General features: G+C 32.4%; 5 protein-coding genes and 2 pseudogenes across 6 annotated transcripts; 3 read left to right on the forward strand and 4 right to left on the reverse strand.

Annotated features, from left to right (window-relative positions):
* Positions 1-10,384: 10,384 nt before the first annotated feature.
* LOC145578626 (putative protein phosphatase 2C 6) lies at positions 10,385-16,273 on the forward strand. Its single transcript, XM_081635920.1, has 4 exons — positions 10,385-10,815; positions 13,784-14,071; positions 14,504-14,609; positions 15,687-16,273. The coding sequence occupies exons 1-4, from the start codon at positions 10,447-10,449 to the stop codon at positions 16,001-16,003; spliced, it is 1,080 nt and encodes a 359-aa protein (XP_081492046.1). The 5' UTR covers positions 10,385-10,446; the 3' UTR covers positions 16,004-16,273.
* An 11,617-nt stretch (positions 16,274-27,890) lies between these two features.
* On the forward strand, positions 27,891-28,917 carry LOC145578627 (histidine-containing phosphotransfer protein 4-like). The gene is made up of 5 exons (XM_081635922.1): positions 27,891-28,024; positions 28,229-28,297; positions 28,571-28,642; positions 28,730-28,802; positions 28,894-28,917. Exons 1-5 carry the CDS (start codon positions 27,891-27,893, stop codon positions 28,915-28,917), a joined length of 372 nt encoding a protein of 123 aa, XP_081492048.1.
* A 1,236-nt stretch (positions 28,918-30,153) lies between these two features.
* Positions 30,154-39,802, reverse strand: LOC145577628 (putative ABC transporter B family member 8; annotated as a pseudogene).
* Positions 39,803-50,291: 10,489 nt separating this feature from the next.
* Positions 50,292-55,989, reverse strand: LOC145578628 (tRNA A64-2'-O-ribosylphosphate transferase-like). The gene is made up of 6 exons (XM_081635923.1): positions 55,677-55,989; positions 53,599-54,423; positions 52,077-52,171; positions 51,433-51,541; positions 50,737-50,796; positions 50,292-50,580 (listed from the first exon to the last, which is right to left on the reverse strand). Exons 1-6 carry the CDS (start codon positions 55,969-55,971, stop codon positions 50,417-50,419), a joined length of 1,548 nt encoding a protein of 515 aa, XP_081492049.1. The 5' UTR covers positions 55,972-55,989; the 3' UTR covers positions 50,292-50,416.
* A 4,173-nt stretch (positions 55,990-60,162) lies between these two features.
* On the reverse strand, positions 60,163-62,879 carry LOC145578629 (senescence/dehydration-associated protein At4g35985, chloroplastic-like). Its single transcript, XM_081635924.1, has 5 exons — positions 62,197-62,879; positions 61,265-61,389; positions 60,976-61,142; positions 60,621-60,705; positions 60,163-60,457 (listed from the first exon to the last, which is right to left on the reverse strand). The coding sequence occupies exons 1-5, from the start codon at positions 62,758-62,760 to the stop codon at positions 60,295-60,297; spliced, it is 1,104 nt and encodes a 367-aa protein (XP_081492050.1). The 5' UTR covers positions 62,761-62,879; the 3' UTR covers positions 60,163-60,294.
* A 1,113-nt stretch (positions 62,880-63,992) lies between these two features.
* Positions 63,993-67,155, forward strand: LOC145578630 (phosphatidylinositol N-acetylglucosaminyltransferase subunit P-like). The gene is made up of 6 exons (XM_081635925.1): positions 63,993-64,261; positions 65,432-65,501; positions 65,647-65,853; positions 66,006-66,078; positions 66,608-66,726; positions 66,830-67,155. Exons 3-6 carry the CDS (start codon positions 65,667-65,669, stop codon positions 66,952-66,954), a joined length of 504 nt encoding a protein of 167 aa, XP_081492051.1. The 5' UTR covers positions 63,993-64,261; positions 65,432-65,501; positions 65,647-65,666; the 3' UTR covers positions 66,955-67,155.
* Positions 67,156-67,500: 345 nt separating this feature from the next.
* On the reverse strand, positions 67,501-70,493 carry LOC145577629 (class V chitinase-like; annotated as a pseudogene). Its single transcript, XR_014098829.1, has 7 exons — positions 69,929-70,493; positions 69,357-69,887; positions 69,136-69,264; positions 68,868-69,010; positions 68,382-68,592; positions 68,023-68,260; positions 67,501-67,939 (listed from the first exon to the last, which is right to left on the reverse strand). The product of XR_014098829.1 is annotated as a class V chitinase-like (transcript).
* Between the last annotated feature and the right edge of the window lie 504 nt (positions 70,494-70,997).

Genomic DNA, 70,997 nt, shown 5'->3' on the forward strand with positions numbered 1-70,997 from the left:
AATTGGTGCAATGAGGATTTTATTTTGGCAAGTTTAATTCCCAAGCAAATTAAGTTTTCTAGCTCCAATGGTCAAGCTAGTAGCTAGGGAATTATTGAAATTGCAAGCAAGTCCCTAGCTACAACCATTGAAGTTGCTCTAAGCTAATTTGCTTTGCTAAGCTAATTGTATTTTTTAGCTCCAATGGTCAAGCTACTAGCTAGAGATTTTTGAAAATTGCAAGCAAGTCCCTAACTACAACCATTGGAGTTGCTCTAAGAAGAAATTAAAGATTAAATTCATAATAATCTAACCTGAATTGGGGAAGAAAAACGAAATTCATTACCAATTTATGAAAGCGGAAACTTTGCCGGATAAAATTCATATATTATAGGCATGCAACTTAAAGCCACATTTTTGAAAAATCGTTGCATCAACACCATCAACATTCAACACCATTATCAGGGGAAAGAAAAAATTGAAGAGCTCGGACAAAATTAATTAAAACACAAAAAGTGATTGAAAATATGAGAAATTTAAGGGAAGGGAAATTACAACTTACCTTGGAAAATCAGGCAGATCGTGAGGAGAGATAAAGAGGATTGAAAAGGTAGCAGTTAAGATTTTCAAACAATTGTAAATAGTTAATGAAGCAAGGAACTGTCTTTAAAAAAAAAACAGTTAATGAAGGAACAATAATACGGAGTAGGGTCGATTGGGAAAAAAATACAGAGAAGAGAAAATTAAATTTTATTTATTTATTTTTTTCTAAACCTTAAATTAAAAGAGGCCACGTGGTACTTTAGATTTGCTTGAAATCTTCCTGTTATTAAATACTAGTTTTGTGCCCCGTGCGATGCCCGGGTACGTTATTTATTAAATTTTTTTTTATCTATATGTTAAATTTTAAAATATATCATTGATACAAAATTAGTTAGCAATTGATGTTCTTTTGTGACAATTTGCTATCTAGTAGTATGTAATGACTAATAATAATAATAATGGTGAAAATGTTCGATTAAATACATTAAAAAAAATTAACAAAAAATAAATTAAATAAAAAAATATGTTCAAAGCCCGTTGGGTTGACCCGAACCCAAAACTTTGGCGGGGTTGAACACTTCTTGGCCCATAAGCTGAAGTAACCCGATCTGAGATGATTCATGACTTGACCCGACCCTGATTGATAGGTCTACATAGTAATAAAGTTATATTAGATTGTGAAGTATACTATTTTAACCGATTAGTATATATTAAAAATGGATGTTTTACGTTTTGAACTACTTCCTCCGCTCCAAAAAATATTATGATATAAAAAAATAAATTTATATGATAATTTTTTAGAATTATAATTATAATCTATAATTTGTTTTGAATAAAATTATAATTCAATTTGTACATCTGAAATATTGGTATTTCATTGAAAATAAAACTCTAAACTAACAATTTCATCCTAAAATTCTATCCAAATTTCATTGAAAATAGAATTTTAAATTTTTTTATCCTATGAAATCTGTCTAAATTTATCCAATGTGGCGTGACACTTGGCGAAAAATTGGAACGCCAAGTGTCACTGTCTCGTGGCCTGGTTAAAAGTTTAGCTTTATATATTAGTTATATGATTAGTATTGATTTCCATTGTTTCATAAGTGGTACTAGATGAAGCCCGTGCGATGCACGGTTTGTTTGAATTTTTAAATATATATATATATGTATTTATGTGCTAAAATTTATTATATATTTAGATAAAATTTCTGATATCAAAAGATAATATTTTGTATTTAATTAATTTAAACTGAGAAATCTCATTCGCCAATTTTGCTTACATGTCATTTAAATTATTTAATTCTAAAAGAAATTAATAATCTAGTACTTAATTGGCTACCACTAAAATGTATTATCCTACATGGCGCGCTGAAAAAATTAAATCCTACGTGACTCTCTAAAACTCGGGAAAAACTTTCCCTTTATATATATAAAGGATGGAAGCACGTGCGATGCACGGTAACTTATACATAAATCAGAAAAGATTAGTTTCTTAATTTAACCCCCTATAATTTTATGCAACTTATAATGCGACCTTAGTTCACTGATATTTATGAAAATTTAATACTTTATATAATAAAAAATTATTAGTATGATAGATATTAGAATAAAATATTTAATATAATGTTAAAAGATGTTTTTATTATAAAATTTAATTCTAAATAACTATTCGTAGATTTTTGTTTGACACTTGAAATTACATTTAAAAGTATCTTTATTCATCAGATATTAGGATAATAAAATTTTAAATATGAAAAGATATTAATTTGTTTTTTAAAATAATTAAAATCATAAATCCTCTTCGTACTTTATAAATTTTTAAATAGTTAAATGAAAAATATATACCAAGGATGTTGCATTACTGAAATTAATCTAATTGAATAATAGAGGTATATCGTATATGTATACACTACTACAATATTTTTACCATGATAATACATAGACATCTCTTAAATTAAATAATATTAAATTATAATTAAGTTGTTTAACAAAATTTAATGCCATAAGTAGTAACACAATTAGATTAGGTAAAATAAAACAAAACATACATCTTAGAAAATAATGAATAACAATCAATTTATTTTGTTTACCATCAATAAGCCTTGATATACTTACATCTATTTTTTCAATATTTTGTTGTTAATCAACGAATTAAACCTGGAAAAAAAATTCACACCATGAAAAAGAGTAGATAAATAATATTCACACATGTTTGCGTATTTGTATTATATAATTTTAATGAATTAATGCTCGAATATATAGTGTGGTGGATTGGTTGTGCGTATGTAGTATATATATATAGCGTCTATTAATAATTGAAAAAAAAATTATATTTTTTTGAAATGATGTATACAAATCTTTAATATCATCCTATCTTATATATGTGTGGAGTACAAATAAATCTCTTATAAATTTTTTGTTCATTTTTTTTATCTAATCAAGATTTTTTTTGAGGAATCAATCAAGATAAAAATTGAACATTACTATTTCAATTTTTTATTTATATTTTTTTTAAGAATATTGGTTAATTATTAATAATTTTATTTTTCTTTTAAAATGTTTTTTTTTTAAAAAAACAATGGTTTTGAACTTTTTTTTTTTTGTTTATATTGCTCATTTTACTCTAACACTCCCAAATGAAGCTCCAAAGAATCCAATAAATGACCCCACTACAATTCTCCAATCAAATTCCATGTCATGTGACATTCAATCATATAAATTCACTCATTCATTCAATCCCAATTCAAGTGAAATCAATTTATGAACCCCCAAATAATTAAAAAAAATTAACTTATCAGCCAAACATGTTTATACAAATTGTTTTTTTATCTGCCACATGTTTTATCTATTTTCAAATATTTTTTAAAGTGTTTGTATATAATACTTGTATAATTAATAGGTTTTATTTTTTAATTTAAATCCTAATATCAAAAGATCATCTTAAAAAAAAAAAGATAATTTTTTAGTTTTAAAATAATTTAAATCTTAATAAATCATTATTCGTCGTTTTTACATACGTAACAAGATTCTCAAATCTTATTCGTCACTTTTCCTTACGTGGCGAGTGAATTTTTTAAATCTAAAATAAAATACAAATCTAATTTTTAATTGGTCGAAATAATTATATTTCTTATGTGGCGCTCCGAATGCTCTTCAAAAATGCCTACTTTATATATATATTAGATTAGATTAGATTAGATTCTGAACTCTCCTATTCTTTCTTAGATACCTTGGGCAGTTAGGCCCAATTTGCCATCTTTAATTCTTTAATAAGCAAAGCAAATAAGCCTTGGCCCATAGTTTGACAACCCATGTTAGGAATAGTCTAATTGGCTAACGCTTTCTTTAGGATTTGTTTATGTTCTGACGGTTAAAAAACAAATAAATAAATAAATAAATTATTATAAATCGATAGCAATAAAATTGGTCCTACTTTTACATTAAAATTTTAAAATAATGTATGGAACCAAAGGGATTTGTATATCATCAATGGCATAAAAAATTATTGGAAAACTATGCTAATCCTTATTGGTCATTTTATTGATATGGACAAGATTAATGTCAATTTCAGATATAAGGAGTTTTTTTTTTCCTTTTTCTTTTTCTGTTTTTTTTTTTTTTTTTTATAGGTATAACAAATTGTCATTGCATTATGCTTAAACACAAAGCCTTAAAAAATACATGACCCATAAACTATTTTACAAATCTAGAATTTCCCAAGAACAATGATTCAACTCTAAAATGATCCCAATGCAAAGGCCAAAGTTATTCACCATATTTGATTTTCGTGTTCTTTTAGTGGTATAGCTAGTACAATAAAAGCTTTTGCGTGAGACCGTTTCACGTGAGTCCGATTTTATAATGCACACATCTATCCCCGGCCCACTCACTGCCACTGCACTACCTAGCCACTTGTAGGCGATTGACAACCACCCTCCCCCTCTCATCCCCTGGCGCCGGCGACCCTCCCCCACCCATTCTCTGATAACTTTGAAGATCGGCAGAAAGTTTCAACAATTACCTGAATAAGTCGGCTGATAACTCTGAAGGTGGAGAAATTGAGATATTCCATTTAAGAAATCGAATGCCACCATCTAATGGTTCAGAACCATCACTGCAAGGGTATGCACCCGGTGTACAACAACATTGAGGACATGCAAAATCAATCTAGTCGATATCTTTTGAAAGGCCATCTGATCTGAATAAAAAAGCATTTCCGAGATAGCAATTGAGAAAAGATTTCTGGTCAGTTTCAAGAGCAGCAGGACCACTAGCAGGTTCATCCTTAGAAGACTTTAAAGTATCATGTTCACAAACGCAGTGTGCTGCCTCAGCGTCAGGAGCAGAATCACCCCTGGTAGGAGCACATGATGGCTTCACTTCTTATAATACCTGACCAATTTTATCTAATTCCTGATCAATATTATCTAATATCTGACCGATTTTATCTACCTGATACTTATTATCTAATACCTGACCACTATTATCTAATTTCTGACACTTATCATCTAATTTCTGATACTAATTATCTAATATCTGACCATTATTATTTAATTTCTAACAATTAATTAATTTATTTTTTTTAATATAATTGGACTCACGTGAGTCCGTTCTACACAATACTTTTTTCTACTATAAAACGATAAAAGAAAGTGCTAAATTGTAGGTGTTGAGTCCACTTAAGAACATTTGAGCATATATTATAATTTTATAAACTATATTATCTTAAATAAGTGTAACGGTAAGCAATAATCTTGTAGACGTTGTGGTCCAAGCTAGGTAAGATATTCAATCAACAATTGATACGTAATTATAATTTTTGCATATAAAACATGCATATGATGCCAATTTCTTAACCACGGATTTTCTTCCTTCCAAGGTATGGAGTATTGGAGTAGAAATGTAGAATAGTGCAAGAATTTGGTATTATATTTGGATGGATTTTAGCATCGTTAGAAGTTTCTTACACCTCCATTTCATATTTTTTGTAATTTTAGAGTATTATTTGTGAGATATAAAATAAGTATTTTAAAATTATAAAAATTTAAAACGTAGGTAGCATTTATGTTTTCTTTTAAGCTCAAATATAATATGAATTACGATATACAATTATAAATAATTGAATAATGAACTGTACTCTATACTTAGCACTCGTCAATTTTCTAGCTTACATCTTATCCCTAATTAGGCTAATTTTTGTACCAATTAAATTACGTTGTAAGATTGTGAAGTCAAGTCTTGGAGCTGAGATGTATGTTACTTGAGGTGGAAATTTCATCAATACAATTAGTTAATCGTGACATTATTATTAACCAACATATAATTATTGGATTAATATTAAATTGAGAAATAAAAGCTTCAACAACAATACAATATGACGAATATGTTTCTGATGTCCAAAAGTATCAACGACAAAAAATATCATTGACAATAAACAATCTATAGCTCTTTGCTTTTGTATCACACCCTAATAATACTAATAATCATCAATAATAATAATTCATCATACATGTACAATCACTATAATGTACATACATCAAACCTAAAGTGTGAAACAAAACATCAAAAAATCAATATAAAAAAATATTGAATCAATTTTATATTAGAAAATAGTAAAACAAACTTATAAAATTTCATAATCCCTCCGTGTTTTAATAAGTTTGGACTTACCCAATGTGATCGTGTTATAATAAGCATTACACTTTTTTGTTTAGCAAAAAGTTACATTTTAAAATTATATCTATGTCCTTTCATAGTACTCGTCCAAACCTATTACTACTCTTATTTTTTTTATTTTTTATTTATTTCCTCCACATTCATTACTTTTTAATTAATTATTAATCCCATTATCTTTCTTTTATAATTTTTTAATATTCTAACTATCCGTCTATTCCACTAAACTCTTATTTTATTTACTTTTATTAACTTAATTAAAAATTTATACCGGTCAAAATATAACACTTATTAAAACACGAAAGAAATAATAAATTAATACTATATTCCAACAAAACATTACATCAAAAACTTTTCCAATTAAGGAAATAATAAATTATAAAAATGGAAGCTCCTATACTAGTATACGTGGCGAATGGAGGGTAACCAACAGACAAACGAATTTTCTTCGAAAGCGTGAGAGACTTTTCTTCATGTGAGAAATTGGCTAGGTCAGCCAACGAACTCTTTTATTGTGGTTTATGTCTCAAGTTCTCAACCATGCCATTTGTTAGCAAAGCAGAATGTATATTAATTACCACCATACTTGTTTAGATGTTTTTTGTTCGTTGTTATTGTTGCGAGTTTTCATTCCCTTCTCGTGTTTTCGCTATCACTGAATTAATACGACTTGAACTAACATACATAAGTCGTTTCACTATAACTGCATCATACTAATCAATGCGGCACAACTTACATTTGTTGAATGGAAAGTTTATTTGGCAATTAGCTTGTCGCTTGCTCATTGGAAACACTCTTGTAATATGTTAAACGTTTTAATGTATGAATTCTTCTACTCCTTATGCACTTCACTTTCACCTAATTAAAATCACCAACAATTTAACTTTAATGATTATTTGCTATCGCATAATTAAAACGTATTGATATACATACAACATACATACATTGTTTCAACATAATTGTGTCACTTGTATATTGGAAGTCGAAATACTAAGCTTTGCTTGATGGAGTTGATGGAGAACTCACCTTGTGACTTTGAGCTCATAAGTTTGAACTCTACTAACTACTCGTACAAAATACTTAGAAGTAGGGGAATTTTCTTACCTTGCCCCTCTACTCTCAAACGTTGACCTGTAGTGTTGAACTGGCTAAATCTGTAAGAGTTGCCGGTTCAGTAGGATATTTTATCTTACCTTTTAAAATAAAATAAATTAAAAATCGAAATCAAAGTTATATCCTTATAAAATTAAAATCCGGCCTCATAGTTTTATGCAATGTTTATCCTATAAAAAAACTAAAATCAAAATTCGCCCTCATAGTTGCCTAAATAGTCAAGTAATGTATAACTCGAAAATTATATGATTAATTATATTTTAAAGTCTCAAAACCAAAAAATGAAAACGGGTATGTAGTAGACCAATCCATATAGATGACTAATCACATAAACAATGTATAAATCTTGATTAGTATACATTTCTTTTTCCTAATCCTTTTCTTTACTAGTACTTTAATGATTTAATCCGAAACTTTAGGAAAAAAATTTGGACACTTGTCAAATAAACGGGGCCATAATCATCATAACGTGTAAACATATGAATAGCCCAAATAAGATTTTTGGTATAACCAAAAACGACGTATCATCGTTTGATGTTGACTTTTGTTTTAGCATGGGGTCCACAGTAATGAGCTGTTCTGTTGTGCACTCAATAGAAATTCACTTTAATTACGAAACGAAACGTTTTTTCAAATGAACAAAATTGAACCGTCCGATTTGGAAGTACATTGTACAAATGGACAATTAAGATTGTAGCTATTTAAAGTTTTTTTGAAGGTTTTTTAGGCCTAGGTTTAGAGGGTAGGCGATAAGCAAAAGGTGCCAAGATATAAACTTGACTTATGAAAGTAAGGTCAAGTTAAAAAACGTTGTGGGCCCTTGATGCTTATGTTATATGACACGTACCCTAGTAGTATATATTTTGGAATCCAAAGGAAGATTTAAAGAATGAGTGAAAATCTTGGTCATCACTCATTTACTGGTTACATTATTGTGGATACCTTGGATATATGGGTTGGAATCTTCGCGTAAGTAAAATCCTGATTTTTTAAGCTTCTGAACAGATTTCAGTAGAATATAGCAAATTATTAGTAATATTTAGTGTTTAGGCCTATTTCATGTCATAAGTCCAGTGCACCTGAAATGACGAAATATTCCTCTATGATCCAGCCTATCATTAGTCATAATAAAGTATAGATTTGCCCTGATATGTCCATTCAAGTACAAGGCTGCCATCTAAAAAGTACAACTATAAATAGCTTATCATTCATTAATGATGGAGATTTTTTCTAATTCTTTCTCCTTCTCTCTCCACTTTCTTTCTCTAAGTACACTCTATCTCTCTATAAAGTACATTCATTGATTTAAATTTCGGATGGGCTTTCCCGGGTCACACCCCCGTGGCAGCTAATCTTCTCTGTTTGCAGACCGCGCGAGTTCTCAAGTGTCAAGGCGGAGCCCTCAAACATACCTTTGTTAGGCAGACCTAAGGGACATTTGGACAATCTGATAGTAGCTTTAGGATATTTTGATATACCTTGTAATACCCTAACAAGGTTAGGAGGATTCTGTTTCTAGAAACAGTCCAGAAAACACTTAGCATAATAGACAGGAGCGTAGTTAGAAACAAAAAGCTAATGGGGCCATGACTACTATATTTTCGAGGGCTAAAATACATTCATGTTAGCATTGACAATAAAGTTTTTTCTATACAAAATTCAAAGTTCATCATTTTATCTTTTTTTTTTCCTTAACAAAATTCATCATTTTACCTTAACATGATAACAAATCATGGAGAGCCTATTATGTACACCCGGGTGTATATAACAAATTGTACAAATCACAAGATCACAAATATAAAGTATTTCGCAGAAAAAAGTTAAAAACTACTCTAAATTAAAGGTGATAAAAAATCGGGTTGGGTCTTAACATGATATCTTGTGCCCAAACCCACAAAAAAGTAATGATTTTGTCGGGCCAAAGCGGGCTTTCGACCTTCTTCCGAGTCGGGTTTGGGCTTTTAACTAAAAAATGCGTTTTTAGGCTTTCGACCTTTTTTCGGATTGCATTAACAAGCGTGATAATAAAAAGGCGTCAACTAAAAAAAAAAAATAGAGAAAGTAGTTCCAATACAACTAGAGTAAAACAATAGAAGATTGGTTGAGCTCCCAGAGGTCCTCATACTCAAGGCTTAGCACACTTCTTTACCGTCCTTAAGATTCCCAATCTCTTAAATACGTGGTTAGAAACGAATACAAATGTGTATATGAATCAGATCTTTCCGCAATATATAAATTAAAGTTCAATCACGACAATTTATTGCAATCAATGTCATGAAAGCCATTCCATTTCAAGAGCTTGGATAAATCTCCCATGGATGTTGATGCATACAGATACGTACATTCAAGATCAAGTTTTATTTCCCGTTATTATATCACGTAAAGATAAAAAATACTTCCTCCATTTCATATAATTTGCAACTATTTGATATAAAGTATGAATAAAAAATGTCTAATCGTTATAAATAATATGAAACGGATGTAGTATTATTGTTCTGGATTTTATAATACATCTTAACGCGAAAAAACATGTTTTTTAAATTTTTTTTTTTTCCTTTTATGCATCATGATCTAATATTCTAATTAATTAATAAATTAATTAAGGTATTATTTTTCATCGTTAGAGACAAAGAAGAGTAATTTGTTTGTATTTTAAGGAATGTATACAAAATTATATTGCTAAAAAAAAATTAATCTACGAAAGTGTCGTGTAAATTGTGACGACTGATTGCTGATTGGAGCTCAAAACCACGATCCCAAATAAAAAAAAAAAACCGACATTAAATTAATACTAAGAAAAAGAAAGAAAAAAGACACGTGGCGTAGACAAGCCAAAAAGCACTGAAATAACAAGTACGACTTTTCACTATTCCCCAAAATCTAATCATCCCAAATTAATTTCAAGTCATTTTCCATTTTTATTCAAAATAAAAAAAATAAAAAAAAACCCCAAAATTAAAAAACCCATTTTCTCTCTCCTCCACGTGCCCTTTCCTGATTCGTCACTCCCCACCCCCCTTTTCTTTTCTTAATTTTTATTCTCCCCTGTTTCCTTCTCCCTTTCCTCTCTTCTCGTCTCCCAACTTTCTCTCTCCTCTTCCTTTCTCTCTCTACTTTCTCTCTCCTCCTCCGTCAATGGAATCCTCTTCCTCCGACGAGAGCTCCATGTTCTCCGGCGAAGAAGCGTTGACGTCATCATCATCTTCGTCGTCGTCGGCGATGAGCAGCGGAAGTTCCGGCGAGATTTCGGAGACAGTAGTTGGAATCTCCGGCGAATCTCCGGCGAGAGAGAAGTGTGTTGGGAGACATGATAAGGTTACCTGGGGATATACCTGTGTAATTGGTCGGAGAGCTGAAATGGAGGACGCTGTTGCGGTGGTCCCTGGGTTTGTCTCCAGCACGTGCTCCCACGTGGGTGGTTGTACTGCTCCTGCTTCTAGAACCTCCCTTGAACTCTCTCCTCTTCATTTCTTCGGTGTTTTTGATGGTCATGGTGGTCCCGAGGTATTCTTCCTTCTTTCTCTTCTTTCCAATTATTATCACTCTTTTTTTTAATATACAAATGGAGTTTTATAATATCATGAATTTTGACGTGTTGGATGCTTGGATGTTGAATTACTGTTATTAACGGCTTGTTTGGTAGGCGGTAATAAATAATCTTAGTAATGATTTATATCTATGATACGAAGTATGAAACTGTGATGCAAATGTTAATATAAGTATTTTATTTTTGTGTGAATTTTGGGGGTTTGGTGTGAAATTCTGATATAAATATTGTAGACTTTGGTTTCTCGTTGCAAATATTAGATGATTTAGTTGGAATTTGAGCATTCTATGTAGATCAGGCGATCAAAGTGTGTAGTTACTACTTACTACCCCGTAGTTAGTAATGATTTCGAGGGATTGAATTCCGTCTTCATCACTGCTCTTTGCGGCTCGTTCTAAACCTAAAGAAAGCTAAATAAAGAATAAACTGTGGGTGTTCTATGAAACATGATAATCTATTTTGGTGTAATTTTATGTGTATGAATAGAGAAATATGTGAAGAAATCAGTCAGTTTGAATCTTTTTAAACAGGAAGAAGAAATTTTCGTGAGTGTCAAGTTGTTGCAATGATTGAATTATTGTGAAAATCTAGGAACTGCCTCCAATAACCACATTTGGAAATTGTCAATGATACTAAGTTGAAATTTTACTCAATTACGGTTAACTTTGTTATTCACTATGTATAAGGAGTACCAATCATGATGCTTATTCCCTTGTGCGTTATGGGAATAGGATATAAATGGCCTTAACGGCTTAACCTTAGGTAGAAATGGAATCGCGGGTATACTATATTGCAGTGATGAAGTAGATGACAGCTGCTGAGTAATTGGTCTAATCAATTGTGGAAATCTGCCAAAAATGACTTCTTTGGATGGAAGAAAGAACAATCTTGGTTGATCCTTGAATCCTTGATTGATACTGTTAAATATATATGTACTTCGTAATTATTAGCTTGAACCAATTTATGTTGGGATTGGTGTGTACTGTAAAAGATTCTTTACCTGAATAATCAGAGAGCATTTTAAATTGCTATGTTGTGATCATAAATATAGTAGCTGGTAAACTATTGGAATTTTTGCATCCTGTTATTGGTCTATGAACATGGTGATAAGGAATTTGCAAGTGTTGAGCTTTCTTAAGGTCAAATTAAATAGAATTGACGGCACCTTTATCCCGCAGCAGCCACGTGTTATTGTTCCCGTCCTAAGCCGTTGGCTATTGGTTCCTTGGACTTGCCTTTTCTTTTCTTTTCTTTTCCTCCTTTAAGTATCTTATTACTATATATTACCTCGTAGTATCTGGTTTTCAGAACCTCTGTAGTTTCCAACCTTGTGGCAACCTGGATCTTGTTTTAGCTGTACATCAGTTGGAGGAGGATAATTTTGTTCCCCTTTCCTGGTGTATATTTTTTTTCTTGTTTGAAAGGTGTGTAGTTTGGTTTCATGCTTAAAACTTAAAAGCTTCATTATTTGGTAGTTTCTTGGGTTGTACGCGTACTCATTCATGGTAGACCTGATAGTTTAAATACCAGTTATAAAATAGGCAAGTCATCTTTAAAAATAAAGATTTATGGTAAGCTAGCGTTTTCAATGGTAAAATAACAGGAACCAGCGAGGATATAGTAAACGAAAAATCTAGACTTACTAATTATGTGTATTCTATGTTTAGATCTTTTCTTATTTCTCAAAAGTTGACTGAGCTGATCTCTTTCCGCTTCTGGTTGGATGTTGATTAGCTTAAGATTAAACAAATGCTAAAAGTACATGACCAGACATTTGGTATTGTTTAAGCTAATTAAACATCTAGACTCATACGTGGCAGGCAATAAGGAGGTCAATGAAAGTTCATTAGAATACAATAACATAGATAATCTTTTTCTGGATGTGGATGGATCTAAATCTCTCCATTAAGAGAGCCACCTTGATTGCTTTTTAGCTTCCAACTGCTACATGTAAATTATGATGGCTTTGACCAACCCAACACGATGTTCCAGCTAATATGAATATTAGGAAGGTTCCTATGAAATTTAATATTTCCATTTTATTAACCATTAAGCAGCAAAGACATATACTATATAAATAATCGGAAGTCTACATATCCTTACAATTTTGTTGAAAGTGTGAAGAAGGAAATTCTAGAGTACTCCATATGTGCTTATACTTTGTAAAACTATGTATATAGAAGTCTTTGTAAGAGAACATCCAGAACAATATCTTTATTCACAGCTAAAATCTGTAATTCACGGTTTTGTATAGGTGGATGTACGAAATATATATTTGGTTACATATTAGATCTGACTTAAAGTTGATATTCTAAAAATAAATGTTATAACAAATTTCACAAGATTCCACTTGACTGCATTTTTTATACATCTATATCACCAAACAGGGTAAAATGTTCTAATTTTGAAAATAAGTCCCTGACATTTTAAGCAGGTATGTAGTAAAATTATAGAGGGAGTAATATGTTAATAAATAAATATAGCTAGCTCATCTAGAGAATTCGTTTTTTTTTTCCCCCCTTTCTATTGGTTGTCCAATTTTTTTGGTTCAGTTAAAAATGTGGCTTGTGCTATTCCCTTTTAGTTTTAATCCTGAGTTCAGCATGTGGTTTGAGTGTCATAATCTTGTATTCTTGTAAGATATACACATTGGTATATCATGGCAAATACTGGATTATTTTAATTAAACTGATGAAACATTGGCAAAGTGAATGTTTGATAGCTACTATAATGAGTGCACGGAAGTTTGTCAATCATGTTCATACTTGAGACCCAGTGTGTGAAGTTTAGGCCACACAGGTCACATATACTCTGCCATCCCCCCCCCCCCCTTCTCCTCTCTACCACCCCTTGTATGGGAGAATCAATATACATAAGTGTGTTTCCATATGTTGATGTGAAAATCCTTCCTCCCTTTGTTGGCAGGTTGCTGACTTCTGTGCCGAGCAGATGCATGAGGTTATAGCAGAGGAGTTGAATGGGGAAGGAGTTGATGGATTTGAGTGGCAGAAGAAGTGGAAACAAGTATTTTCCAGTGGCTTCCGGAGAGCCGATGACAAGGTTGTCTCAGAAGCTAAAGCCTCAGAGATGGTTGGATCCACGGCTGTTGTAGCAGTTGTTTCTGGTTGTCAGATCATTTTGTCCAATTGTGGGGATTCAAGGGCTGTTCTTTGTAGAAGGACACAGACCATTCCTTTGACTGTTGATCACAAGGTGAGATAAGTTGTTGACGCCTAATCTCTCTTATGTGTCTGATATATATGCAAATGATTTCTTAGTTTAAGGGTGCTAAAAGCACCTCAGGATTAGCATTGCACAGTAAGATGTTGTCTATTCCTACAGTTAGTTGCATTTGTGGGTGCAGACTTCGCTACATGAATTGCCATTAGTTAATTTCGTCTGCTAGAGAAAAGTCAGCTGTTTTTGATAGACATTCCACATTTTAGGTGAGTGCTCTTGTAAACCTGTCCTCATGTTCACAATGCATGCATATCCTGAAAAATCTTGTGTTTAGTCCTAAAAATTGCATGCTCATCATTGCCTGCTCTTGGTGACTAGTAGTACCTGTATAATAACTATTTAATTAGCTGTTCAATTTCGCAATTTCCTATGATTGTCACTAAAACATGTCTGTGTGTTTTACAGCCAGATAGAGCTGATGAATTATCGAGAATTGAAGGAGAGGGCGGGAGAGTAATAAACTGGCATGGTGCTAGGGTGCTTGGAGTCCTTGCTATGTCTCGAGCTATAGGTCCTTTTCTTCACTAACTCTTACAATTTTCCTTCACATGACCCGTTTAAATGTACACATTTCTTGCCAGTCACTGCAGAACTTTTTTTTTTTTTTTTTATTTTTTATTTTTTATTTTTATAATTTTTATAATTTTATAATTTTTAAATTTTTACATTGGGACAACAAACCGGAGTAAAAAAAAGTAAAAAACTGAAAATAAAATAAAGGCTGCACCTGTCATCTATTGCTGTCTCTGCAATACCAGAAAATCTTTGTTGATCTCAATTCTGTGTGTGTTGATAGAGAGCAATCCTTAATTCTTGTGAAGGACTAAGCTTGGTATATTTTGGCCCTGACTTGCATTCTCGTAACTTCTCGTGGAACTTCAACAAGTCACTATGGCTCTTGTATTTAGGAAACGCATTATCATAAGGCAATGCAATACATCATTGCGAATAAGAATTTCCCTACTAGGAAAAATGAATGAAAAGGAGTAGGGAAGGAACTTAGCTCAATGAAGCCTTAGTAAATGGATTTGGCCCTACCCTGCTTATGAATCAATAATTGCTAAGCAAAGGACTAGGCTTTTCAAAGCAGTTGCTCCCTTATAATTTCTTTGACTACAGGCTCACTTCTTTGCTTGCCGGAGTCCCTTGATTAATTTAAGTCTTTAACTACTTCTGAGGATGCTTTAGTTTTTGATCGGAGATGGGATTTTAACTTGTACAGCTACCTGTTTGTTACTCTGGAGTTCTGACAAAGTAACAGGATAACAACAAAATAATGTCAAACCAAGTACTTAATATATAAACCTTTTTACCAAATTGGTTGTCAGGTGGGCATAAAAGTTGTAAACCATCGTAGAGCTTCAAGTATGACGATGTGTATCTACTCCGTACTATATAGACTGCTTGCAATTCAAGTCTTTTCTTGTTCATTGTTCTTTTCTTCAAAGATATCTAAGAAACCTGTCCTCAGATACAAGCTCTCGTTCACTTATTACTCAGATTTTGAACTGTTGATTGCATTAAACTTATATATTAGCTACTTGGCTTTGCTTTTGGATTCTAATGTGCTGCATTACTTCTGTTTCAGGTGATAGGTATATGAGCCCTTACATAATTCCAGTGCCCGAGATCACTTTCATGACGAGAAGTGATGAAGACGAGTGTTTGATATTGGCAAGTGATGGGCTTTGGGATGTCATGTCAAATGATGAGGTAGGCGAGGTTGCACGCCGCCTCCTTAGGCGAATGCGAAGGTCCACAGTATCCAGTGATATTTGTCCTGCACAAGTGGTTGCTGACAATCTCAGACAGCTTGCTATTGGGAGAAACAGTTCTGATAACATCTCAATCATAGTCGTTGATCTGAAATCGAGGAGAAGAAATCAAGCAAAGAAACAAACATAGCAGGGTATTGAATATTGATTTTCTTCATTTCTTTGAGTCCTGTTTAGAAAATATAAAGCTGCAACGAAGCTTTCTAGATATTTTTAGGCAGCCATCATCAGCTATTATTTTCTACTGTACAAAAGCTGACACTGCTGGTGAAATAGCGCTCCTGACTTTCAAAATTGTATTTCTGCAAATTATTGGATCAACCCTCTATTTTAGTTGGTTTGATCCAAACTTTCCGAAACTGGAAATGACAAAAATATGAAATAGGAAAATTTAATCAAACTATCGATGTTCTGCAATGATGCTATCATTTTTTCTGGTGTCAATGAAAAGCTGAAGACATCAAGATGTTGCCGCGGCTTCAAGCTCTGATCATGTAAATATCAGCTGCAGCCAATTGTCGTTCATGCTCAATAACCTAACCAGATTTGAATGCCTCCCTTCAGTGTATTCATTTGCGAAATTTTTATAGTTATTAAGGTCATGTATAGTTATGTACTACTAATGTTGTGAATGTTATGTAATGCTATCATGCTATGGAGTATGTGCTACTAAAACAATGTTGGAGGTATAAATCTCTTTTATAACACCATAACCTTTTTTTTTTTTAGTGACATTGGCTGGTTTCCTGTTCTCAATTACTGTATGTATTATCTCCTCTCTTGGACCTCTAATTTCTTTTTTTTAAAAAAATTTTCTTTCTGTACGGTGGGAATTTTGTAAAAAAGGGGTGTAGCGAAGTTAGGAATTTTGTTAAAAAGGGGTGTAGAGAAGTTAGGAAAGTGATTTAACTAAGTGCTTTGGAAACTAATCATTCTCCTTTTAGCTAAACCTCCGTCTTGCGTGTTTATGGACTTCCTCTTTCACCTTAACCTCTAAAAACTTCGAATAAATTAATTACGGTTGAATGTGTTTGGGAAAGAGGGGAAAAGTAGTATGAGAGTATTATGAGAATAATATGAGGATATATGAGATTAGGGTTTAAGAACTTTGCAGGCAATTTTTAGAGTTTTTTTAGTCTATTGAGGTCTAATCGTGACCCCTATATAGGTGTAGGACTCTAGGGTTAGGGTTTAAGTAACGTCACGTCAAGGGCCACATGCAATAAAGAAAGTTGTGCTCAGGTGTTGTGTGCAACTCTAGCTAGGAGTCTCGCGCAACAACCATGCGTGTCCGACTTGCCTTGTTAAAATATGCGGTGTAGTAAAACTTACATAACTTTTGACTCAGAATTCGGAATGAGGCAAATAAAATAGCGTTGGAAGCTTTGGAGTCTACTTTCCAAATCAATCGGAGTTGGTTCAAAAGCTTTTGTGGATTTAAAGATACGACCGATTTATTAAAGGGTGTCGGTTTTGGGCCTAGTTTATTGTTTTGATTATATCCATTTCGTTATAAGTCAGAATTGGGCTTATAACAAAGTTGGAAAGCTCTTTAAAAGTGCTATCCACATATATAGACCTTGCACAGATTTTATGAAGTTTGGTTAATTGCTTGGCTTAGTTTGTAAGGTCCATTAGTCCTAAGCACATGATTTGACGTGTTTAGGTCTATTATTAATCAAGATTAATTATGTGCGAGTATACTTCAAGCCTAATTAATAAGCGGATTGAAGTCTCAAAACTTACTTTATATGACATTTGATATCCCTCAACACTTCAACTTTGATCTAGCTTGAAGAACAAGTTTTTGTATCATTATTGCACTTCATTTTGGGACAAGAGGCCGAATGTAGGTGTCCACAAGTACAGAATCCAGTCTAGACAAGACTGGTTTACATTAACTTCTGAGCGGATTTAAATGCCACCCCTCTACGCATCCTTAGCAAACTTACATAACCTAAAAAGGTGTTGTATGCCTTCAACCCTAAAATAAATAATTTCAATTTCGGGAGAATGTTCCACGACCATAAGACTTTGTCAATTCAATGAACTTATAGCAGACATATCTAGATTAATTTATTTTAAAAAATCATACCCCGTCTTGACCGTAAAACAACCCGACTTATGATATGCCTAGTACAGATAGTCCTTTGTATTATGATCTGGCATCTCCAAGCTCATCTCCTAATAACAGAGACATCCCTAACTTCAAAATAGTTGCGAAGTTTAGCTTGATTCTAGCCACCGCACAATGGCTCCAAAAAAATCTTTGATCCCCCAATTCTTAGCCTGAACCAGCATCGCGCGAAATTTGCATTCTGGCTATCGATGTAAGCCTGTTCAGTGTGTACGACACCTTAGCCGCCATCCATCTATCCTTGTCTGCTACGATGGACTTTCCATTTCCCACCTTCCAACCACACCCCTTGACAAGCATATTTCCATCCAGTGCCAGATCGCACATTTTGAAAGAGTAACCTTTGTACTTGAACGACACATGATTTCTTCCATGAATAGGAGACTTGAATTTAGTCGTACAAACCTTTGAAAGCAGAAGTTGTGGATTGTGACTAATACTCTAAACTTGTTTCATTAATAAAGCTCACTGAAAGAAATCAAGCTATGAATTCCTAAACCCTCTAATCCTTTCGGGAGATGCATGGTGTCTTTATCAACCTAATGCATACCCCTATGCTCCTTGATAGCCTAGAAAAACCTTGATAATAAAGAATCCACCTTATTCACAATTGAAGCAGGCATCTCAAAGCGCTATATAACATGTGAAGTGACTGCCATCAACACAGTTCAATATAAGGTAGTTGTGACAGAAAAACTGTATTCCAGGTTGAAATCCTATTCCCAATGTTTATCCACTATAATTTGATAAGTTTTGGCCTTTTTCCCCGACCATATCAATAGGGATCCCTAAATGTGTCCCAAACGGGCCAACCTACCCTATTCCCAAGAGGTTCTTAAAACTTTGTTGTTCCGAAAAAGACGTATTAGGATTGCCCTTTAAATGCGATTTTTCAAGATTTAGCTGTTAACCTAACACAGTGTAGAATCTTTTCAGAATATTCGTAATCACCTGACAACTCTGATCAATTTTTTTGAAAAACAATAAAAGGTCATCTGTAAAAAAAAAAAATAACCGAGAAAGCATAGGAGAAAACAAAGGGTTTGTTGTTGAATTAATAGGGTACAAGGAGATGTTTTGGACCGCTGAACTTGTATGTGAGAGAGTTTAAGCCGATGTTCTCACAGGAATGAGGGGCCAATGTTTTTCTAATGTGATCGTAATTATACTTGCCAAATTGGACTCAAATCTTGAGATTTTTGACAAACCCATCTATAAAAAATATCAACTCGTGATCATTTTTTTTAAAAATTGAATAGAACAATAAGATCCTAGCTAGCACAAACCTAATTATCCCTGCAAGTAGAGCATAAGAACAACAAAAAAGGTGGCAACAAGAGAATCCCGCGATAGGGTTTGGGAATGGTATAACAGGAGCAAAGGAAGAGAGAAATGGGAATTGGAGTTTTCTAAACCTTAAGAATCGATAAAAGGCTACACTATTGTAAAGATTTGACTTCCCTAAAAATTTACTCCATAACTTTTATTATTGCAAATTTCCAACACAAAGATAAAAGCTTTCTATTGTATTTTTCTTAAAAATCCAGGTTACTGGTCCTGATTAAGTTGAAAATTCCAGGTTTAGATTAGACAGAACTGGATCAAAAACCCGAATCAAGTAAGTTGAAAATTCCAGGTTTAGATTAGACTGAACTGGATCAAAAACCCGAATCAAGGTTTAGTAAAGACCAGACCATAACGGAATAACAAAGTCTGATTCTCAGTTCTTGATAGTTTCACACCCTTAATTACTAGTATGTATTAATTATTAAGGTATTTCATTCAATTCGACACATGAAAATTGATTTTAAGATTTGATTAAAACTTTTGATGTACATTAATTGCTTCTAATCAATGTATATGAAGAGACATTTGTGTTCACAAAAGTGAAATTGGTATTTTATGCACTAATTAAGGTGGATATATTTATTTTCAAAATGATTATTAGAATTCACTTGTCAGGTCGCAATTAAATAATGGTTATGCCATTTGATCTAAATCATGTCTTAAATCAATGACATTTTTCAAGCCAAAATGTGTGTCTCATGCATATATTCTTGACTGGTAACCTAGTATAAGGCCAATTCCAATTTTATAAGCACCACTACCCCTCTAATGTTGTAATCCATTGATGTAAATCAAATATCAAAGTTATCATTTTTTGCGTCATATATTTCTTTCTAGAAAGATCTAAATTACATGTTATTCTATGACTAATTTATTAACCGACAATAATTAGAGTGTTTACTTAGTGAGAGTGGCAACATGAAAACATGAATTTTGTGGTGATAAATCAGTTGGAAGTTTGGATTTTGCTTTAATGACTCTAATTAATTGATATCAATCACATAAGATATTCAATTAATATAATGCACAGAAACTGAAATGAAAACATTTAATAAAATGGTTTGACAAACAGAATCTGAACCGATCCACTGTATTAATGAGTTTTGTACATATTCGCAACTCTAATATCTTGATACAACTATATATAACCCTCAAATGTGCGTGCTCTTTTTCAGTCCAAGCTCACTTATTTTCTCTCTGATCATTTTGCTGCCTTAATTGTGAGATCGATTGAAATCAAGATGAATAATAAGGATCTTTTGCGCCAGCAACTAGTGGAGAAGAGACAATTCTTGATTGCTGAGGTTCAATTCTTAACTTTTTATTCATTTGATTTTTGAATTTCTTCTATATTATGAATTGTTATGTGATTTTGTTTGTGTACTTGCATAACGAAATTAAGTGGCCCCTCAAGATCAAGAATTGACAATGGCTATGATAAAAATTTAATTCTACTTGCATGGATTAGATGGCTTATAATTAAAATTTCAATAAGTTGCTTAGTTTATTTGAGATAAATAATACTTATACATATATGATTCACTTATTAAAAAATAATATGAAAGACACTAAATCATTACATTTGCAAAAAAAAAAAAAAAAAAAAAAAAAAAAAAAAAAAAAAAAGGTCAACATTGGGTGCATGTATACAATTGAAAAACCTTAAACACCATTGAAATGAGTGTCATAGGTCCTCAACCAAAGAAATTTAGGTAATTAATTAATCACTTAAGGATAAACTACGTTATTGTTAAAAAAAAAGAAAAAAGAAATAAAAAGGATAAACTTGTTGTGAAATAAAGAGAATAAGGGAAGAATTGAGGAGAGAATAAATCTGTGTATTTCATTCCATATGATAAGGCATATATATATATATATACATACAATATATTTAGGGCTTGATAGGATAAGAATATAAACCCTATCTAGATTGTTCCGGAATGATACAAACGAGGATAATGGTCATCCACACGATATTTCATAACACTCCCCCTTGGATGTCCATTATCGAAGATTGTGCCTCGTTAAAACCTTATTAGGAAAAACCCTGTGGGGAAAAAAACTTAATGAAGGAAAAAGAGTACAACATTCTTCGTAATACGCTCAAAATGCTGCCTCGTTAAAAACCTTACCAGGAAAACCCAATATGGGACGAAAACCATGGTTAAGGGAAAAAGTGTGCAGTGCGTAATTTCTCCTCCTGATGAATACATAACTTGAGGTCTTCTAATGCAATTTATCCAATGTAGTTGAGAGTCTTCTCACATGATGCAGAATGGTATCATTCCTTGATTTTCGATCCTCCCAAATCTTTAAATCTTTACGCGAACAAGTGAGTCTTCATATCACCAAACCTATAACAATAATACATGTGTTTGTCCAAATTTCATTCGAAATCTCTGTTTAAAGTTGCCTTAACCATTATACTTATGCCTTCTTCTGGAGGCCGTGAATAATAGAAATTGATGATCATTATTATTTGATTAAACATTCCTTAATAATAATATGGAAACACATGATATTATTAATATTGATTTTTTCAATTTTGTATAATATAACACATGTAATTATATATATTGACCATGGTTCTTCTGGACCATGATAAAACAGTCTCACTCATAAAGTATCTTGTTGATTCTTTAGAATATTAATAATTGACACGATAGTTCTCTTTCATATACAAATAGTAATTCTCATTACTAATAACACTTTTATGCTCAAACTTCAGGTTGAGATGTCAATGATTCAGTCACATAGACTAAAAGTTTAATAATAATTACAATATTCAAAATATAAATTTTGTAGGGCTGGATATATAAATGCGTCGTTTATAAGTTCTTCGGGAACTCATCTTCTTACATGATTCATAACATGCAATTAAATCGTCGTCATCAATAATTTCATCACAATTATAAGCCCATTGGAATATAAATCTCTCTTTCTCATTTTTCATCAAATAAATATGTCTTACTATACTTTGAATGAACATTGACATACACCACAATTATTGTATAGAAAGTAATGCATGCAATATGAGATATAGAAAATATGATAACATATTAAACAAATAATGCAATAAGTAATGCATCTAACAACTTCGAACATATGCAATGAATAATCCAGTAACCTATTACTAACACATGCATATGAGCATACATAGGACTCGAAAATAATACAAGACACTGTACAGTGTGGATTTTAAAATCCATATTTCATTAGACTTCTGGTCCATGATAAACTTTATTTATTATCATTATGTCGACATTAAAATGGAAATATATTTCAGATCCCTTATTCACTAGTCCATTATATCATGCATATGCATAATTTATCGGTTCCATCATATACCGGTATCATCATATAATTCCTTAAGATACAACTTTTATTTGCATGCTATTTTGACAATGATATCTGAATACATTTTTCATTGGTACCATCATAATTTTTCTTACATCATAGACCATCTATTATAATCATTCAGATATCTATACCACTTTTAGGGTATTTCATTCACTATGATATTTATATACTATTACACTATTAGTGTTAACTGCACCATCTTGCCAAATATCATATCTATTAAACATATCTTTATTTTGGAACCGATCATATACAACATACACTTCAGGTGTAGTGATTCAAGTACAATTGGCAAGATTTTATCTCAATGTATGCACATAATTAATATGACCAAAATGTATCTTCAACGCTATGCAACATGAGTCATAACTGAATACAAATCAAATCATAAATGTGCAACATATCTTGATAGCATATGGACGAAAGTTGGCTAGAAAACATTTCAAATTACCATTATTTATATACGGATCATCAGTTTAATTAATTTTTGCCAACTTACTCCAATTCTCCCCCTAAGTTGGTAAAATCTCTCATATATAGGGGCATCACAATTCTTCACCAACTTAGTATACACATTTGTAATAAAATTCATTTCATGGGAGGATCATAATCAACAAAATTTATCTCTCAGAAGAATCATATTAAACAAGCTTTTATCTCTTCTAGAGAGCAATTTTAAATCATTATACATTGCATAACGCATATGTATTTATTATTAAATCTTTCATAATTTGTTCTCTTCAGGAGATCAATAATTCAACATCAATGGGGAGACATATGTTGTGCAGTTGAATTTGCTTCTTTCTTAATTCTTATGTGCTGACATATAATAGCCCCAATCAAAAGAATTGTTATACAAACATAAATCACTTGCTTGTAATTCTACTAGGTGGTGATTTTCTGGATCTTTAAAGACTTAAATAGTGTATTTGGTAAGCTTTTGGTCACCTGATAGTTGATAATAATATATAAGTTATTTTGGATGGTGAACTTCTGGTCACCCATTACTCTTTTAATAAAAAAAATCAAAATCTATTAACTCTTGAAATTTTCCTCAATACAAGTTATTATGAATCATAATCCATATATAGCTCAATCTCAAAGTTATGTCTTGCTATTCAATTCATTATATATCTAACATTAAGAGAGCGTCAGCACATTATCAAATGAAACTTCAGGTTTCCATAACGGGTAATTATTAAACCCGGATGGCCTAATTTAATTATCACATCCAATCACTTTTCTAACTTTGAGTTCTGGTCAGTTTTCCAACACTAGTGATCACTTTATTAAACTTAATTTATGCATGGCCATGAATATGATGTGATATTATAACACCAACATGTGTTTCTTTATACAATTGGCAAGACAATCAATTAATATTTTATCCAATAATTACTCATACTCTACTGGAGTTTAAACTATAAACTTGATACATATTTATTTTGTTGGATATTTTATACTCTTCTGGAGTCTTTTATATAATCATGGAACTTAAGAATTTTACTAAAAGTTATTTCTTCTAGAAATGTAATGTAGTTTATCACTTCCTCAAATTCGTCATTGTACATAGTGGCTCCTTTCCTTTTCGAAGATTCTTAATTATATATTTTTAGATTCTATTGATCTATCACACTTCAGGCACGCTATAGGTTCATCAACAATTTGTGTTGTCCATCTGGGACATCAATTTTAATTGGAGCAATAACAATTAGTATATGATCAATGACATTTATTTATATCCATCTTCAGGATGGTATCATTTCAAAATATTTAATTAACATGTGGCCACTTCTATTTAATAAATCATTGATTTTTAAGTTAATGTATATATCAAACTTACCTTCAATATATTTTATTATTTATGTGCAAGGATTACATAAAATAATGGAATGAATACAATGTCCCCCTAATCCTTGCATATGGGGAATAAAATGAATCCAACATTAAATCTCATCCAAATTTTAAGGCATAAATTCTTTTATCAATGCATGTATCAATCATAATTATAAAGTGAAACCGTAACTCTTGCCCAATTATATTAATCTCTTATAAATATGGGCATAATAAATTTTGTAAGTAAGTTGCTTATAATGTCATGATTAATTTCTTGAACTCATAACGCTGTTTCTTGTTCCAATAGATGTTCTTATGAATTTTTTTTTTTCATGAATAATATAATTAATTAAATGAACATCATGCAAACATGCTTATTAGTTTTCTATCAATCATGCAATTTCTCATTCACTTCTGGGAATGAGCTAGTGAGTCTAGTTAGCTATCATTCATCAATTTGATCTCACATAGAGTTTGCTATTAAAAAATATTCAACCAAAAGAAAGCTACATCAACTCCTTAAAAACTTTATATATATATCTTAACATGATAGATAATCTAGTCAGTATATTTTAGAAACTATTAGTAATTTTTTTTTAGGTCATATACATGTTATTGTATTATTCTTGATGGTCTTTGACCATGCATTGCCTTCATAAATTTAGATAACTTCACGTCCATATATACAAGAATTTCATGTTAAAATAAATTCATCATTCCAATAATTCAATTTTACGTAAACATATAACATCAAATACTATTGAATTCAATCACACATCAAAATCATGACAATATATTTTATAAAACTATATCAGTCAACTTAAATAATAATATTATCATGATACTCAGTTCAATTTAATTGTAATTATAATATATGTACATGAACAAAATCTAAAAAAATTCTCATACGAGAATAATGGAAAGATGTATAATACAATGATGTGATACCATGAAAGAGTTGGGGAATGATACTACTTTCAATAATCAACGGAAACTTATTTCTAATATAAGCGATGGCAAGTCTGACTAGATATACTGGATTAAAGCTAATAATACAAAAGATAGCTAGATATATACTATAATAAGATATGCCCCATAGATACTTATAGTTACAACGAATGGCTAGCAATAGGATTAGTATAGAGTTGAATAATTCATCTCTTATCGTCTAGAGTATGCATGCAATATATTATAGATATTGCAAATTACCACTTTACTAGCAGTACATTATATATCTTTACCCACTATGTTAAAAATCATGTAGTAGACGAGTAGTAGTCATTATTACTCATCAATTTATCATCACAATTATAATTCATTAATCAACTACTGATTATACAACATAATTTCCTATCAACAGATTAAAACATCCACGTGGTCAATTAATTTAATTATGACACCACATATAAAAAATATATGCTACAAAATAGTGCAAAGATTTTTAATCACAGTAGAATAAAAATATCACAAATCAGTCGCATATACTTATGATTCGTATCAAATAATCGGCATATATAATACCTTGAAAAAGTCGAATTATATCAAAATTTGGTCAATAAATAATTCACATTCGACAACACTTAAATGATTAGATGTAGTGATAAACCAATGTAAAATACAAGCTAGGAGTTTGGCACAAAATATACTAATGAAGTCCCTGAATATATGGGATAAATATTGATTATCCTAAAAGGCTAACTAACAACTAGTATTATGGTAAGTATACATTGACTAAAGATATATACAATAGATGTGATAATTATAGAATAATATATGGTACGTAAATATATCCTAAATTCCTAACAGTAACGTATGATTACATAATCACATCAACATGGCTAATTAACTAAAAGAAGAGCAAAATTTTTAGACCAAAAGTAGTGTGATATTTGCCTAACCCAGCTTCAATATGGCTTATTAACTAATAGCATATTTCTTAGGCCACAAAGCAATAATAAACATTGTTAACTCCATATTAATCTAAATAGTTTTAGATAATCGGAGACTTGAAAATTAAAATAAAAATAAAATCAATCATCCTACAATTATTCAACTTGATGGCAGATATATTAAACGTAACGAGACGCATCCTGCTCCCGAAAATCCATTATGATAGATGAGACGCATGTTAATCAAATAATTTGACCGTGGTTGATTTCTCATGGGGTGTATTACATGATATTCCTATAATCTATCAATCCAAGAAGCAAAAAATATCTATGTAATATTCCTATCCTATATAAAGGCATAAAGTATGAAAGCATATATAACCAAATTAATAAAAACAATCATCATTAAAGGACAATTGAAAAAGCGAGATTTTTACTCCATATCAAAATAAGTCTTCATCAAAATTGTTAACTAGAATACATCCATCAAATATATACATGTCGATCTGTTAAAGTATGTAAAATTATTCAACTATTAGTTTGATAATAACAAAGTTTAGGCTTACCTTGGATTGTCGTTTTAAATGTTGTAAAATTGCTATTGAAATCAATCTAGAGTTATGGTGCGAATTGAACTATATCAACAACATGTGAATCTGCTCAATTGGCTAGAGTTCGGTGCTGATAACGTGTTGTGAAATAAAGAGAATAAGGGAAGAATTGAGGAGAGAATAAATCTGTGTATTTCATTCCATATGATAAGGCATATATATATATACATACAATATATTTAGGGCTTGATAGGATAAGAATATAAACCCTATCTAGATTGTTCCGGAATGATACAAACGAGGATAATGGTCATCCACACGATATTTCATAACAAAACTAGTTTTTTTGCTTGTGGGATAAATTATTTTCTTAATTTTATAGTTTATTTTTTTTTTAATTGTTAAGGATAGATGAAAGATGAAAATTTCGACACACTAGTATATGACGAGTTTAAAGTTTGATTTAAAAAAAAATAATGAAGTGAAATTATGAGATAAAGATCAAAAGATTGGAAATAAAATGTCTACAAGGAAGGGGATCGAAAGGAAAAGGAAAAGATGAGAAAGAGGGAGAGCGACGACCATCAAATATGTTTTCTATGATTATATATTATAATAATATAAATTTAAATATGTTGTGACAATGTAATTTATTTAATCGGGGTTAAGCCTTCCTTAAGGGTCTTTCCACTTTTCCCTATTATTAGTTAGGTAACAATACCGCTTTTTATTTTTCAATTTACTCATGATCTAATAAATCATATAATGAAAAATGAATTTGAAATAATGGTTTTATATAGAATTTTAATTTATGGCCTTATAAACAAAATTAGACTCGCTTAAATTTAATACAAGTCTATGTGCTTTACCGTAAGATATTAAGTATCTAGCTCTAACATGCAGGGGATTGTGGATGAGTTCTTTTTACAAGTGGAGTCGCTAGAAGATACTCAGCCTAATTTTGTCGAGAATATCATTATTGCATACTTTCCTTCATCAGCAGCCTACATGAATGATTTGGAACAACTCTTGTAATTATAAACCTTTTTTTATTTGTGCTTTCTTCTCTTTCTTTTAATTTTTGCAAATATATGTTGCCTACTCTAATTATTTCATATACTTCATCCCTTTATATGTATTGGTTGTTGCATTTTTAATGGGTATATTTATCAAATTTAATGTACAATTATTAATTTTATTTATTTATTTATTTATTTATTTATTTTTTGTTACAGAAACACCAAACCATTAGATCTTGTAAATGTGGAACGGTTGATTCTAAAACTGAAAGGAGGCAGTGCTACGTAAGTGACAACTTATTAATTATATTTACAAACTTATGCATTCTTATTGCTGCCTTTAACTTTTATTTACCCGATCTTTAAAATATTTGGTCCCATTACGACTCAAAAATGTTACAAATTCACTAAGTAATTAGTCATTTTCAAAATATGTAGAGATAGACTTGTTATAAATAATGAAGCTTATCCTAGTGTAATATATTATTTAGAGACTTAAAAAAATTATGCTTCTATTGTTTGTAATCATTATAAGACAAATTACTTTCTTATATGCAGTATGGGAATGGCAAAGTTCAATGCGATCATTGAAGATATGTTTGCCATTTTCAGGGCAAAAAGATATGACAGGTTATAGTCTAATTTAATCTTACTTTTAAATTTATCAAAACAATGAAGAAGATTATAATTTTCTTTGCCATACATTTTATTTATTAGGTTATATGCTGCATTTTTGAGGATTAAGGAGGGGCATGAGGCTCTAAAGATGCAAATCGAACCTTATGTTGAGGTTATTTTCAACATCCTTCACAAAATTTTAACTTATTTGTATTATTGTTGACTGACTATGCACTTATCAATTTATCTTTATGTGAGTTTAGATATTACGATTGCTGAGAGAATAATGTACTTCAGATGAGGCATCAGACAATCATGCAGAGGTCAAAAGCGTTGACATCAATGATGATATACGCGACTGAGGCTCGCATATATGAGAAGCATCCTAACTAGAGAAGTTTTAATAATGAAAGAATATTTGCATTTGAATGTTGTTGTTTTTTTAATTAACTTAAGAACTATCTGATTTGTAAGAAGTTTAATTTCTTTGTTTTCTGTGGGGATGTTGAATGGTTCTAAATTTATGAACTTAGTTATGAAATCCTACTATGAAATTTAATTTAATTTATGTTTCTTCATATTGAATAACATGTACTCCCTCCGTTTTTAAATACTTGCTCCACTTTCCATTTTCGGCCGTTTTTAAATACTTGCTCCATTTTCTTATTTGAAAAGCTTTTACAATAATTAATTAATTTTTCTCACCTATTGGACCCACCATGAATCATATTTTATTAATTTCATATTCTCTCTCCTCTAATTCTCTCCACTACTTTTGCTTTTTACAATTTTTTATTATTCCACCAACCCCACTACTTCCATATTTTATTAGTTTATCCAATTTCTCCTAAAACTCCGCGCATGGAGAAATAGAGCAATTATTTAAAAACAGAGGGAGTAATAACTTAATATATATTTGATTTTAAAAAATGGTTTTTAATTGCATTTTGATACAGTTTTTTCTTGCATGCAATAATAAGGGTAATTTAAGGAAAACACAAGTGTATCTCCTAATTGTTAATCAAGTATCAAATACACATTGAATGTAAACTAATGTAAATTGTCTTTCTCTCCCTCTCTTTCTGTTCTAGATATTTTTGATAAAATATATATTTTTAAAATAGTTTAATCGATATTATGATTCATAAAAATCAATTGATTGATGAATGTACGTCAAAATCTTGATATTCTCAAATGTTTTGTTATAATAGAGATTAATTGGGGCGCCTCGATAATGTGATTGTACCTTGTGCTTTTCTATTAATTAGTTACGAAAAATGTATGCAGTAAAAAAACTTCAAGAGGATACATTAGTAGAAGAAGGCATCTTCTAAGTTTTAAGTCAGCATAAAACCAAACCTAAGACATCTATTGTGATGTTACATGTTTTTCTAATAGTTTTAGACCCATCAAAACTCAAGAATACATCAAGAAATTTAGTAATACAAATATATACTATAAAACATGATTCCTTTGGTGAAAATAATAAATAATACTACCCTAATCCAATTAGTTTCCACACCTTAATTCAGGCTTTGAAGACTAGTAAGGTTGAAGAAAGCGCCACGCTTGTGCTTGAGTTGGGTGTAAGTCCCACGCTCCACCACCTTTCCATCCTCGATGAAGGTGATGGAGTCAAGGTTTTTAATAGTGTTAAGCCGATGAGCAACCACGAGGGTGGTTCGGCCTATCATGACTCGGTCCAAGGCTTCTTGGACTAACTTCTCAGATTGCATGTCCAAAGCACTAGTAGCTTCATCAAGTAACAAAATAATCGGGTTTCGGAGTATTGCTCTTGCTATAGTAATTCTTTGCTTTTGACCTCCTGACAATTGCACCCCTCTCTCTCCACATTCGGTTTGGTATCCTTCGTTTAAGGAGCTGTGTGCAAATTAATGAATTAGTCCATTTTATCATTCAGTTAAATCAAGATTAATAGGAAATAAATCAAGGATAATAAAATATATATCAAGAAAGCCTTATGAAAGGAAAAAATAAAAATCAAAAGGCAAAATAAAACATGATTTGATAAATGAAGAATGTGTTCATACTAATCTTTGTTAGAGAGTTGGGTTGGATCATAGTCTGAGTCATATATGCATTATGATTTTGGTTTAGTTAAGGTTCATAATTAAAATGAAGTAAGTCAAGAAATGATTATTAGGAATTAAATCAAAAATGATAAATGATGATTATGTTCACACTAAATTATAGTAGGGAGTTGGATTGGATTAGTAGTCTGAGTCATATATGAGTATGAGTTATCTAGATCGATTTTAATTAGGTCATTGGATTAGTAATTAATCCAAGTCTTATTTGATTACCAGCTTACGCACATTAAATATGACGCATAATGGTTATGTGTTTCACAACCTACACTAGTACCAACACCACTTTTCCCCACCCCCTTTTAAAAAAGAGAAGGATGAATTTTTTTTATAAAAAAATCTAAAAACTAAAATAATATTAAGCACATAATTTACTTACCAAATAAACTCATGGGCATTAGCAGCTTTAGAGGCTTCAACAACTTCATTCTCAGTGGCATCAACCTTACCAAGAACAATATTATCCCTAATGGATCCTGAATATATTATAGGATCTTGGCTGACAAGGGCCATATGTTTTCGATACCACACCACATCAAACTCTCTTATATCCACCCCATCTACCTTTATTGCTCCTCTATCAACATCATAAAATCTTTGTATTAAGGCTATCACCGTTGACTTCCCACATCCACTCTTTCCCACAAGCCCTACACTTGTGCCTGCCTTCACTTCTAGGCTGAATTGTCGTAGGATCATGCTCTCGGATCGTGTTGGGTATGCAAAGTCCACCTTCCGTAGCTCTATTCTCCCTTTGATCTTTTCTAGTTTTGTTGCCTGTAAATTACACAACAACATTTAAGATTGGTTAAATGTAGTTTACACAGAAAGAACATATATACATTGAATCAAAAATACTATTTAGTTTACACATTTTCCTAATCCTTAATGAACATATGACGTGATATACAAAGATAACCTTTACAAGAGCTGTGTTGTATTGAAATTATATATTCAGCTTGTTTATTTGTGGGAAAATTTAGAATTTGGTACCTCAAAAATGGGGGCTGTTGAATTTTGATACCCGTTTAAAACTTTATTTTATCTTGGTACCCATCAAAGTTTAAAATTATAGCTTTTGGTACCTCCGTCCAACTTCTGTTAAGTTTTCTGTTAGTGGGGCCATTTATCTAATTAATTAATAATTTATTTATTTTTTTAAAAAAACAACAACAACCACCCTCCCCCCTCCCCGTCAGCCACCTTTCCTCCTCCCCGTGTCGGCTGCTGGTGCCCAAACGTTCCCCGGCGCCGATGACTTTACCTCCTCCCTTTCCCCCGCCGATCTCCCTCCCTTTTCCCACTCTTGGTTGCCCCCGACACTACCCCTTCCCTCTTTCCCCCAAATCAATTTTTTTAGGTTTTAGGGTTCTCTCTCTTCAAATCATACAACAACGGCGGTGATGGCTTCAAGGGCGCTTGTGGCGGCGGTGGTTGTGGCTGCTTAAACGTTTGCGGTGGTGTAGATTGTGGGTTGTTGCTTGGTGTCGTGGTGATTAATTGCTGGTGCATGGGCTGCTTGATGGTGGTCGATTGTGGGGTACCTGGGTGATGTTGTTGGGGTGGTGGTTAAGGCGAACGCGGTGGGGCTGCCTGGGTGCTTTTTGCGTGAAAGGTGGTGTTGGCTGGTGGATTTTGTGGTGAAAGGTGGTGTTTGTTGGAGTCGATGGTTCGTTTTGGAGGTGAAGGGGTGGTTTTCAGGGTTGCTGGCAGGCGTACGGGGAGGGAGGCTGGCATTGTAGTGGCTAAGAAGGAGGAAGGGGTGGCTGGGAGGTGGCAAGAGCATGGCTAGGCCCCACTAACGGAACATGGACGGAGGTACCAAAAGCTAAAATTTTAAACTTTGATGGGTACCAAAATAAAATAAAGTTTTATACAGGTACCAAATTCAACATCCCCCACTTTCGAGGTACCAAATTCCAAAATTTCCTTATTTGTGGGGATTATCGATGTGATAGAGATTTAAAATCCCTCATATCTCATTCTCCCTTGTTTAATTTGTTTGAGAGAATATATGTAATCCTATATAAAAGGAATACGGATAAAATAGGGGTTTATCCTTTATTTATATAACAAAGGGGTCATGTATAAGAATTGAGGATAAAATTTAATAGGTGAAAGACAATTTTACCCTTATTGCAATTTAATTCCCAAGAATCCCAACTCATACCAAATAAGGGATAATATCATTCTTATCCTTATCCCACCTATTAATTCCCTATCCTTATTGATCTAACGTACTAATTTCCTATCCTTATCCTATCTTCTTATCTTCATTATCCCTATTCCTCTTGCCAAACGCAACGGTACATATTCTTAAATATATCTAATTCATATTAATTTATTGTAGACCACTAATATTAGAGACACTATAGTCATCTTATTAATAAAAAAAAGTTACTGTGTTAAATTAAATATTATTATTCAAAAAAAAAATATATTATTATTATGCTATAAGAAAAGTCATTATGTTATTATATATAATAATGCTCATAAGAGATTATTTTTTTTCAACCAAAATTTTAAGATACTGGTCATAACATGAATAATAATATATTTAAGGGCAAACGCATATACACTGTAGTTCATAATAATATATTTAAGGTCACACAAGTTTTAATAATGAGTTAGGTTCACTATGTGCAAAATAATGCTGATTATGAGCGTATGAATCTCAGGTCCACACAAGTCTTTTTGCACGCCACGGTGATGTACTAATCGACTAACCGTCACTATATACGTAGTAATAAAAAGATGAAATTTTTTCTCCAACATCCAATGATACGACGACTATTTATATGTACTGATATTCATTCTGGACTGATTAATTACGTATTATTTGCTAAAAAAGATTGCACACAAGAAACAGACTTGCAGTTGCTAACCTGAGAGATTGATGATGGCTCCAAAATCTGGGAATTTCGATCAAGAATTCGAAAAACCGAAGCAACAGCAGCAGAACCCTTAGCAAGATCTGAAGTCATACTCCCAGCTTCAGCAATAACCTTACCAGTACTCACTAACACAAAGAAAGTCTTAAAAACATCTCCTGCAGAAATCTCTTTCTTTTCAACCAATTTTCCTCCATACCAAAAATCCAATGCCCAACACATAAATGTTAGTCCTTGAGCCGAACCCATACCGGCCCCGGCTAACCATGACTTCCTTCTCCCCTGCTTCCTAGGCTCATTTTGTGCTTCGTCGAATAACCCAAGCACTTTTCCTACACACCCATAAGAAGTTACTATCCTATGGTTATAAACTGCCTCAACCGCGATTTGTGTGCTTTGATTTTGTGCCTTTACAAAGTTGTTTGTTATGCTAGAGAGTAGCACTTTTCTTGTGTAGAAGCAGAGGATTGTGATGGGTTGAACTGCGATCATTACAAGCGCGAGCTTCCATGCTGTGATTAGTCCCATTACCATTGCAATTGTAACAGCCGAAATGGTCTGAACTATGAGGGAAACTCTGTCAGCTACTAAGGATTTCACCATTGTAGCCTCATTGCTTAGCCTTGAACATAATGCTCCACTCGAGTTCTCCTCATCATCGAACCAAGCAGGCTCGAAACTCAGAATTTTATCAAGCATTTTGAGGCGGATTCTCTTGGTGAGGTGCTCGCCCATGTATGCAAAACTCGAGTGTTGAGCAAGGTTGAATGTGATGGAAGAAATTGAAAGAAGTGAGAAAATTATGGCATAGTTTCTGATTCGAGACTTCATTTCCTCATGATTTGTCACAAAAAAGGCAGAGATCATTGACCCTATTGTTAAGGCATAGGTAGGCTGCACTGCTCCAAACGCGATTGCTGAGAGACTTCCAATTAGGCCTTGTTTCCACTCAGGCAAGTTCAGAGAGAGAAGCCGCGAAAAGGATGGTGAAAATGGGATTTGGTTGAGGAGTCTTGGTGTTCAAAGTCAGGTAATGGTGTAGTGAAAACAGCAGGACTTGATCGCGCAGTGCTTAACCTTCCTGCACTCCTAGGAACAGAAGAAGTAGCACTAGGTTCATAACTTTGGTCTATGTCATTGCAGCTTAACTGTTTCTGCATTTTTGCTAGCTTTGCATAATGGCCATTAGTTTTGTTAATAAGGTCTTTGTGTGATCCTGTTTCCATGATTTCGCCGTTGTTGATTACTACAATCATATCTGCATTTTTCACTGTTGTGAGCTTGTGTGCAACTACCTGGTCATCATTTTAAAATTAATCAACATGAATTTTTATATGTACATAAAAACTAGCTTATTGTAAGTATATGTTAGTGATGAAGTTTTTGTATGTACCAGAGTAGTTCTCCCAAGAGAAACTTGATCGAGGGCGCTTTGAACTAGAGTTTCAGATTCTGAATCAAGAGCACTCGTAGCTTCATCTAAGAGAAGAATCACAGGGTTCTTTATAATTGCCCTAGCAATCGCGATTCTTTGCTTTTGACCTCCTGATATAAGCGCTCCTCTTTCACCAATCTATTATTGTGATACATGATTCATGCAACAAAAAGCAAGAGTACAACATCAACAACAAAGAAAACAGCATATAACAAGGTCTAAAAGATCAGGGCCGTCTCAAACATTTTTTAAAAATAAGAGAAGGCCTACTTACTAACATGTTATACCACAACATTAATATAGTACACGTACGAAAATTAAGAATGTATACATTCAATAACATATATGTGTACCTTAGTTTCATAGCCTTGGGGAAGTTGTCTAACGAAGTTGTGTGCATTTGCAGCTTGAGCAGCACTAATAACTTCATCCATAGTAGCATCAAGCTTACCAAACATGATATTGTCCTTAATCGACGTACCAAACAAAGCATGATCTTGACTAACAAGTCCCATTTGACTCCTAATCCATTTCAATTTCAACCTTCTTATATCAATGCCATCAATCCTTACAACTCCCTCATTGGCATCATAGAATCTCTGAAGTAGCGCGACAGCAGTGGATTTTCCACTCCCACTTGCTCCAACAAGGGCAACAGTCTGCCCTGCTTCGACTTTAAGGTCAAAATCTTTTAGGATGATGGTATCAGGGCGAGAAGGGTAGGTGAAGTTAACGCGCTCAAATTGTACCTCCCCTTGAATTTTGTCTAGAATTAGGCCTTGTTTAGCCTCACCGTCGATTAATGGAGTCCGGTCTATCCTCTCGAAAATTCTTGATGCTGCTACTGAGGCTTCTGTGAAGTGTTTCATTTCTGGTAGTGCACTTCCAAGTGCTCTGCATCAATTTCATGCATATGAAATGCAAGTAACGAATTAGTTTAATGTTCAAGAAATTGTAACAACAAAAAACAAAATTAAGTAGTGATTTATAGATTATTATGTTCTTAAAGTTTATGCTAAAATGCTAAATACTATACTTGAAAAGATTATTAATTATGAATACAATGTAAATGCTCCCATAACTCGTCTAAATTAAAATTAGTTGTCTTATAATGTCAAACCTTACATAAGTATGAGTTAAATACTTAGGACGTGATTTTACCAAACCTTTATATTACATGGATCATACCAAGTATATACCATCTCTTTGTACCTCATTTTAAGTTATCAGTATAAAAAATTCCGATTGACAATAAATCAGTTCTACATTAGATATGTAACATTTTTTTTTCCTTCTGAATTAACATGCTAATATATACTACTATTAATAAATCAGTTCTACATTAGATATGTAACATTATTATTATTGTTTTTTTTTTTTTCCTGAATTAACATGCTACTGATATATATGACTATTAATTAATTGTAGAAGAAAAATTCTAATGTAGATATATAAATAGATAGAAAAGTAAAAAATTATGAGTAATGAGTATAAGTTAAATCATGTACGTACTTGTTTACAGAATAATTAAGATGATAAAAAAAATGACAACCCTTATGTAATAAAGCATGAATTGAAGCATTGAAACAACAATAATCCAACGCATTATTAGGCATCAGTATCACATTGATTCACAAGATCATAGAACAATAATGCACTATATATAATAATATATAAAATATATATAAGATAAGAAGAAAACTAGACTTGGTATAAGTAAATAGAAAAAAAAGTTGAAGCAACAACAAAAGAAATTAATATTAATATAGGACAAGAATATATTTGATACTATCTTCGTCTTTCATGTGACACTCAATTTTCGATGATGCATGAATAGAAGATGCAATCATAAATATATTGATACTTTTATGAAGTCTTTATTTATCCTTGAACATAATTTTTGAGTTCATTGTCTAATTAGATACATGTAATGAATCTATGTCACATCTTAATTTGTGTCAAAGAATTTCAATTATGCTCAATACCCTTATGCATCATATATAGTACCATACCATATAAATTTTATCAATAGTTTTTCATTGGTTTTTTGTTTTTAGTTTTCTGTTTTTTAAAACAAAAAACCGAAAATAAGAAACTTGAAAAAGTAGGTTCCACTTTTTAGTTCTCAGTTTTTAAAACTATCATAATTTTATTAAATTTGATTAAGTTTTTATTCATTTTATGACATATATATATCATATGATTTTTGTAAATAACAAAAATCCAGCGCGATACCAAACAAACCCTAGGTTAACGGTTAAAACAAGCTTAGCAAAAGATCGACGACCAATCATAAATAAATTATTTGTAAAAAAAAAAAAAAAAATTCACAAATCATTTGCTACATACATTAACTAGTTAGCATGCACATCTTAGCTTGAACATATGCATCAACTAACTAGTCACATAAACTAAATTAGCATGCTAAAAAAAGTAGAGAAAAAACACAAGAAAAGTTCAGTGTAATAAACTAAGAACAATACTTACACTCCTCCCATGATAAATGTAACACCAGCAGCATAAACTCTACCACCAGTTTCTCCATGGTACATAACCAAACGACTTCCGTACCAAGCAATAAATGCCCATATCGCGAAAGCAAGCCCTGTGCTTCCAACAGCCAGCCCTTTCGCGACCCCTTGCCTAATCCCTAGCTTCATTGTTCGGTCCAAGATGAGATCATATTTCTCTAGAATCGTCTTCTCAGCAGTGAAAGAATACACAGTTTTGATAGAGCTTAAGGCCTCTCCTATGATGCTGTTGGCTTTGCTGTATTCTTGATACGACTTTTTCGATAAAATAAGAAGGTATTTACCATAGATTACTCCTGGAATTAGTAAGAGTATGACTGTTGGAAAGGCTACCATTGCTAGCCTCCAAGAGAAGTAAGCAGAGAATGCAATTCCTGATAAGAATGATGATGAGTGCATCAAGAATATTGGTACCTGAAATAGCCCTCAAAAAAAGCAACAAATGTTAAATTTAATAGCAAAATAAGCTCAAATTCACCATGTCACTTTTTTAGCTAAAATGAAATTGAGGGCTATATTTATTTATTTTTAATATTTTTCTTTTTGAATACATATTTTGTAATAAGATTTTTATTAATTATTAATAAGCTTGATAAAAAAAAGGTCTTGTTATTATGAAATTGTGAATTAAAGGTGTAAAGATCCAAATTTACTCAAGTCCAATAATTACTATGTATATGAAAGGATACTTATATTATGAATTGATTGAACCATAGCCAAATATATATATATATATATATATATATAAAATAATAATTAAATAATAAAAAAAAGGGAACCACACTAGCAAATGTAGCAATATAATGGATACATTTTGAAGAAAAAAATGGAAAAAATAATGGAAGGGGAAAAAGAAATTGTGCACAGCTACTCCAAAGCACTATGAAAAAGGAGAGCATCTAAAAAAGGGAAATTATAGATTGATTCAAAATGTAGCCATGAAAACACTATGTCTAGAACAAATACGCTCTAATGCTCTATGTTACATACATCACCTCAAGAACTTATGTCGGATATGGGGTAATTGAACTCCCGACCAATAATTATTGGCCTCAATTAAACCATTTTTAAAAAAAAAATCCATGTTCTGTTTCAATTAAATGCTTCATTTATTCAACAATGTTAGTATGCCAAGAATCCGAGCTTATTAGACAAAGTGATCTATGTTTGACAAAGTTAAAGACAAAAGGTTTACATAAGAAAAACTTCAAAATTTGTTCAATGATATTAGCTAGTATGCCAAGAATAATCTGAGCTAATTAGATAAGAGATCTATGTTTGACAAAGTTGAGAAAAAAAATAACCAATATATATGTTCAAACATACCTTCTCACTCAAAACCTCTTGAATGAGTGAAGTATCTTTGGATATACTATTCACAACCTCAGATGTAGTAGCTTCTTGTGAATCAAAGAAGCCAACCTCTTGCCTTAGCACAGCTTCCAGATACTTGTATCGAATCCTCAACACTTGTCGCTCGCTAGTTTTGCTCCAACAAAAACCCTCTACAAGAGTCATTTTTCATGATGAACTAATTAGATCATAAGTACCAAAATCTAGGTATACAATCTACCAAGTATTTTTATTCAATAAATTTGCTAGGGTTTATTGTATACTTAAATTAGTAGTTAAATGTGTTACTTACCCATGAAAGCTAATACAAAGACTGCTAGTCCCAAGTAAACAAAGTATAAGCTGCACTGGTAAAACAAAAGAACTATTAGTTATTAGTATAGGGCAGTGTAACAAATAAATTATTAAACTATACGAAATATATTATTATCATTAATATATAAATTACAAATTTAACTTGATCATCAAGATCATAACAATTGGAATTATTCTAGAGATCCTCCATATATATGCAATTTTTTTTTAACTATATGTTATTTATATTATTATATATGTATATAATATGAAGCATATAATAAGTAATTAAGTATAATATTACTACTAACCTTTTCAACATCGGACATGAAGGTCTTATTAGCATTATTATTCTCTTGGTTTTGGCCAAAGCCTAGACTATTCATTAGCCTACTAGCAAACACTAAGAGGCAATTTGTGGACATTCCATCACCTATAGCTCCAATGGCTCCCGATATCATTAGGAGATAATCGATCCAATCTGCATACCGAAATATTATTATTGTTCCATTCGATTTTCTTTCCTTCATCCCATGATTTCCTTCCTTTTCTTCCTCCATGTATATTCTTCAATGTACTGTAAACCCCCCCCCCCCCCCCTTTTTTTTTTTTTTGGGTTTTTTTTAGAGTTGTACCAAGGTTGCTAGCTACTAGCTACTTCATCAAAATAGAAATTTGCAAGTGCAACTACAACGTTGGCTATTACCCCTTAAAAAGGAGAAAAAAGCTAAGGGAGAGTGGGTAGCTAGATAAGCTATGAATTTGCTAAAAAGAAGGGAATTATATACAACTTATATATAGGTGGGCTTTCTAGGAAAACAACCTGTATCAAAACTATATACTCATGCATTAAGCATTATGTGGGGCTTCCAATAACAACTATGTCAATCATGACTCTAAGCTTTGTGGCTATATGATATGGTTGATTGTTTTGGGGCGTAGACCTGCCAATTGGCCTAGGTGGGTTAGTTAGGTAATTAGATTCAGTACATGCTACTAATTGGTTGTTGGTGCAGTGGTGATTGAGATTGCACTTGGTATGGAGAATCGCGTGTTCGATCTCCAACAGCAACAATTGGAAAAGGATTGGAACCTAATCACCAAAAACTGATCCTTAAATCCGAATTAGCTCAAAGGATGAATTAAGTGAAATACCAAACAAAAAAAAAAAAAAAAAAAATCGGTTTATGCTAAAAATAAATTTTTGCATTTAGCTAAGATCCTACTCCCTTCATTTCATAATATTAGTCCCATATGGAATCAATCACATAAAATAAGAAAAGAAATATATTTGAAATCTAATATTAAAGTATAACATAATTCATAATTAGTTTACCTTATTTAACTTTTTAAATTTTTTATTAGGAAAGCACAATTTATAATTGCATAATTTAAGGTAAAGATTTCTTTACTTAGAGTAATGTCATCAATTCACAACTTATTAATTCCAAAAAAATCAAGTTATAAATGAAATATATTCAATATAGGTATATCTTTTTGAAACGCCCAAAATAATATATGGGACTAACATTATAAAACGGAGGGAGTATCTTTTTAGACGGATTGTAATTGACAAGTCTATTTTGGATGCTAAATAAAATACTACGGAGTACTTCCTATAAAAAAATTTCTACTTTATCACCCTACAACAAGGGCAAAAATAACTAAACAAGTACAGAAAAAATTTAAGCATGTTTTCCCAAAAAGGTGATGCTGCCTCTTTTAAAAAAAATGTCCATTTGTGGTTGGTTATGTTCCTCTTTCTATTAGTTTAATGTTTTAGGGGCTTTAATTAGGGAGATGCATAATGCCATTACTTTGATCACATGTCGTTTATTGCCTTACTTTAATTTGTAAAAATTAATTAATTAATATATACTCCGTATAAATTAATAATAGAGTTATTATGTTGTAAGCCCGCATCCCTTAGCTTGGTAATTTGGCATGCCATGCAAACTTAGTCTCATAATATAATTATCACTAATAAATTAATAATCAATTAATCTAATCTTCATTGGATCCTAGTTAATCATCAAATAAATTACTATGTTCAATAATATTATTTTCGTTAATTAATCTAGCTTTCTAGCACTGCTTCTCATGGAAGCTGATGCTCTTTATTTGTGCTAACAGCTAAAATGCTAAATCATCAATTATGAATTCAAGATTTAAAGTAGCCCTACAATTCCACAAGAGACCAATTCAAATATTAAATTTTGAAGAGTAATTCACTGGGATTATAAATTATAAGTTTTCTAACATTATCTTTCAAGTTTCAACATATGACAATTAAAAAAAATTACTCACATAGTCGCACTTGTACCTAACATAGACCTTAATTTGTGCATCAGTTTAATTCAATAATTAGTTAATCATATACGTATATCAAACTTGAAAATCCAACCAATTAGAGTTCATTAAAAAAAAAAAAAAAAAAAAAAAAAAAAAAAAAAAAATCACACCATCATACCATTTGGATCACTACCAAGTTCAAGTGTGAATACCAAAAACAAATCATTAATTATTTCATCCTAGAAGTTTTTCTTATGTTAAAAAAAAAAGCATCTAATAATAGTACTTGGTTCAATTTCATCAATATAAAAGATTATTTTATTTGTAACTTTCAATATCACTACTAATAATTAAAATGTCATTGTATTTGTACCTAATTTTTTTGTCATTTTATCCACATTTACTGGCAAAACAATGACATTATAAGTGATTTGTAAGCCTCCAATAAAAGTCGTTTGAATATACTCACTATTACTATAATATTATCCAACAAGATCGAAATCTTCATGCATGTCCTATTCCACTTTAATTTGCATAAAATTAAAGTTGGGATATCTTCTAAATAAATATATATAATTCATGTTGATCATGATTATGATAAATCTGATTATTGATCTTGCTTTAGCTAGAAATTGAACTGTTTTACTTTTATCATGACTTACTCCGCATAATTACTAATCAAGCTAATGACATCTTCATGCAAAATGACAAGAGAAGATCATTAGCTCGAGAAGACCATTTTTAAAAAAACGAATACAATTTCTCATGTTGGTTCTCCGTGTATCTTTAGAATCTTTGATCACGATTTTCCGAGTAGTATGATTATGTAAAATCTTGTTAGATTTATTTTAATACTAGAGTGGCTTAACACGTGTGATACCCTAATATTAAAATATGTAAACAAATATTTTAGAGGTATATATACTAGTCTTATTTGGAGAGCTTTTTTTTTTGAAACCTAAAAGGCAATTAACATCAATAAAGGCAAAAAAAAAAAAAAAAAAAAAAAAAGTTCTCATTTCATTTCAGAATGATGTTTCTGTTTATGTAAATTGATGCAAGGTTTTATTTATTTGACCATATATATCTTTAATCCCACACTAGCAAAAATTATAAAAGTTAGAAATTAATAATGTACTCACCAAGACGAATCAAACTGGATCCCATATAGCTATATTTGTTCTTATAGACTGAGAGAAACTTAGAAGATTCACTCTTATTTTTAAAAGTCTAAGTATCTAAACAAAAACATCATTGTAGAATGGAGAGAGTAATCAATTTTAATAAAGGAAAAATAAAAACTTGTACATATTAATGAGGGTATGTAGACATGTAAATGCATTTTTTGAAGGGTATAATTGACATTACATTATTCATAAAAATATTCTTGTACTTTTTATAAGATAGGAATATATATATTTTAAAATATTAAAGGTGTTAGTTGTATTTTGAAGACTAAGAAAAGTAGATGGATCGATTCTTTAGAGACAAAAGGTGTATTGAAATGGCCAAGTGAATACAAAGTATATAAACGGAGAGTAATAGTGTATACTAGTTCTTTGTCCGAGCAATGCTCGGATATTCACAAGAAAACAAATTATTTTTATAAATTGCTATAAGTTTGAGAAGTATCTGTTTATGTTATCAAATTATTATATATTAGATACGGTAATGTAGAGTACTTATCTCTAATTTTAGTTTCCTGACATTTTATGAATTTAAAATTGAGTTAAAATCCTTTTTTAGAGTAGAAAACGAACAATACATTTTATATATTAACAATTAAAGATTCAAGGGAATATACAAAATATTTTATTTATTTAAGTTGTTATTGTTGCTTTATTTTTTAAGTTGCATATTCTTTTTTTTTTTTTTTTTTATCAGTTATGTTATTAATTTTTATGAACAAAAAAGAGAAAAAAAAAAAAAAAAAGGTTTTTAGCGGAATTTTTTTTAATACAAACGCGATACGTGTACTTTGGGGATAGGGATGGGGATTACTTTAGTATATTACGGAGTAGTAAGTATTGACTAGTATAGTACGAGCTGTAGTAGTCTAAGGTCAAAACTGTTTGCGCGAGTACAATGATTATTGACATAATTTAAGGTCCAATGTGGTACTCCGTAGTAAAAAGCATATTTATTAGTGGCATAAAGTGAAATAAGCATCATTAAGGACATCAAATTATTAATTAAAGGCTAATTAGTACTCCGTAATTAGACTAATTACCATGAATTCATGATATCTTATTATATTACTCCAGCAATGTCGCATCTTAATACTCTAACATGCTTTTGTAGGTACACTCTTTGATAGCAAATTGTATTGCCTCCTTGTCAAGTTGAACTTTGATTCATTAAGAAATAAACTCTTTATTATTATTTATTTATTTATTTATTTTTATTAACGATTGATACTCTATTACTATTATATATATATAATATGATATTGAGTCATTGAGAGAAGACGAGCTTAATTTGCAAGTGTATCTAGCTTACCTAAAACAAGTATGTTAAAAAATTTGCAAGTGTATCTAGCTTACCTAAAACAAATATGTTTAAAAAATAAAATTCATGCGTACTTTTTCTTAGCTTAAAAACTAAGCAAATATTTTTAATACTAATGTAGTACGAAGTATTTTTTATCATAGATTTGTAAATATTTTCAATACTAATGTAGTATGAAGACTTTTTATCATAGATAAAAGAATTTATAGATTTGTATCTAAGCAATGTCTACATAAATTCTTTTATCTGTGATAAAAATACTTCGTACTACATTAGTATTGAAAATATTTACAATTAAAAGATGTGAGAACAATAATTTAGCTATGTAGTTCAAAAATTTGGACACTTATGAAATGTTTATTAGTATTAAGCTAGCTAGGAAAAGTCACCTTATGAGTTACGAGTCTTATGATGTGGTAATAAAAATGTACAAACTTATACATAGTATTTAGTAAAAACGATTATTCTATTTAAAGATTTCGGACCAAATTCTTAAAATGAATTTTCAAATAAAGTTACTGATGTACTTCAGTACTTGTGCATATATATAGATTCGATCCATGGTCCTTAGTATAATAGTATCACCTTTAAAGTAAAGCTTCACAAATCTATGCTAGTGAACATTCATTATTATAATTTTTATTTTTTTTTTGAAAAATAAACATTTAGAGTCATTACACTAGTCAACATCATTTAAAATGATAGTAAATTTTTTGTAAATTTTCTTTTGAAGGCTTATATTATAGACCCGCATTAGTTACTCTGCCGACCACATTAGCCATGTGCTAAGTAATTTTATTCATTTTTTTTAAAAAAAATTTGTTATGGTTAAGTGCCTAAGTTTTACGTGGAATATGACCGATATGTTGATATTCTAGGAAGCATATATTCTGTCATAGTTCTCGGGCAAAGTTAAATATATCAACTTGATAGTTTTACACTTTATATCTGAAATTTCGACAATTCTTATATATATATATATATATATATATATATATATATATATATATATATATATATATATATTTAGGTGCAACCGTGCAAGATAATTATAAGACTACGATAATTTTAATGTGATTTTAACCTATGGCTACAATTAACTTAATAATTTCTTAGTCTATAAATATAGTATACACTCTAGCTACCTTGTGATAGAAATTTTAAAATTAATTTTTACATCATTAGACTCGTGTGCTAATTAGATTTTTCAATAATATATGCTTAATATTTTCTTAAACTATGTTCCATTTGTTTGTTTGCTTGCCACTAACTGTTGTTGGTACGTAAAAAGCCGTTACGAGAGGAAATAAAGTAAGCACAACTTTATTTAAGGATACAACCGGGATATAAATTTGTAAATTAATTAAATTATAAATGAATACTTCATAAATTATATTATACGAATACCATAGACAATGTTACGTCACATTCACATACAAAAATTGTACAAAGAACATATTTTATATATTTTCTCAAGTCCAAACCCTACCTTATTAATTTAAAGAAAGAAAAGAAAATAATCATGATTTACTTCTCATTATATAACTAGCTTTACTTTATATATATATATATATATATATATATAAAGATCGAGACTAAAAAACAATGTGTATGAAATTTTAATGAATTTTCTTTTATACTACGTATGATGCAAATTTAAGTTATTTAGGGCATGTTCACTTCAGCTTAATTTCAGTTCAGTTCAGTTAAGCTCCAATCAGTTTAGTTCAGTTAAGCTCCAATCAGTTCAGTTCTAATCAGTTCAGTTCAATTCATCTCCTAATTTCATTCTCTCATAAAATATTCATTTCAGCTATATTCAGTTCGATTCAATTCAGTTTAGCTCTAACCAGTTCAATTCAGTTCAGCTCCAATCAGTTCAGTTTAGTTCAATTCAGCTCAGTTCAGTAAATGTGAACAGGCCTTTAGTACATCAATTCTATATGACTATATGCTCCATATAATTAAGCTTGATTTGATGTACATGACTATATGCTCCATATAAATTCAATGAACAAGTATAGAGTAAAATATATCGATTTGGTACTTCTCTCTATGTATTGATCAATTCACAACCTCAAATAACCTTTCTTGTATAATTTTTTTTTTTAAAGTCATGATAAACTGCTATTTTTTTCCAATCCCATTATTTTATTCTTTTTCTTGGACATATTATTGTAAAAGCTACAATGATCATACACCACCATTCGCTTAAAGCAATTAGATTTTTTTTTTCCCCTAATAGGAAAAGAATAATATGGCTCTAAAATGGTAGTCAGTGAGGCAAGCTTAATTAACACATTTTGGTATGGGAAATAAAGATGTACTGTATTAAAAGAAGGATAAAAGCCACACAAGAATAGAACAAACATAATGGAACTAAGCATTATTTAAAAAATCCAAGCCATCAAACATAATGGAATAAAGCATCATTACAAAAAATCCAAGCCATCACACGCAAATTTTAAAGTGTATTTGGTGATAGATGCCTTTCCATACTAATAAAAGTAACATTTATCATATTATTTCCTTAAAATATTTTTTTCCCAAACAATGCGCGTTTTTAGTATAATACAACTCTGGGCATACACTATAATACAACTCTGCGCATACACTATTATAATAAGTTTAGTCACTTCAAATCACGTAATCATCACTCCTTAATGAAAATTAATCTAAGATACATTCAAAACCATTCATATAGAAAGAATATCTATAGCCATGCATACGTAATTAAAGGGAAGAAATTAACTAATTTATGTAACATACTAACTAATTTATGCATTATAGTCAAAAAGAACATAAATCGGGGTCAGACATGATGAAGTGATGTTTTTTTTGACGAAATGATGAAGTGATGTTATTGCTTTTATGAAATAAATATATGTAATATGATAAGTTAGTATCTACTCAATGTTTAATAAGTGGAGAAATGCGTCATACTTGGTATAAAGAATTATGTGAGAGAAGAAATAAAATAGGAAGAGAGAGAAGCAGAAGTGAGGAAAAACTCTCCGGTGGACGTTTAAGACTCAAGGTTGGCTACAGGTGGTCGGCTTCTTGGACGGAACACCGGTGACAAGTGGTCGGCTCTTGTTGTGGAGAGAGAAAGACTTGTTTGATTTTGGATTTGAGGTCGTTTTCAAGGAAATGTCAATGAGACGTATGATGATTAGTCTAATTCTAGGTGACTTGTTTAAGAAAAAATATTTCGATGATTCTTTATTTGACGTTTCTATTGCTTCAACACCCTTTTTCAATGGTTGTAAATGTACGTCCAAAAATACCATCCCGAAGTTCGAGATCAATCTATGTCAAGCTCAAAAAGTATACGAGTAAATTTCAATTTCATTTTCGTCTCTCGTTAAGAATCATGGTTACTAATTCATTTTTAATTCATTTTATTTCAGTTTTGTGTGCACATCATGCACTATGCCCTGCTGTTGAAGTTCGAAATCGATTACACTAGATGAAAAGAAATTTGAAAAGTTGAAATCTGCGACATCGAGTTCCTTATAAAAACTAAACCCCACCAACTCACAGTTACTAACATTGCATTTTTTAGTGGGTTCAATTCACATGAAACAAATTATATATACATATATATATATATATATATATATATATATATATATATATATATATATATATATATATATTAACAAATTTCATGAAACTATATACATACATTGTATTGATATATACGTATAATTATTTATATCGATAAAATATTCATAATTTTCATATTATTTTTGTCATATTAAATAATTTAATTGCCAACCCATCCGTCAGATGTCGTCCATGCTATCGTTAAGGATAATGGTGGTCGCATACGAAATTAATGATCACGTTGTAAGAAAAAAATCACAGAGCTATTAATACAATGCTAATTATTTGTTCTGTGTGATTAAATTAATATTTTCTTTCTCTTTGGTTATATTTTTATTAGCCTTTACAATGACTAATTACAGTCGTATTGATTTTAAAAAGCTGAGAACCTTTGAAAAATCATTTAAGGTTTTCAAGTTTCTCCGTCAAAAACTCAAGGAGGATCCATTTGTAGCTGGATTCCTGGTTTCAAATGTTCGTGATATTTTAAGCATGAGAAACTACATATCTATGATCGACTGATCGTAATGCGCAATCGTTTTATGTTGATGAGACTAGTGAAGAGATAAAGTTATTTCATGCATGTGTATAGTTGGAGCAGAAATTAGATCTAATTTAGGAAGAGGAGATTTGTACTTTCCAGTATCCGGATTATTCTAAGCCTTTCAAATCCGATCCAAGAGTAGACAATAACGGTACGTAATTTAATTTTGCCAAAAAATGTTATACTTTGTAACTTATAGGAAATAACGAGCATTTCCCTACAATATTGTTAAATAAATTTATGCATCGGTTTAAAAATAAATCCTCTCGATACCCGGATTGGTATTAGTCATTAATTTTTTTCTTTAATTCAGCTTAAAACTGTTAACGGTGAACGCAGGTGTTTTAAAACTTTTACTTCAATTAACAATATTAGAAAAGAGACCACATTTTACTAATAGATTTCTTTGCGTCCTTGGTTAATTCAAGGATTTCTTAGCCAAAATCAAGAAGAGAGCACCAACATTTACATTGACAAGTTCAAAGAGACCGCACTTCAATAACGACAGGTTTCTTTGCCTTACTCTACATTGACTAATTTCCTCGGCCCGATCACGTGACTTTTTAAAACCTTTTTTTCATGCCCCACCAGCAATGCCACCTTCCTCACCACCGCCCCACCACTGTACCATTTTGACCCTCCACCACAAGACCCCAACCCGCCTCAAGACACCCCCAAAAGTCCAAAACCACCCTCATGCATACCCAAAACCAACACAAGCCTTCACTCCTTCGTAATACCTCATCGCACTTTCAGCCCAAAACCATCTCTTACCTCACCTAATACCCAGCCACCAACACACCAGCAGCAGCAACCACACCAAGCCGCCATTCCAACGACACTACACCAAAAAACAACTAGTGCAACAATGAAGTAACCTACGACAACCATTTTAGCAATTTCAGCCCACAAAATTAGCCCAAATTCAGAAACGATAAGAATCTACAACGCACTAGAATGTCCTTGTTGACAATCCTTTACTCCCACAGCATTTGGGGTTCCTCGAACAATGTGATATCTCACACCGGGTAAATCCTTAACCCTTCCCCTTCTTACTAAGACTACATAATGTTCTTGTAAATTATGGCCAATACTAGGTATATAAGCAGTGATTTCAAATCCAGAGGTTAATCGTACTCCGGCAACTTTACGTAAGGCAGAGTTTGGTTTTTTAGGGGTGATAGTGGAAAAGTTGACAGATAAGTGACCCTTACTGCCACTCTACAAAACCGTACATGAGATTTTCACCAAAATGCATATTGTCAAATGGAAGTAGGGGATGGGGGAAATGACCCAAGGGAAAGAATTTAAGGGACATAAGGATGAAATGGGAATGCTAGGCACCGAATTGGGAAAAAAAAGATGAGAATTTGGCTAATTGTGACTGGGTGAGGGTGGTCATTTGGTAAACACCGAAGAAATTTGTCAATGACGGAAATCCAGCAAAGGATAAATTTTTACAACATTTTTTATTTTAATAGGTAGTCTCTTACAACATATTAAGTAGTTTCTCACAACATTTTTTATTTTATTTTATTGGATACAACAAATTGATCTGATTTGGCAGTTTTTGACAAAAAGTATTGTTTTTTTTTCAGGATTACTACCATCCTAAAACAACAACTACCTCATCAACTGTTTTCTATATTATTTAAAAAACAATTGCTATTAAAAATTGGTGATAAATATAGAAAATAAAAATAATTTTATTTTTAGAATATTTTTTGTTTAATTATTGATTCATAATGTTTAAGCTAATACCCCGTAAAAAAAAAATAAAAAAAAAAAGATGATGACCGGAATTAGCAAATAAACCAGAACATCAGAGCCCAGCACACACATGAGCAAGCAAAACCAAACTCAAGGAGAAGAACATCCTCGAAACATAGTGAAGAAACAATAATAGAGAAGGGTAGTAGAAAACCCAACTTTATAGCAACATTCAAAGGCCATCTGCATATTAGTATAGTTATGGCTATGGCTGCAAAAGAAGCATGAGCTACAGTGATCAATAAGCTTAGTCAAGGTGGTACAAAAAATGTTGCAATTAAAATATGCAAGTGAATGGTATAATAAGATTAGATTAGTCAGCAGTATCTCAAAGTGTCTTTTGTGTCTCCCTCTTTTTATTCTGTATAACTATCGCAATAGAAAGATTGATGTCTTGATACAACAAATACGTATTAAACCTACTGAAGATTATTCATTACAGAAATTTGCTCTAAGAATATGATGTTCCACTTTTAAGAAAACAAAAGACCTGTCTTAAATTCCCTCTAGATGGTCTTGCATTTGTAGAAAACTTACACATAAATACAAGTCGTCGTCTCATTTCCAATTTAGAAATCTCTGTCTCTTTAAAAGACTTCCCATCGTCAAAGGATCCTGTGTATCAAAGTACCAAGCAATAAGCCTTTTGACTGTAAGCACGATAATAATTCACTACTTGAATTCAAAGACAAGTAGTACAATATTTGACATGAGTTTTTTCTATTGTATATGACAACAGATGTACGTCAGAGAAAGAAGAGAAGAATGTACCGTCTTCAGTAAACAATGAGATTAAGATTGCTAGGCAAACACATACACTGATGTCTTCTCCTGAAAAATTTACACAATAGTTAGTGTGCTTTCACAATTATCAACTAAATAGAACAGTTCTGATAGAGTGAGTTTGTTTAAGCCGGAAGATTACTGATCGAATCTCCTTAATATGAAATGAATTGAATAGTATACTAAAACATAGAGATAGACACTTTAGTGCATGATATATCAGTTGGAAACCTCAAGTTATATGAGGATAAGGAATAGGTGTCAACTGATTTTAAAGTTTAAACAAGTTTTTTTCAAGGAGCTATGCACCATTTGAGTAGGTTGATGCGCCTATGTGTTGCAACTCACTTCATATCAAAAGGTTAGTTATGAAGAGACAAGTTTGAGTTGAAATAAAGATGACCTAAAGAGCAGCACAATAAATACAAGCAGTGAACAACTATGCATTGTTGAATAATGGATTTTTTTATATGATAGTATATCATTCCTAAACATTGCCAAATCCCATATGACTCAACAGGCCGAGTAACCCAAGCTCTTGTGCAACAGTGCAAGTAAGATTGGTTTGATGCCACAAAAGTTACCAAGTGAGCATTTTCAAAGGCAATAAGCAAAAAAATTAAATATAGTGTCCATGTTCTGTTATGCTGAAATAAATTTCATAAGTGAAGCAAATTCACTTACCATCAGGGCAACACACTAAAAGAGATTTTGCTTGGAGTAAAGTTGACCTAGCAAACTTCATTGCTGAGGGGAGATTATTTAACAGCGAAAATCGGTCCAGCTTTGAGCTCTGATTAAAGAGGAAAAATGAGGAAAAAGAACAAAAAGAAAACTATAAGATATCAATCTAAATTCCAAAATAAAAACAGGTTATTAGCATTGTCACTCAGTTCTATAGATTTTCCTTTAACTCTTGTCCTACACAAGCCTACGTGAAAATAACGAGGATAATTTTTACATAATTAATAAGTCAAGTTTTTTTCCTTCCAAGGTTATACTGTCAATTCAATAGTTGCCAAATAATTTTTACATAATTACGTAAATAATGAGGTTAAATGGCTAGTGTAAGCCACCTAACACTAGACAAAAAAAATTAATAAGTCAAGTTTTTTTCCTTCCAAGATCACACTTCAACTTATGCATTACACAAGGTTATACTGTCAATTCAATAGTTGCTAGATGGCAAACATGTTAGCCATCTAGAGTCTTTTAATTGATAACTACGGAGAAATTTGGCACTCCAAATTTATACACTTATAACATATTATATCTAAGATGAAAGAAGTCTGCAATAAGTCTGTAAGTCATTGATCAAGAAGACATACCACTATAGGCAGATGCAAATAGGCATATGAATGGTCAACATTGAGAAGCTCCTTGCCACAATTCAGTATACTGTCAACATCTGGTTTAGTCGCAGCTGCCCACATAGATACACAATATAAAGCACCACGTGAGAAACTGTAATAGCCTCATATTCAACCTAGCCAAGCCAACCATCCACTTCTACTACCAACGAAGGGGAAGGGAGGACAGGTAAGCCAAGCTGGCGCAAGTAGACAATACAATTAATGACTGAGAATAAAGGAGGCAGCAGCAAGTAATTGAGAGATATGAAGAGTGGTGCTTGGTAGAAAAAGACAAGATTAATTAAAATTAGCTAGACCTTTTACAGTCCTTACTTGTATATACTTCGTATAAAGGAATGCAGGGGAATGAGAGAGAATTGTAACCTCAAGTTACTAAGAGAGAGATAACCTAAGGATATCAAAGAGAGTAACCTCTTTTGCCATTAACAATCAAACATCAAGCTCTCATCTTTGTTAACTTGCCTTGTTAATTTTAAAATACAAAGCCAGAGAATCAGTTACTACAGAAATTATGAGAGAACTGACTCCATGTCACAGAAATAGGGAAACTTGGCACACAAAATGAATAACGACATAATACTTTTTACTCTATATTACCCTTAAGAAGTTAGCCAAAGATAACACAATTCATAAAAACAAGATAGTTATCATACTACAAACATTCTGAACTATGTTTACATTGTGGCTGGTGATGTGCAACACATCAGTAACAAATGAAAGAAAGTAGAAATTATAATCGGTGATGTGCTACACATCAGCTACAAATGAAATAAAGGTGAAAGCTAGTGCAGTTGTCTAGTTTGTGTGTTGTGTCAATGTTCTGATGATACTCTGGCAAACCTTTTTCCTCATAACAGTTTAAAATTTAGAGAATAGTATTGCTCTGGCAAGTACTCAATAGAATTCTTGCAGCTTGGTTGTCTGAATGTTATTGGATCATGGATTGCAAATAAAAGCAGAGAAAATCAAGGACAGCAAACTGCTCAGAATGAGCATAGCCGAGACAATTATAGGAATATAGGGAAATGAACAAGGATATCTTAAAATTGACATGGAGAAGCAGCAGACAACAAAATCAGGTCAGGGAAGGCCTAAGACTATAGAGGGGTTCAGTTATCTTGCGTTCTAGGTAATGTCAGACACTCAGACTTGAAGGTAAACAAAGAACCAACCAATTATTATAATAATAATAACAATAATAATAATAATAATAATAATAATAATAATAATAATAATAATAATAATAATAATAATGATAATTACAATAAAAATAACAATAACAATAACAATAACAATAATAATAATAACAATAATAATAATAATAATAATAATAATAATAATAATAATAATAACAATAATAACAATAATAATAACAATAACAATAACAATAACAATAATAATAACAATAATAATAATAATAATAAGAATAACAATAACAATAATAATAACAATAATAAAAGCAAACTAATTAAATTACCAAGTTGAGTTGTGCTCACACAGATATTTGTCAATCCTAACCAACATATTGAAGAATCCCTTTTGGTGGAAGGACTTACGCCATCTTTTATACTTTTAAACTCTAAGTGCAATGGAAACTCGTGATGTCCATTGGTCTCTAAAGACCTTTGAGACTTCACCAAAATCCGAGGAGCGTCTTGTTCTCGTTGTGCCCGATATACTCTATCCTTTTCGACTATTTCAGAAACTTTCTTGTTACACAAATCAGGCCCGCAGTTTATGAGGTCATATACATGATTCCAGAAAAGGTCGGGAGTTAAACCCCTAGCCCAACTTTCTTCATCATCTCCTGCACCAGGAATATAGTTCCAACTAAACTCAGAGCTTGTCCTTTGTGGAAGAAAGCCATTCGAGGAGGATCCAGAAACAAGTATTAGAGGTGTGAAATCCCAGGAATCATGATCAGGGACTTCATTTAACCATATAACAGATTTTTGGGAGATCCATAAGGGGCGTAGAGGTTTTCTTAAGGATGCTGCAAGTGAAGCAATATCAGCACCACTCTCTTCCAACAGTGCAGTAAAGTCATCAAGGCGATTTTCAATAGAAGCCTTCTCCGTCTTAGGAACCCATAGAGGTAGATGCAAGTGGCAATCCCAATCGGTTGAAGTTTCTTTAGCCTTTTCGTCATTTACACCTGAGAAATTTTCATGTATCATGTTTCTGTACCGTTGAATAACACGATTTAATACACATGACCAAACAGGTATCGTCTTTGACATGCTATCAGGAAATCGCTTCCCTTTTCGAGTTGAATCAACAATTATACACCCACCTTTGTTCCCTAAACAATGATAGTAAACAAAAAAAAATCAACAAATAATTCATTAATCCTAAAATTAAAGCTGAAAAAAATCACATAGGATGAACACAAATGGTCAAACAAAATTGCATCTCATATTCTCAAGTAAACTAGTAGGATCTTTCGGACTTTTAGTCACCTACTCAACTCCATTAAGTCTTCTACGAAGCATCGACAAATGTCTTAGGATATCATTTGTTATTTTGGTACTAAACAAATTTAGTTCCAAAACAGCAAGGGTCAAGAAGTAAAGGTCTTCAAATCCCATATACCCCCTTATTATTCTACTGGTTACTCCTATGCCCAGCATTTAACTTTCAACTTTCCTTTTTTATGCATCCCACAAAAACTTCCCATTTCCTGTTCATGTTTAATTGCTTTCTTTCTCCGATCACATCCTTTTTTTTTACACTCAATAATAAGATTTTCTCATTATCCACTTTATTAAATTCCATCCGATCTTAAGTTCTTAACATTTTGATCTTTATGCCACATAGAAGCGGTAATGGATGATTTGAGGTCATATTTACTTATTTCATAAAGTAGTACTAACAACATATGTTACTGATGCAAAAGAAGAAATTCTCTTCCAAGTTCTATACAAATCCATTGGTATTAGACATCCAAGAATCCAATAACCACAACAATAACCTCAGTTAAACTAGTCCATAAAATCACAAAAGGCAGACTTGATAATATCTTTTAAAGAACCAAAAACTCCATATTCCATAGCACCTTAAAATCTTTCGTTCCAATCAAACTCGAGATTCAAGCAGCCCTATATTACAACTAGTTCCGCAACAAAACGCACTGCAATTTAACCAAACTGCTAAATGAATCACTGAATCCATTATTCAACCAGAATTGTGGTTAAGTTAGTAATCTCCATCAGAGCTTGTCTATAATTCTACATTTTTTCCATTCATTCATAATTCTACATTAAACGTTTAAAGGATTACCAAATAATGATCTTTAGAGATCTAATGCTATAATTGGTTCAACTAATTCAAAATAAAAGGCGTAATCTAAATTTAATCCATCAGCATAAGAATGAGCATATTTCAATTAATCATTTACATACAAGTATAACAATTGAACATACCATTTACAAGTATAACAAACATACCATTTACAATTTAAAAAATCAAATAATCGATTACTAATTAACATTGAAACTCCTTTTGGAGTACAAAATCAAAGAATCAATTACTAATTAACAAAAAATAGATATATACCGGCGAGCAGGGCGAGGTGGAGATTGAGGCGGGAGGTATTGAAAGAGCAATTATTGGAGTGACCATCAGTGGATTTAAAGTAACAAGTGCCGCCATTGAATTGAGGCGAATACCATAAACCGCAACGAAGGTTAGCAACAAGAGGAAGACGAGGCCATAGTTGAGAAATCTCTCCGACAAAAATGGAGTCATGGTAGATTGAGAGTAAGGCATTATACAAAGTATTGTCTCTCTTTTTTATGCTTCTCGATGCTTTGTATATGCTCTGTCTCAATTTTTCCTCTTCTATTTCCATTGATAATAGTATGTACTTTCTTCTAGTTTTATTGTTAGGAAGATTTATGCGTTTAATTAGGTTTTCAATAAAATACTCCCTCTGTTTTTAAACTAGTTTTATGCCCATTGCGATGTTCCATTGTTTATTGAATTTTAAGATAAATTTTTAATCTATATATCAAATTTTAAAATATATCATTGATACAAAATTAGTTAGAAATTGATGTAATTTTGTGACGATTTGCTATCTAATAGGCATGTAATGACTAATAATAATGTTGGTAGAAATGTTCGATTTAAAACATTAAAAAAAAAATAAAAAAATTAGCAAAAAATAAATTAAATAAAAGCAAAGCCCGTTGGGTTGACTCGAACCCAAAACTTTAAGCAAGGGTTGAACATTTCTTGACTCGTAACCTAAAGTGACCCAATCCAAGATGACTCATGATTCGATCCTAATTGATATGTCTACATAGTAATAAAATTCTATCAGATTGTAAAATATATTATTTTAACCGATTAGTATATATTGTAATTTATAAATGTATGTTTTACGCTTTGAACTACTTCCTTTGCACTAATTAATATTATAATACAAAAAAAAAAATTCATATGATAATTTTTGAGAATTATAATCGAATAAATTTTTTGAATAAAATTATAATTATTGTAAATCTGAAATATTGGTATTTTATCGAAAATAAAACTCTAAACTAACAATTTTATCCTAAAATTCTATCCAAATAGAATTCTAAACTAACCTTTTTATCTTCTGAATTCTATTTAAATCTATCCAACGTGGTGCGACACTTGGCGAAAAGTTGAAACGTCGCTGCCTCGTGCCCCGTGCAATGTCTGATTTGTTTATTGAATTTTGAGATAAATTTTTAATCTATACGTCAAATTTCAAATTTCATCTCTAAATCTCTAATAGAGCATTAGTTAGGAATTGATGTGCTTTTGTGACGATTTAAACTATGTAGTAAGCATGTAAATGACTAATAATATTATTGTTATTTTTTTAAAGTTATAGTCTAATATTTTTTTGAATAAAATTATAATTCAATTTATACCTATGAAATATATTGGTATTTTATCGAAAATAAAACTCTCAACTAAACTAATTTTTTTATCCTATGAAGTCTATCTAAATATATCCAACGTGGCACGACACTTGGCAAAAAGTTGGAATGTCAAGTGTCGCAATGTCGTGGCCTAGCTAAAAGTTTAGCTTTATATATTAGTTATATGATATGATATACCCTCCACTTTTTATTTTCGATCGTTTTTAAATACTTGTTTTATTTCCTTATTTGAAAAACTTTTACAATATTTAATTTATTTCTCCCAACTGGTAGCCCAACATAAATCATCCAATTCTCTCTTCGTGTGTGTGTGTATATATATATATATACATTTGGTGATGGAGAGGGGCAAGCCCCAAGAACAAAAACAAATCACAAACTAAAGCAGCAGAAAACGAAAATAAAAACAGAAAACAAACAATCAAAGAAAAACACTAAAAAGAAAAAAGCAACTAAGTCTCCGGACCATCCTCGACCAAGCCACCCTACTAAGGTCCTCCAATAAAACGGCATGAAGATGCTTAGGGACCGCCTCGAACATAGTGAACTTCTCCGTCGCCCTCACTCCATAGTTCGCTAGCCAGTCTGTAGCCCGGTTAGCTTCACTATAACAATGAGAAATGGTCACCTCCCAATCTCTAATCGAGATGAGAGCTTTACAACGACGAATGATGTGTATATAAGGAGAGTTGGACGGAATTTCCTCGACCAACAAGCGAACAACGATCTCAGAGTCCACAGAGAGTTGGACCCTCCTATGGCCACCATCCCAAGCCACACTCAACCCTTTCATAACAGCAATCAACTCCGCTTTAGTACATGTACAGCAGCCACAGTTTACTGCGAATAGCTCAAAAAGCTCTCCCCTGTGTCCTCTTATAATTCCACCTGCACGTGCTGCCCGGGGTTGCCCTTTGAGGCACCATCAGTGTTAAGTCTTGAAAATCCGCGCATGAAAAAATGAAACAAGTATTTAAAAATGAAGAGAGTAATGTTTATGATTTATAAATAAGGAGTAAGAAAAAAAAATTTAGTCTTGAAAACTCAATCATGTCAATTAGATTAATACTTATTGATAATATTAAAATTATTATTGGTCAAATATTTAATTCGATATATGTACTTTATAGTAATGATAAAGCATAGCCATACGAAATAATGTTTTCAATGTACATTTTTATAAAATTAAGTTATAATACTGTTTAAAAAAAATTCTAATTTTTTATAATTTAAATATACATTTTTATAATTTTTAATAATTTAAAAATATACCTCCGTTTTTTTAGTTGACACATTTATTTATTACGCTTGCCAATTTACTATTTAAACGATTACTATCTCTAATTCTCGACATTGTAAAATTATTATTTAAACAAGTAAAAGTGAATATTAATAAAAATGTACATTAAGACGACCCAAACAAGTTCCCACTTAACTATGTTATATCGTAGCTATAAATCACAAAAGCTAGTCAAAGTATAATTTATGGTATAAAAGTTAAATAGTATCAATTTAAAAAAAAAAAAAGGAAATATTTATTATTGAGCTTGTGTGTTGGAGAAATTGATAAAAGTGTGTAAGAAAAGAAAAAAAAAGGAGAAGTGTATTAGTCTGTACGATGTAGGATTGAAATAAAGCGGACAAACAAATATAATTACTAAATATACCATCATAATCAGATTCAACCCACAAACCACAACCTTGTATTCCATGTTGCCAGGCTGCCAGCCTAAAAGATGGAGCTCTATGTCATACTTTCTTCGTTTCTGTTTAGTTGACACGTTTCTTTAATCACGTTTGTTAATGTACAAATTAAAACATTAATATCTTTAATTATCGATAAGCAAAAATTATGAAAAGTAGATTTTTTTTGAAAATATATATAGTGACAAATGTAACAAGATCCCACATGACTATATGTTTCGTTACGTATAAAACACAAAATACGGTTAAAAGAGAGTGTGTGAATAGTGCTAAAGTCAAAACGTGTCAACTAATAATAAAAAACGGAGGTAGTATGATTTAAGAAAATTTTAGAAACATGTATAGTCGCAATGATGTATACTTTATTCTTTTTTACTTATTTCTTTTATCATGCTTGTCAATGTAAAACTTTAGTGATCAATAATTTTAATTCTCCATAAGTAAAAACTATAAGGGGTCGTTTGGTTGGGGGTAATCAGGAAAGGGAATGGGAATCACCTGACTCGATTCCCTTTGTTGATGTTTGTTTAGCACTTTTATTCATTCCCTTTACCCTCCTCATTACCCCAAATCCTTCCAACTCCATTTTCCACCCCCCTAGACGTTCCCATTCCCTTTCCCTACCCACCTTCACACCACCACATCACCACCTTCACACCTACCAACACCACCGGAAAACCAGCCCAGACCACCGCCGCCCCTACCCTGACCACTGCCGAGCCTCGCTCGACCACCGCTACTCCTCCCCCGACCACCGCTGCACCCCCCTCCCCCGCAAAAACCACCACTAGCCCCGCAAAAACCACCCCTTGCCCCGCAAAACCCTAGCCTCGATCGATCTCCCTCTCCCCCGAAACCGTCGCCTGGCCCTCCCACCACCCTCGAAACCCTAGCGGCGGTTAGGGTTTCGAGGGTGGTGGGAGGGCCAGGCAACGGTTTCGGGGGAGAGGGAGATCGGGGCTAGGGGTGGTTTTTGCGGGGGAGGGGTGGTCGAGGCTCACGCGGCTAGCGGCGGCAAAGTGAGGGGAAGGGCGGCGAGGGAAGGCCGATGAGGGGTTTGGTGGCTGAGAAAGATGAAATGTGTGGTGGTGGTGGTGTGGTGGTGGGAATGATTCCTTTGTTTTAAAAACAAACAACAAAGCAAAAATAGGGTATTTTCATTCCATTCTTCTCCTTTCCCTTTGTTCATTCCATTCTGATTCCCTCGTGTGAATCAAACGGCCCCTAAAAGTTGTACTTATTGAGACGAACCCAAAAAGATCTCACACGTATATATTTTTCCTTACATATCATTCATAGAAGACGGTCAAAGGAGGGGTGGTGAATAGTATAAAAGTCAAAGCGGATTAAGTAAAAAAGAACGAAAAAAGTAGTATTTGAGGAGATTTTAAAAACATGTATAGTCACGATGATGTATAGTATTTAAAACCACAACACTAAACCAAACAATTCTTAAAACCAATAGCAATCTGAAAATTACACACATCACGTACACTAGCATTAGGATTACAAAGTACATTGTCCCTTGAATTTATTTCATACATTATTATTCTTTAGTTTTTGATAGCCTTTCTTGTACTCTGAATAGCCCCAGATTTGGCCACGGAAGCTGGGTTTATAGCTCTCCTAATCTTGAGTATGTTCCAAGCCGTCCCAGCGCAATGTCCAGCGGTTGCAAGGGCATCATCTGTGGCTTGCCCTGCATTTTCTCCGTACCTAAGATGATAAAATTATAGTATAACATTTCGTGAAATTAGTTAAACACATTAATAATCAAAGTAAGATTTTCTCGATTAAAATGCGTCTTTTATTTCTAAAATTAAGTAATTTTCACGTCTCACAATAATAATAGTGAGATGGTTAAGTGATCATGAAAAACCTGTTGGAAACCATCCTAACCGCAGCCCCTGAGGTGGCTTGGAGAGCTTGTTGCTCAGCAGCTTCCGCAGCACACATTATCTTATCTGTGCAATCAATTTGACAATTACATTAGATAATTGCATTCATACTTGATCTACAACTTACTCAGTTACTCTATACTATCAAAATTTTACTCAATTCCAGACAATCAACAAATTAATTAACACCTAATATAACAACTACTTTTGCCGCACAACCCTAAATAAACCTAACCTAGCTCATTGATATACTAGTAATTACTAAACCTTATACAGTACTAGGTATATAATTGAAAGCTAAATATCACGTGAAATTGTGATCTCAAAATAACATACCAACAGCATCAAGAGAAGCTAGGAGAACTTCTCCAGGCATCATAGAGAAAAATGCTCTGCCTTGTGTGGAATTAACTAAGGGCCCCATCACTGATCCAGTGGCTATCCCAACTCCATTTAGCATAGTTTTGCTCATTTGTTGTGTTGCATTTGACAATTTTCTTGCACTAATTATGCAACCATCCAAACACGGTACAATAGTTAAGGATAAACATAGTATTGATGCTACTTCTTTTTAATTAGTCACTAAGAAATAAAATCTGACTATTATAGGACAAGATTTAATTACCGCTTTATGCTTTGATTCATGGAATTGTTTTTTGCAGCAATATTGTTGTTGCTTTTAGTCTTTGCAAGTGTGGTTCTCCCATTCTTGTTCTCTTGGCTAAGAATCATATTCCCTTCACTTTGCACCTAGTAAAATCGCATCGAGTTTTTCACGTACTATACATGCTTGATAATTACATAAAATTTAAATTTACAAATAGAAATTTATTGTTATGATAACATTGTGTGTCGTCCAATACTATTTTAAAGTCGATCCGCCCAACATCATATGCACAAATCCTACCATTGTCCCCCTTCCTCCCCCCCCCCCCCCCCCCCCCCTCTTTTCTCTTTTTAATTTACAATTTATTTTATTTTTTATTTATTTTTTTTTTTTTATTTTTTTTTTGTGTATTGTCTATGCCATGTTCATTTTATTTATTTATTTATTTATTTGCTTAAATGAAAACTTAATACAATTCGAGTTTCCTATTTGGGCCTAAAGTCCCACGATCTCAATGTAACATTTTTATCCGTGTTATATATCCATGATTAAAAAAATTCTAATAAGAGACAATTTAATTATGTCGAAGAAGGGTGTACAACAACTCTCTATTTGTTTTTTAAAAATTTAATTTCCATGAACTATTCAATAAATATGAACGTTGTTTTACTTATTACCTTATAAAACTCCTAAAGGAATTTAGGTTTAACATTTTTCTCCCCATAAATGAAATTGATGATAAAGTACGAAGTACTACGTATATTTTAATAAGCTGGTACACCAATATTTTTAATTGCTTCCCTAGTTACCTTACATAACCCAAGTGAAACTCAAATCTTCATTTAAAATGGTTTAGATCAAACAAAAAATAATTGAATTAGTGTAATCTAGACGTGACCTAAACACTATGGTTGGAACTGAAGAAATATTTAAACCATGTACTATCATACCTGGTTGGTGTAAGCATTGCTACACATAAAAATGCCCTTAACAATTTGGCCAGTTCCTCCAGCAATTGCCCTAGCCAATACTCCATTATAAGCTTCAACCTTAGGGGCAAACTCTTTCCAATCAAGATCATTATTATTTCTCCCTTTCGTCGTGGATGAGCAAGAAAAACAAGAATGTTCTCTAAGGAAAGAATCCAAGGACCCTAACAAATTTTTGTCACATCGGTCCGAGAAACTCGCCCCATAATTCAAAGGATCACCCCCTTTCATGGGCAACGTAAAGAGATAGTGAAAAGCATCAAGCTTAACCACGGGTTCATCTTTCGTGAGTGGCCATTGTAGGTTATTTGCGACCTTGATGATGGTTGCAAGGGGTATATTTTGGTCCGAAAGGACGTATATAGAGAAATCTCCTCGTCCTAGCTCTATGGTTTGTCCTTCTTCCATCAAGTTGACTACACATCCTGGAATACGCAGCAAAAGCTCGTGCTTGATCGTGTTGGTTTCGATTTTTATTTGGTTAGATGAGCGCGATTTTGATGAAAAAGGACTAAAAGACTTCATAGTGTTGTTAGGGTTTTGGGTATGTAGGAAGAACTAAGGAGTACTAGCTAAGGTACATGCATATACTAGTATGTATATATTGTAAAGCTAAGGCCAAATTAATTAAAGGGGAAAATAAAGGGTAGGAAAGAAAAATGTGTGTGAATAATAAGATTAGAAGATCATAAGTATATATTCTATTAGATCAAGTAGAGCATAGCTTTACTAAAAGAGAGGATAAGGGAATTTGATTATAAATAGTGGTACGTACTTTATGTTGCAAAAGCTAGTAATAAGGAATATATTTACTAAGCTAGGAACACCTTTATTTAGGTACTTGCTAGTTTGGAATAGTTTGGCTTTCATGCGTTGGGCTAGATGAAACCTACTTATCATTCATGTTTGTTTCATACTTATGTGATGGGGGATTGATTCATTTCCCATAAGACACAAATTGTTGTGCCAACAAAGTCATCCAATCTGATCTCTCACATCGTCTTGTTGATTAATATGTCATTACTCGTCTCTTGAATTGGTACATCAATGGTTAGTTAGTAGTTAAATTACTTACAAATTGATGGGATCGTGTAGCTAAAAGTGTGTTTTATTAGTTGAATTAAGGCACACCATTGCATTGGACATACATACACATACTTGATCAATATTATACGTCAAATGACATCCTTAATTAAATAGGAAGAGCATAATTATTTATAAATCTATATTATCAAAAAGTAATCTAGACTTGGATTATGTAGATATAATGTTTAGATTTAATTAATTGCTATCAAAATCTAAAGTGTGAATTCGGAATATTTTAGTTAAACGCCACTTTATCTTAAATAGTAACACTTTGATTTAGTTATAGTTAGCCTTTTTTCCATTTTGTCAAAATAAAATAAAATAAAATAAAATAAATAAAAATAAAAATTGTTGAGCTAACACACTTGTATTAGTGGAAATAAAATCACAAGGCAAAAGCCTAATTCAGGATTCGTTTGATATCGTTGTGATTTTCTATTTTTTGATTTTTTGTTTTTCATTATATGACATACGAACCGTAATTTATGGTATTATTGTCATATAATGAATTAAAAACTAGTTAAATTATTAAAATCACGATAGTTTTGAAAACTAAAATAAAAAAGGTGAAAATATTTTTTGTTTCTTTACTTAATTTTTTTTTTTTTTACAAAAAACAAAAAAAAGCCCTTAAGCTTTTCACTCATTTTACGTTAAAATTCATAAAGACCAAATTGCCCTTCTTTTTTGTAATTCCGATATCTGCAAAATTTCCTTTTGTTTGTCTCTCCTCTCTGTTTTCACCGAACAACAACCTTAACCAGTCGCCGGTCACCATCTTCTCCTGCGCTGCTGTGATAACCGGCAACCTCCAGTTGCCCGCATTTTTCACCGGCTACATTGCACCGTTTTTTTACGGCATTAGTACAATTTTAGCTATGAACAACACTGTGCTGCTTCTTCAGTAACGCCCTAAAACTACCATCTAAATTTGGAGGAGGTAATTTGTTTTCCCCATTTTTAAATCTTCAAATTTTGGGAAGTTTATGTTGTATTTAGGGTTTGTAAATCTGAGTTTTAATTTGTCTATCTGAAATTTAATCAAGTATTTGTTGAATTTTGATTTTCTTGGGTTTTTGTTTTGATTGTTATTGTGATTGTTGTTTTGGGAACATAAAAAATATGTCTAATTAATCTTGATTATGAGATTATCTTGGTAGTTCTAGAAAATTATGTAGGTATTTTAGAACAAATAAAAAAAAAAAATGGTTCCACTGTCAAAAAATGTAGGTGATTTTGATAGAAATTGGCCTTTTGTTATGGAATTTCTTATTGGATGCTTCCATTAGGGACCGTAACTGCATCGCGTAACAATGGTGAACCTTCATGGTGATGGATACCTTTAGGGAAATTTGATTTTATTAAAAGAAACTAGTTCCTTAATGTTGGTTGTTATTGGGAGATTTAGCAAGATGAAGGCTGTACTTATGAATAGTGATGTGATGTCACCATTTTCTTTGGAAGTTGCAAGTGATTGGGAATTTCGGTCGACAACTCAATGCTTTGTTTGAAGTTCTGCGGTCCTCAATGTGATATGGACTTCCAGTGGGAGAAGAAGGGAGGGGTGTTATAATTTTTGGTACAAGCTCTATCAGGCATCCGGATTGGTTTTGGGCGGCAAAAAAGTCTTTTGTTTAGTATTGACATTGCCGTAGATATTGGAAATCATTGTCAACTGAAAAGTGGCAAACTGGCGATAGAGAACTATTCTAGAATGTGTTTTTTAACCGTACCATCTAGTTCAAGACATAATAGAACTATAGAAGCAATCTTAATTGCCTTATCTTGCTGGTAAAAACCTAGTTTTGTGTTGTAACTTTGATGTATTTGTATGCTACTAATATTGCTTCACGAGATACAAGCGGGACTTTGTAAATTTTGGACTTCATGATACTTATCCCACAAGTATAGAGATATGGTTTTGTGGCATTTTTTCTTGGAAAAACTATTTGAAAAACAAGTGCTTTTTTTGATAGAAATTAAATGCATAGTGCTTCTTTTCTGGCAAAATTAGCTAGTTTGATCAAGCCCTTTCCAGTCCTGTGGGCTTTTTTAGAAGGACAAATAACATGTTACCAGTGCACTCATGCAAATGCTGACACCATTGCAGGAAGGGAGAACTAGCTGACTAGGCAAGCAACTTATTGCTGAAAAATGGTCAAAGTGTAAAGATTGAAAAGGTATGGTCGGAGTACTTTTTTCTTTGGAATTTCAGAACTTCAGATGGCTGTGAAGTTGTAACAGAACATTGGATCTTGATGATTTCAAGATTGCTCATATTTCAGATATTTAAGTGAATTCAGCTTGTATTTGATGGTCTTATAGGGGGTGTACCATAGAACAATATGGAGGATCCTCCTCCTGTTAATAGCCCAAGAAGAGTTCTCAGCCTGTCGAGGAAAAGGAAAGGTGTTGGCTCCTCCCTGAATGTTGATAATAAGGCTTCTGGATTGGGTGTATCTGGTCAGCATGGTCCAAAACCAGCCGAAGTATATGGCTTTGTGGGTTCTATAACAACTATTGTTGCAACAGGTATATTTGATATTCGTGTCATTGTCTCGTGGAGTATTTTGTTTGTGATTCGATTGGGATTTATGGTATAAATAAATCTGCTGAGATCTGCATATGTTGTACTTTTTTTGTTTTCATTCCCCTACAGAACTTTTGTTACATTTGTTGAACAGCTATATTCTTCATATGGGCATATGTTCCTGAGCACTGGTTGCATTCTATTGGGATCTTCTACTATCCTAGCAGGTGAGCTGTGCACTTCTTGTACTTTGACTCTAAATAAACCAAGCATTTAATCTATAAGAGCAGCCTCTACTGTTTATCAGCAATGTCTCCCTGGCTTGCAAGTCTACACTTTCTAGGGGTGAGGAGGGAAGCGGGCGGGGGGTGGGGGGGAGGGGATTCGTCTTCTTATTGGAAACTGAAACAATTAAACAGAGGCATAACTGGTCACAGAGGAGTTGCAACCTTACAAAAAAAATGGTTTTTTGACACTGAAGAATGCAGATCATTGTAAAAATTCCCATTGCCTTGGTGCATCAAGCCTCAGGCTGGCCAGCAGGTTAAAAATCTTCTTTCACTGCTTCTTGACTTTGTCAGTTACACTTTAATTATGCTATTGAACTTGCTCCCCATGCATTGGTGCTTGGTCATTTGGAGTTCTAGACTTCTAGTGCTATCCTTTTTGGGATTTTTGCCCTGATTATGTTCAACTACAGTTGTTTGTCAACCTATTTGGCAATACGATGATGATTAAGTTTGTTTCTCATTCTAGGTACTGGGCTGTAGCTGTACCAACTTATTTTATGGTCATAATAGTCTTGGGACTGGCATTTTATATAGGCCTTAACTTTATGGCAACTCCTTCTTCAACCTCCTTAAATGTGATTTATGGTATGCTAATTCTGGAACATCAATATCTTGAATGTTTTCCTTACACTTGCATTGTTGAGAACTTGAGATCAGACATGACTTTTAGTGCTGTTTTGCATGACAGATGAGCACAGCAGAGAGCCACAAATTTTCAAGACATCAACTGTTGAAGATGATCAGCCTATTGAACCTATCTCGGATATTGGCATCAACCAAATAAATGAGCTTATGTTTAGAGATTTGAAGTGACAAATGTTTATGTTGACATATGTGGGCTAAACGTTGAAAATATCTGGGAAGTGGTTTTGCTTATAGCACATTGCATTGCTTGTCTGATTAGTTTAATAATTGTAAGGCTAACTCGTAATAACATCAAGGGCTCAGTAACATATATGTATGCTCTTTTCTGCCTCTACACACATAAATGAATATAAGAATTCTTTTTTTAAACCTTTGAAGTAAAGAATTTCCCTCTGCATGAGTTGGATCAGTGATATCTTTAGGATTTTTTGCATGCTTGAGGGATTAATAATATATTACATTTATGCTCCTGCCAACTCAGAAGTAATTTTAAATTGAATTCTAAAAACAAACTAAAATGAGTATAATTTTGTTGGTTTTTTTTTTTTGGGTGGGGGGGGGGGGGGGGGGGGGGGGGGGTTGAGGGCAATGGAACATTATCGAGGTTCAAGATCAGATAATACTGAATCAAGATTAGAAAAATTCAAATGTTGTGAGCATGGAGTTGCCTGACTTGGCTCTGCATCTGGTTTGGTGGAATACGCCGGCCTTTTTGGAATCATAATGTGTTCAATTTTGTTATTGAGAATGGCTGAAATTTCCAACATGGATGGTCTATCCTCTTGCTTTTCTTGAACGCATAGTAGAGCAACTTGCATACATCTCATTAGCTTATATTTTGAATTTGAATCGTCTAATGATGGATCCGCAAACTCCTTGCATTCATCTTCTTTCCACAATTCATATGCCTATTCAACAACCATATATATTTTTCAAAATTAGATTTTTCATATACAGGATTTAAATCTAACTATATAACTTAGCTGGCTGCTTAATTACTTACATATTCCAAGAGGTTGTGTCCTTCATTAGCACCATAGAATTGGTTATTTCTCTTACCACTTAGATTTGTAGCAGCAGCACTCCAAAGCTATAAACATCATGTTTTCTTGAGTATACTCCTTGTTTTACGTACTCCGGAGGGACATATCCACTGCCAAAATATGATTAATTTGTTCAGAGTATAACCTAAATAATTGATGAATAACCAGAATACAAGCATAACCATATACTCACTATGTTCCTACAATCTTGCTTGTATTTGCTTCATATTCATCTGTTTGGAATATTCTTGCCATGCCAAAGTCTGAAATCTTAGGATTTAAATCTTTGTCAAGTAAAATGTTACTAGCTTTTAGATCTCGATGTATGATCGTTAGCCTTGAGTATTCTTGCAGGTACAAAAGGCCTTGAATAATTCCTTCAATGATGTGAGCACGCTTTCCCCAGTCAAGCTGCAAACTTTTCACAGGATCTGTAATGATTTGAAAGACACAGAAGAATCAATAAGCTGGTAGAACATTATGTCGATGTTTACAGCAGTTCACTGACTAGATTTGTTGTCATCGGTGAACTTAGTCAAACAAAAGCTATACCGAAGAGATAATAATCCAAGCTGCTATTTGGAAGGTATTCATAAATAAGCATCTTTTCTTCTCTTTCCACGCAAAATCCCATCACCTTAACTAAGTTTATATGCTGAAGTCCTGCAGTGAGCATAACTTCATTCTTGAACTGCTCAAATCCTTGGCGTGATGCTTTTGAAAGTCTCTTTACTGCAATTTCCTGTCCTGTCTTTAATTTTCCCTGTAATAGAGGATAAGATGTTACTTAGGCTGTATTTTATGTGAAGGATGAGGAGGGAGATTACTTTTTCTCGAAAGAATTTTCCATTCAACCAAACACAGCCTTATACGCTTATGAGAATCAAATTGACCTGACCTACATTATTGGTTTCAGTTTTTTCCATGTTTTGGTAGGTATTTCCTCTCCCTCTATTCCCTGAGACAAAGAGTTAAAAATATACTCTGATAATCTAAGACTCAGATACTGATTACTGAAGCAATGCATAGTTTGCATACCTTGTAAACTGGTCCATACCCACCCTCTCCAAGCTTTTTGTGAAATGAAAATTTATCTGTGGCAGCATTTATATCCTTGAAATTGAATGCTTTCACATCTGGTGAATCGTAACTGAAGTTTTGAGTGCCAGTCCTTACAGATCCTGTGAACACAGTACCCCAAACAGAAATTAAAAATATAAAAATGATTGTTTTGTTATCTTATAATAAAATCTCCTGATTTCCTAAATTCATGCTGCTAAGCCTGTCATGCTTTAACTGTACTTACTGGCGTAATTAAGCAGTCTTTCTCTGAGAAAATAGAAGATTAAACTGAAACAGCAGATACAGGCCACAGGAATCAACACCTTAACTAAAACCAGCCTTTTATTGAGCTGATTCCCACCTGCTATATCAGCTGATAAACATACTCCATGTTATTTTGTGTTTCTACAGTTTTAACATATGAAATAAATCATTCAGAATGCTGTACCATAGAATTTGAATTACCTGCAGCCTGAGAGAGAACCCAGTTATCATCATTAGCAACTTGAAAGACATTGTACCCACGAAGGCCTTTCTTCTTAGCATACAAAACCTTAGTTTTGATTGCTTCCACATCGTCGAACCCCACCCAGAAAGACCCAAATGAGCAAGTATTCTCGACATAAGTAGAGTTGTACAAGCTCTTAGCTACATAACTCTTCACAAAGCTCTTGATCCATCGGTAGCCCAGTGACCCATCTGAATTAATCCCTGGACCTGAAGCCGGAGCTCCAATCTGGTTATCCTTTGGATTTAGAAGGGTCCATACCCAGCCATGGTAAGGCATCCCTATCAAAATCTTGTTTGCTGGTAGACCTCTGCTGATCCATTGGTTAAGCCCATGCTCAGTATTAGCATGGGGATTATAAGGGTCATACAATGCAGCATGAGGGTGGGCAAATTTGTCCTTTTGGGGTACAAAATAATCAAATGACAGCATATGAACCCAATCAAAGTTCCTTTGGATTGCGTCCACAGGGAAATCAACAACGACGGAGCCATTCTTTTGATCATGATCAAAAGTAGAAATTGTAGGCGCGAGTAATGGATGCCCTTGCTTAAGATTAATCTTTTTTCATGAGGAGAACGATTTACAGCAGACCGCCACTCATCGAAGAGTTTTGCCATGTTTATGGAGTCAGAGGTGGTGTTGGGCAGAAAACAACAGATGTCTAAACCATTGAAACCATAAGTTAAGGCTGTTTGAATGGAGGAGTTGATAAAAGACTTCCTAGAGGAAGAATTGGAGATCATAGATAAGAAAGTGTGTTTGATCCCTTGATCTCCTATGGAAAGAAGTGTTTGGATTGAAGGGTTTTTTCGCTTAACGGTGGAGGTGAACGAAGCGAAGTATTGGAGGTCGGATGGAGGGATGGAGACGTGGTAAGTGGTGGAGTTTAAGCCGGCGAAACCACAATAGAGGTGGGTGAAGAGAGAAGAATCAATGTCAGGAGCCGGATTTGCACTCACTGTTAACCAGTAACCTGACCTGATCCATGATGTTTTAATTCCATCAGCTGCCTCGCCATAGTAGGCTATGGTATAAATCAGTTGTACTAGAAATAGCAAGAATTTCATGAGATTGATAACTGTATATTCCATTGAAGCTTTACACAAGCTTAATAGTCTAGTCCACCATTCTTTAAAAGAGACGGGTTTAAGGTCCCCTTTATCTTTCAACTTTCAACTTTCAACTTTCAAGTTAGTTGCCTGCTTGCGTGTATTATTTTCCAATGTAATACTTGGCACAGGTGTATAACATTGTGGGTAGTTATGAAAATTGCGCCATTGCTATTTTCAGTTGAAAATTGTGCCACTAATCCGTACTATTTTCAGTTGAAAATTGCGCCATTACTATTTTTAAAATCTTAAATAAATTAATCTGATGCATAGAAAGTTGAGTAGAAACTTCTTAGAAATCAATTTTTAAAGGCAAGACTAGTTTTTTAATTAAGCCCGATTTAAGCTCTAGTTTAGTTCTTGAACCCAAAATGCAAAGGAGCCTATTGGTAAACAGAACTTGAACATGCGAATTCTCTAAGAAAATTACAATCCATTTTATAATATTAAATCTCATTCTCTTTAAAACAATAAAAAAAAAAAATG

The sequence above is a fragment of the Chenopodium album genome, chromosome 14 (assembly GCF_948465745.1).
Source record: "Chenopodium album chromosome 14, dcCheAlbu1.1, whole genome shotgun sequence".
NCBI classification, from domain to species: Eukaryota; Viridiplantae; Streptophyta; class Magnoliopsida; order Caryophyllales; family Amaranthaceae; genus Chenopodium; species Chenopodium album.

Bases quoted from the DNA above. Each gene is read 5' to 3' on its own strand.
- LOC145578626 (XM_081635920.1), top strand. From the start codon at position 10,447: ATGGAATCCTCTTCCTCCGACGAGAGCTCCATGTTCTCCGGCGAAGAA. The intron at 10,816-13,783 runs GTATTCTTCCTT...CTTTGTTGGCAG, and splicing joins ATGGTCATGGTGGTCCCGAG to GTTGCTGACTTCTGTGCCGA. The intron at 14,610-15,686 runs GTCCTTTTCTTC...CTTCTGTTTCAG, and splicing joins TGCTATGTCTCGAGCTATAG to GTGATAGGTATATGAGCCCT.
- LOC145578627 (XM_081635922.1), top strand. From the start codon at position 27,891: ATGCAGGGGATTGTGGATGAGTTCTTTTTACAAGTGGAGTCGCTAGAA. The intron at 28,298-28,570 runs GTAAGTGACAAC...TCTTATATGCAG, and splicing joins CTGAAAGGAGGCAGTGCTAC to TATGGGAATGGCAAAGTTCA. The intron at 28,643-28,729 runs GTTATAGTCTAA...TTTATTTATTAG, and splicing joins AGGGCAAAAAGATATGACAG to GTTATATGCTGCATTTTTGA.
- LOC145578628 (XM_081635923.1), bottom strand. From the start codon at position 55,971: ATGGAAATAGAAGAGGAAAAATTGAGACAGAGCATATACAAAGCATCG. The intron at 51,542-52,076 runs GTATGTCTTCTT...CTCTTTAATCAG, and splicing joins ATTTGCATCTGCCTATAGTG to AGCTCAAAGCTGGACCGATT. The intron at 50,797-51,432 runs GTAAGTGAATTT...TAAATTTTTCAG, and splicing joins TTTAGTGTGTTGCCCTGATG to GAGAAGACATCAGTGTATGT.
- LOC145578629 (XM_081635924.1), bottom strand. From the start codon at position 62,760: ATGAAGTCTTTTAGTCCTTTTTCATCAAAATCGCGCTCATCTAACCAA. The intron at 61,390-62,196 runs GTATGATAGTAC...CGATTTTACTAG, and splicing joins GCAATGCTTACACCAACCAG to GTGCAAAGTGAAGGGAATAT. The intron at 60,458-60,620 runs GTTTTTCATGAT...TTATCATCTTAG, and splicing joins GTTAGGATGGTTTCCAACAG to GTACGGAGAAAATGCAGGGC.
- LOC145578630 (XM_081635925.1), top strand. From the start codon at position 65,667: ATGGAGGATCCTCCTCCTGTTAATAGCCCAAGAAGAGTTCTCAGCCTG. The intron at 65,854-66,005 runs GTATATTTGATA...TTTGTTGAACAG, and splicing joins AACAACTATTGTTGCAACAG to CTATATTCTTCATATGGGCA. The intron at 66,079-66,607 runs GTGAGCTGTGCA...TTCTCATTCTAG, and splicing joins ATCTTCTACTATCCTAGCAG to GTACTGGGCTGTAGCTGTAC.